The sequence below is a fragment of the Bidens hawaiensis genome, unplaced genomic scaffold (genome assembly GCF_021521415.1).
Source record: "Bidens hawaiensis isolate Kalapana, Puna unplaced genomic scaffold, B.hawaiensis_p1.1 tig00027113_1, whole genome shotgun sequence".
Taxonomy (NCBI): domain Eukaryota; kingdom Viridiplantae; phylum Streptophyta; class Magnoliopsida; order Asterales; family Asteraceae; genus Bidens; species Bidens hawaiensis.
Genome location: NW_027494380.1, coordinates 126,682 through 198,770, shown reverse-complemented (window position 1 = coordinate 198,770; position 72,089 = coordinate 126,682). Strand labels below are relative to the sequence as shown.

General features: G+C 34.0%; 4 protein-coding genes and 1 pseudogene across 5 annotated transcripts; 3 read left to right on the top strand and 2 right to left on the bottom strand.

Annotated features, from left to right (window-relative positions):
- Positions 1–11,973: 11,973 nt before the first annotated feature.
- LOC143574821 (serine/threonine protein phosphatase 2A 55 kDa regulatory subunit B beta isoform-like) lies at positions 11,974–20,948 on the top strand (the record flags this gene model as incomplete). The annotated part of the gene is made up of 14 exons (XM_077059342.1): positions 11,974–12,061; positions 18,106–18,209; positions 18,327–18,434; positions 18,535–18,654; positions 18,785–18,961; positions 19,068–19,159; positions 19,310–19,428; positions 19,522–19,645; positions 19,741–19,864; positions 19,943–20,011; positions 20,083–20,174; positions 20,455–20,532; positions 20,643–20,719; positions 20,812–20,948. Coding segments are annotated over 14 exons (1,509 nt in total), but the record flags the coding sequence as incomplete, so codon positions are not given.
- A 908-nt stretch (positions 20,949–21,856) lies between these two features.
- On the bottom strand, positions 21,857–24,677 carry LOC143574819 (uncharacterized). The gene is made up of 4 exons (XM_077059340.1): positions 24,599–24,677; positions 23,931–24,055; positions 23,399–23,842; positions 21,857–22,482 (listed from the first exon to the last, which is right to left on the bottom strand). The coding sequence occupies exons 1-4, from the start codon at positions 24,626–24,628 to the stop codon at positions 22,092–22,094; spliced, it is 990 nt and encodes a 329-aa protein (XP_076915455.1). The 5' UTR covers positions 24,629–24,677; the 3' UTR covers positions 21,857–22,091.
- Positions 24,678–32,949: 8,272 nt separating this feature from the next.
- LOC143574818 (kinetochore protein SPC25 homolog) lies at positions 32,950–35,388 on the top strand. The gene is made up of 7 exons (XM_077059339.1): positions 32,950–33,123; positions 34,008–34,073; positions 34,211–34,357; positions 34,436–34,549; positions 34,618–34,707; positions 34,790–34,912; positions 35,165–35,388. Exons 1-7 carry the CDS (start codon positions 32,985–32,987, stop codon positions 35,386–35,388), a joined length of 903 nt encoding a protein of 300 aa, XP_076915454.1. The 5' UTR covers positions 32,950–32,984.
- A 537-nt stretch (positions 35,389–35,925) lies between these two features.
- Positions 35,926–39,571, bottom strand: LOC143574817 (lysM domain receptor-like kinase 3; annotated as a pseudogene). Its single transcript, XR_013142663.1, has 10 exons — positions 38,931–39,571; positions 38,153–38,335; positions 37,939–38,081; positions 37,753–37,842; positions 37,279–37,384; positions 36,890–37,039; positions 36,686–36,783; positions 36,464–36,602; positions 36,210–36,308; positions 35,926–36,095 (listed from the first exon to the last, which is right to left on the bottom strand). The product of XR_013142663.1 is annotated as a lysM domain receptor-like kinase 3 (transcript).
- Positions 39,572–43,476: 3,905 nt separating this feature from the next.
- Positions 43,477–48,422, top strand: LOC143574815 (ATP-dependent Clp protease ATP-binding subunit ClpA homolog CD4B, chloroplastic-like). Its single transcript, XM_077059338.1, has 10 exons — positions 43,477–43,497; positions 44,850–45,432; positions 45,533–45,648; positions 45,750–45,872; positions 45,961–46,146; positions 46,256–46,471; positions 46,557–46,774; positions 46,866–46,941; positions 47,020–47,109; positions 47,209–48,422. Exons 2-10 carry the CDS (start codon positions 44,868–44,870, stop codon positions 48,388–48,390), a joined length of 2,772 nt encoding a protein of 923 aa, XP_076915453.1. The 5' UTR covers positions 43,477–43,497; positions 44,850–44,867; the 3' UTR covers positions 48,391–48,422.
- The last annotated feature ends 23,667 nt before the right edge of the window (positions 48,423–72,089 follow it).

Sequence of the window (72,089 nt, the reverse complement as noted above, 5' to 3'; positions counted from 1 at the left end):
TCATAAGATCTTCTTGACTGTTATTCAAAAGGTCCAATAATGTATATCTTGGACCTTTTGAGGCAATTATAGATTTTGGGAGGCAATTCTAATTGGTCAATAAAAATCGATTTCAACGCCATTTTTTTTTTCTTTTTTGTTAGTTTAGCCAATTTATCATAAAAGGTAAAAGGGGGTAAAGGAACTATGTGTTGATTGTCCTCTAAATTGAAATTTTCTTCTTTGGTATGTAAAAAGGGAATCAATGAATCAATCAAATTCCGGGAGGCTTCGTGAAGTGCTTCTTTAGGAGTTAAACTTCCATTTGTCCATATTTCGAGAAATAGTATCTCTTTGTTACCATTTTCATAAGAATGAATATTATGATTCGCATTTCGAACAGGTATTAATACAGGATCTATAGGATAACTTCCATCTTGAAAGGTATTTGGAGCTTTTATAAGATATCCGCGATTCGTCTCTATTTGTAATCCAATAACCAACTCAATGGGTTCCGTTAAGCTAGCTATATGTTGTGTATTATCGACAATTCCTACATAAGGCGGTAAGATGATATCTTGAGCAGTTACATATCCAGGCCCCTGACACAAATAGACGCCTCACAAGTTCCATAGAGATTACTTCTCAATACGATTTCTTTCAAATTCATTAAAATTTCATGTACTGATTCTTGAATACCCATTATGGTAGAATATTCGTGTGAGATTTTCTCAGATTTTGCGCGTGTGATACATGTTCCTTCGATTTCTCCAAGCAAAGCTCTTCGCATCGCAATGCCTATTGTGTCTGCTTGACCTTTCATAAGTGGAGACAGAATAAAGCGCCCATATAAAAGACGCTTACTGTCTGCTGCTAATTCAACACACTTCCACTGTAGTGTCCGAGTAGATACTATTATTTTCTCTCGAACCATAATAATATTATTTGATCTGATCATTGAATCATTTATTTCTCTTGTTTCTCTTGCTATTGAAATCTCTTCAATTTTTTTCTACACACGTCTTTTTTTCGGGGGTCTACAGCCATTATGTGGCATAGGGGTTACATCCCGTACGAAAGTTAATAGTATACCACTTCTGCGAATAGCTCGTAATGCTGCGTCTCTTCCGAGACCGGGACCTTTAATCATGACTTCTGCTCGTTGCATACCTTGATCTACTACTACACGAATAGCATTTGCCGCTACGGTTTGAGCAGCAAACGGCGTCCCTCTTCTTGTACCTTTGAAGCCACAAGTACCAGCAGAGGACCAAGAAACCACTCGCCCTCGTACATCTGTAACAGTCACAATGGTATTATTGAAACTTGCTTGAATATGAATAACCCCCTTTGGTATTTTACGTATACTCTTACGTGAACTAGTACGTCCACGTGAACTCTTTTTCTGTATAGCTTTTGCCATATTTTATCATCTCATAAATTTGAGTCAGAGATATATGGATATATCCATTTCATGTAAAAAAAGATCCCCCTTCTTATTTGTATATTGGGTCTTTAACGAGTCTTATTATCCTTGTCTTTGTTTATGTCTTTGGTTGGAACAAATTACTATAATTCGTCCCCGACGACGGATTAGTCGACATTTTTCACAAATTTTACGAACAGAAGCTCTTATTTTCATATTTGCCACTCCTTACTTTAATTTTGAATCCATTTCTTGGAAGAAAATAAGTTTCTTGAAATTTTCGATTTCAAATCGTATTTCCGCGAAAGAAATAGTGAAAACACCTAATCTTTCGAATCTTTGTTGCGGAGTCGATAAATTATACGACCTCTGGTTGAATCATAACGACTTACTTCAATTTTGACTCTATCTCCTGGCAATATTCTTATAAAACTACGTCGGATCTTTCCTGAAACATAACCTAGAATCATATCTTCATTATCTATACGAACCCGGAACATGTCGTTGGGAAGCGATTCAGTAATTAAACCTTCATGAATCCATTTTTGTTCTTTCATTCCAGGTAAAACCTCCTTGAAGTATCAACTAGTAGAGGAAGAACCCTATTAGACAACCCACCCCTTATCTTTTCTTTTTCACAAAAAAGAAGTTTCCTATTCAATTCGGATATTAGAAAGATTACCATATATAACACAAAATTTCTCCGCCTATTCTTTCTAGTCGAGCCTCTCGGTCTGTCATTATACCCCGAGAGGTAGAAAGAATTACAACTCCCATCCTGCCTAAAATTCTAGGAATTCTTTGATAGTTAGAATAGATTCGGAGACCCGGCCGACTTATCCGTTTTAAATTTAAAAGATTTCGATAAGTACTTTTCCTATTCCTTCTATGTCATAGGGTTAAAACCAAAAAATATTTGTTGTTTTCTCGATGTTTTCTCACGTTTTCGATAAAACCCTCTCGTAAAAGTATTTTAACAATACTTTGGCTGGTATTAGTAGATGCTACTCGAACCAGGCTTTTTCTATACATATCGGCATTTCGTATAGAGGTTATTATGTCAGCAATAGTATCACTACCCATGATTAATTAAAATGATTGGTGCCTCCAAATTTGGATATAATCAACATGCTTTTTTACGTATTTTTTTTTATTTTACGTATTTTTTTTTAGAAATTATGAATATTCATTTTGAAAGGTATATACGTGAGACAAAATCTACTAAATGAATCTTAATCTATTTATTTTAAATACCCTACTATAACCTATAACTATATCGTGGTCTCGTTTTATAATACCTCGGGAGCTAATGAAACTATTTTAGTAAAATTGAACTGTCTCAATTCTCGTGCAATCGCACCAAAAACTCGAGTTCCTTCGGATAAATAAGAGTTGTAGAATGGATGGAATGCAAGAGTTAGGGTGGCAGACCCTTATAATATGTGCAAGAGTTAGGGTGGCAGACCCTCATAATGTATGTGCAAGAGTTAGGACGGCAGACCGTTCTAATATTTGTGCAAGAGTTAGAGTTGCAGACTCTGTAATATATGTTCAAGAGTTAGAGTTAGGGCGGTAGACCCTTCTAATAGATGTGCAAGACTGTAAGAGTATAATGTAAGAATATGTAAGAGGTAAGGATGTAAGTACATGTATGTAAGAATAGTATCTTCGAATACGAATGTGTATGTATGTATAAGAATAACCTGAACTTGTTTAAACTATAACTCACTCAACGTAGCTGACTGTTAGTTGCACGCAGGGAAATAGGTTTAGGCGGCTAGCTTGAGAAGCACAAATGGCATGAAAGAATAAGAGGCTGGCATCGGAAGAACGAAGAATCTGTTATGTTTTTGTTATGCTTGAAGTTTAAAAGACATGCTTAGTGTTTGTTTGAAAGAGATTTGAATGGTGTGTAATAATGATTGGTTAAACTTTTATTATTCCGCTAAAGATTTTTAATTAACTTCTAATTTTAAAACTATGTTTATGAGTAAATCCAACGCTAAAGTATGGCTGCCGGATGCGGGGCCTTACATAGGGTTTAGCTTAGAGGTGGTTACTTCCTTTAACATGCTTGTATATATCTTTAATTTGCTATCCGTCATTGTTACGGTGCAATCACTCCATTTTAATCCCACACCTAAAACAGACTATAACCAATTTTACATGTTGAAACAATTATACTTCGCAAAAGCTTTTTTTAATACAAGGTAATGTTCACAAACAAAGCAATTATCTAACAACAAAGAGTTTAATGACCATGCATACCAAATCAAACACTAAAAAAAAGGACTTCATAGAACTCACTTTTTAGCTTTTTCTAAGCACTTGATAATTACACTATGACACCCACATTATTCTGATGTCCAATAAAGAAGACATCCTAACGTCATGGTCGCAATTATGTTCATAAATTGTACCTCTACAGCAATTATGCACAACGGATTTTGTGAAAATATCAATCCTAACCTAGGGATTAGTACTTTGGCACGGTGGTGCTACGTTACAGGGTTGCGTTAATATGGGTTGTGTTGCCATACAACACCTTGACACATGCCTATGACTTGTGGCTAACATTCATGCCAATTATGGGTTTCGCTAATGGAGCACAAACTTAACACAACAGGATGATTTTTGGCTGACTTATACAACATGGTCATGGCGATCATCATTCTTGTATGTTTCCTTATTGCAAGTAGTTGACACTAGGGTGTGCAAGAAATTGAAAAAACTGACAGTTTGATTTTATGTTTTTGTAAAACCAAACCAACGTTTTGCAGGTAATAAAAACCAAAAAAACCGAATCCAAACGAATTTCTAGTTTTTATACATACATACTCTTGGGATCAGGATCTTTGATCCTCGAAGATCAATTATTATTGGCAGCTGTTACCAGGACTAAAGATCCTCAGTGGCTTAAGGATCCTCAATAGTCAACTTCAGCTATATTCTAATCTATTTTTTTGCAGGTATAACACGTGCTTACTAGAATTCCTATTATTACGGACGAAGTATTTTACCTGGTCTTCCCTTCTCGTCCACGCTCCTAAACGGTTGAGTTGAAAGAGTAAAGCAAACGTGGCCGATATTGTAGCATAAGTAGTTAGTAGCCGTTGTATTTACTTGTATATATATATAACGAATTACAGTTGATCATCACACTTGTTATGTAACGTCCGACTTTTAGAAATAATAAATAAAGTAATATTTAAATAAACTTTGTTATTTAAATTCCGTATAATAAGTAAATAAATTAAAATGAGAGAAGGTAGGCTTAAATGGATATGGACTTAACAATAAAACATGGACTTAGTAAATTAATGGGCCTAAGGTCCATGAGGCAAGGGTATAAGTACCCCTTAACCTTTCCTAAAAAAACCCTAGATCTCATATTCCATACCTTTCCATTTTTACCAACACACACTCTCCATACTTTGAAACCCGAGAGCGAGATCCAAGTTGTTTTAGTGATTCTCGCTTCCAAACAACAAGAAGAATCAAGATCTAACTCGTGTCAAGACTAAGCTCTAAAACGAATTTCGCTAGAGGTACGTTTGTAGTGTAAAGGTGGTCCTTTTGATGTCGGTTCTCCATGAAAATTGATAGAACCACAGATCGGGGCCTAAAGGTTAATAAAAATATAAACTTGACGTAAAAATGTGAACTTTGAGAGTCGGATTCGTTTGGCTCGTTAGTTAAGTTTAAGGCGATCATAGATCTAACGAAATTTGGATAAAAGATTAGAACTTGAAACAAACCAAGTGGGATTTTTGATTTATAATAGTAATAGAAGTAAGTTAATAAAAGTAATAATAACAATGATAAATATAATAACAAACTAACAATAACCTCAACGAGATGTAACAGTGGTATAATAATAATAATAATAATAATAATAATAATAATAATAATAATAATAATAATAATATCGCCTAGTAGCAATGTAGGAGCAGTTTTGTATAACAATAATAATAGCAACAAATGATAGATAGATGGAAGCAGTTGAGGGAACCAAATAACTCACTGAGTTGGTGTATAAGTAGTTTAGAAGGAAAACTTTAAACAAACACACATCTTGACTGGGTGGTTAAGCCACGGGATGTGGGCGGAGGGACCCGGGTCCGAATCTTGGCTTTTGTGCGAATTCTTTCTATGCGAAACAGACTGGGGTCCTAGAATTCTTTCTATGCGAAACAGACTGGGGTCCTAGTTAATCCAAAATAAACCAAACCAACCAACCTCGTCACCTCCGTATAACCCGATATAATTTAAGAGAAATAACCCGTTAAAGCAAAGAAATATATTTTTATATATATATAAGATTAAATTAAAAGAAAGGTGTATATATATATATATATATATATGTATGTATGTATGTATGTATGTATATACACACGTATAATAATGTATCAAAGGAAAGGAACATATTATTAATAAAGAAGATATATATATATATATATAATAATGGGAGGATATGAACGCGAATTAAATACCGTCGTTAAATGAAGTTATTTCGTTGGATTTGTTAGCCCAAACAAATTAGCCAAGCTTATCAAGTACGCTAGATTAATAAATACAAATTTAATTAATTATGTTAGTACATGGTTAATTAATGAATATATATGTTAAGCAGTTAGCCGCGCACAACTCAGGAATGGAATTACTATAAACGGTGAACGTAACAGGATCCAGGTGAGTTCTAGCCCCTTTTATGTGTTATGTTTTCGGGGTTGTGTGCATACTACAATGTTTTTAAATTTATACACTTAACTTAAATGGTAAGTGTATATTAGATACATGTTTGTGTATGAATGTGAATGATATAGATTGTTTAACTAGTATGCATGTGATGTTATATTAGTTATGATTGAAGAAATTAGAAAGGAAATGTAACGAAGTTAGAATGGTATGGTATGTTAGAGGGCACGGGCCCAAATAATAACCGAGGTATGTAGGGCACTGGACCCTTATAATTTCCAAGGTAAGTAGGGGCTAGACTCTAAGGAGATCCAAGGTATGAAGGACACCGGATCCTTATAAATTCCGAGGTATGTAGGGAACTGGACCCTTATAATATCCAATGTATGAAGGACACCGGACCCTTATTAACTCCGAGGTATGTAGGGTCTGGACCCTTATAATATCCAAGGTAAGTGAGGACCGGATCTTTATAGTATCCGAGGTATGTGGTTATTAAGAAGTATGAATGTATGAATAATGTATGTATGTATGATTGATTAATAAAGAAAAAGGTAAGTATTAATACGTATCTTCGGACGCGTATTAGTTAGTAAGTGAATGCAATGTATGTTAATTAACTAGAACTCACTCAGCGTAGCTGACTTTTAGTATGCACGCAGGCAAGTAGAATGAGGCAAGTTGCTTGATGAGGACACGTGGCAATAAGAGGAAGACTGGCATCGCTATGAAGAAGACACCCGTGTCATTTTATGTTTTATCTTTTATGTTTATGGATTTATGTTATGATATTTTAAGACAAGAAGGTTATGCTATGAATGAATGAATGACTTTTATCTCTGTGAAATGTTTTAATTAACTCTGATTTTACGAATTATGTGAATGAGTAAATCCAACAATCGAGAAAGTAGGGTTCCCGGGTCGAGGGGCCTTACATGTTACACAACACTCAAGCACTTAGAACTTTTAGCAATCACACTGTAATCACGATCAGCTATAATTCCACCCATTGTAATCTTTTCAAGATTAATATAATTGGTAGTGATAGTTTTCACTATCCGAGGTTTTTATGCCGGCGGGATACTAGTTACCAAGGGCTTTTTCTCATATAAATCTCTGCGTTCATTTTTCATATTAGTTATTTTGATCATTTCTATTCATACAAGCAACAATCCTCACTTTCGAATTTGGTTCCTTGATCCTTAGATTGATTTTTAACCAACACACACACACACACATATATATATATGGTTAGGTTAGAATAAAAACTCACTTGAGTTGTGAAAACTCTAGAAACTCATTCTCAACCACATATTTTTAATTAAAGATTAAATCTTGTGGTACACAATTAAAGTTAATAAAAAATGTTAAAGTTAATTTACACTTTCTCTCTCATGAAAACATAAATAAAAATTAGTAAAAAAATGTAAAAAAAAAATAGCAAAACATTTTTTTTTAAGTTTTTGATGTTTTGTATTAAATGTAACAACATATATTACATGTAACAAAAACAAAACAATGTTACATAGGGTTTTTACGGGTTTTCACGACTCAAGTGGGTTTTCATTCTATACTTTGCCTATATATATATATATATTATGTGATATGGTATAATACAATATGATATGTTTTTAATTAATTATATATGATATGATAAGATATATATGATATGATATGTTTTTAATTGAGGTGGTATTATATGATATGATATATTTGATATAATATATATAATGACACATATGATATGTAATGAAACGGCATAATACGCTATGATAATGAGATATAATAGTATGAGATGAGATAATACGATACAATACCTTTTTATATAATGTCATGCAGTAAAATGATGTAATATAATATGATGTAATATAATATGATATGATGCCAGTGTGTTAGATGGCAATTCCCGAAGAGGCATCCGGCTGGAGGGAAGTGCCCGTATATGGATGCTCATATGTAAAGGTGGACGTGGCGGTCTAGGTTGTGCAGGTTGGGATTTTATAATATTTTCTCTAACTATTTTGTTTCGTACTTATCTGGAGTGAATTAAAAACTAATAATAAAAAATTTTTTAATTTCTATTGGGTGAAATAAGTGAAAAATAGGTCATACTTTAATTTAAAAACTTTAGATTATATATTTACACTATTTTTTATTTCTTTTATAGAGTACTTTAACTTATACAAATTGTTTACTTTATTTATTATAATAAGTAAATCAAACTTGTATATATAATATGTTTTGTTACAAAATAACAGTTATATGTTATCAAATTTATAGAACTTTTATATGATTTTTTTGAAAACAGTGGCGCGTTCATAATATAATATATTTTTTAATCAAAAATGGCTTTTGCCCGGTTGGTAACTTCAATGAAATACAATTAGGCATTTCGGCTGCGTGATAACGATAGGTGATGACTTTAAAACTTGTTATATTATTTGTATTTTAAATATTTAAGTGGTTTAGTGAAGCAGTTGTGATGGTAAGTAATTTGAAGAAGAGATCACCATTTAAAAATTTGTATGATGATCAATTTTAGTGGGAAATGCACGATGGTCCTGGTCGAGTAAGAAGATGATGCAATTCTTCTAGGCCTTTCAATGGTCTAGATTGTTATGGTGTTGTTAGAGTTTGGGTTGATAATTACCATGTTTGTGTGAATCATGTTATAATTAATTAATCCAGTAGTAAAATAAACTAACATGAATTAGTTGACTTGTAAAGGAAAATCATAGGAAGCGCATTTATGACTCCTATAGGAACTTCTATTAGCGATACGAGTGATAACTAGTAAATTATAAAATAAGAAATTGCTTGTGAAAATAGGGTACACATGAAATTGTTATTTTGTTACAGATTAAATAAATGCAAGAGGTTATGAATGATATGGGTTGAAGGAGTTACAAAGTATATGTTGGGCGGGGTTAGCATGTTAATCGTATCGGCTTGAACTTATAAGTTGTGTACTTCTTTTAATTTCTAGATCTTATTTTTGACAAATTAATATGTTGTGATTGTTGGCTCAATTAATTTAGTCTTATCGAACATGACTAGTTTGTTAAACAAGTTATCTAGGGAAGTTAAAACACAAACTATTATCAAACTAGGTGTGACGAGCAACTAAAAACAGGATTATATTATGTTGTTGCCTTCCCATAAATGATCCACATGTTACATAATTTTGTTCAACCATGTAAAGTTTTGATAGCCAAGGACTATTGTAAGGTCAAAAATATGATGTGTGATATCAATGTGACAAAACATGTTATATAAATATAAATATATATATATATAATGGTAAATCAAATTAGTGAAGTGGGCGTGATAATAGTACTTACTGTTAGGATCAACAGTACTTACAGTACTTACTAGTTCACTAATAGGATCAACAATCAAAGGTAATAGGATCAACAGTACTTGCTGATTCACTAATGGGATTAGCAGTCAAAGGTACTTCAGGGATGAATATCTTAGGCTTTGGTACATGACTAATTCCATAGACTATTTCATCTTCTCGAGGGGTGTTGAAACTAAAGTGGGGTAGGATATATAATTGTCATTAAATGGTGGTGGAACTACGGTAAAATCATATCCAGTACATATCTTTTGTTTCACCCCCATTTGTGATCCAATAATACCATTCAGCTTATCGAAAACCAATTCAAACTTTTCTACAGTTATTTTCCTCTTAGCGAGGTCTAACTCAAGTTCCTCAATTTTAGTATTTAAAATAGTTATTCACTTTTTATGAGAATCAACTTGTAAATTAGCTTCAAATAACTTTCAATGTAAACTTGCCATGTCATCATGATGAGTTTTGATTTTAGTAGTAAAGATCTTTTCAACTTTCTTATATTCTCCGTTAAGATATCTAAGACCAATAATTTCATTACACATCCTAGCATTATGGGTTTTATAGTTTTCAACTTTATCAATGCATAATTGTGAGCATAAGTGTGTGTGTGCCTCAGGAAGGATATGACTTGCTTGAATATCTCCGCCTGCAGCACTTATCTCAGCTTTATTCTCAATTATCAAGTAGTTGTTAGGAAGGATAGGGCTTGCTTGACTGCTTCCACCTGTAGCACTTGTCCCAGCTTTATTCTCAAGCATCAGGTGGTTCTTCATCAGATCAGGACCGTAAGACATTTTTATTTTTTATTATTTTTTTTGTGAGTTGTTCACTGCGATAATGTTCATGCGATTACTGTTCACCAATGCGATTACTGTTCATGCGATACTATTCTCATGTGATTACTACTAATGCGATTAATGTTCATGCTATTACTGTTCACCCATGCGATTATTGTTCATGCGATTACTGTTAGTTCATGCGATTATTGTGCATGCAATTACTATTTTTATGTGATTACTGTTCACATACGATTGCTGGTCATGCAATTACTATTCACCCATGCGATTGTTGTTCATGCGATTACGGTTCACATGTGAAAGCTGTTCACGCGATAACTGTTCATGGGTACTGTTCACGACACTGTTCACCCGACACTATTCACTCAAAAACACAAACTTCAGAGTCAAACGAAATCGAGCAGATCTAAGGTCTAAAATTCTCCAAATATAGCGACAAAAACAAATTCAAGCTAAAATCCGGCAAAAACTAAGATCAAAATCCGAAAAGTATGATCCGAAAACCATAAAAAGTTGAGCCGAAACTCTGATACAAATTGTAGGTCCTATTAATAGATCTCACAACTTTATTCGGATCAATTCGTGTTGTTAGTTAGCGGAAATCACTAACACTCGAATCTTGGATCTTAGTTTTACAAAACACAAAATTGTAAGAAGTTGTATGAAGAAATGGGTGGAAGTGACCATTTTATAGTGTTTCTATTTCTCCTGGGTTTTCATTTCATGAGCCCAAGTGGGCTTATCCAATGGGCTTTTACCATAAAAAATAAACGTATTGGATACGTAATAACCTGACTATAAGTAATCTGAAAGACATACACAATCCTAATAATAATATAAAATATTAGCCCTACAATTTATGTATTGTTGAAATGTGTCTAAGCTCATTTCGTATAATAAAAAATATTATATAATATTGTATGTTTTTAGTTTTAACTTTTTACTCTTGTATTGTTAATGGGGGTTGGTTAATTGACAAATGGATTTGGAGTCGGTCTAGTAAAAGATGGGCTTGATGCTTGATGGGCTTGGAATGGCTAATGAGCTTCAAAGCTGGGCTTAAAGAGTTTATACGGCCAACTCATTTTACATCTTTATCTTCATAGAAGAAAATATATGTTTAGCGTTGTTCTACTTCAGATGATTACCTTCTCGCTCGTATAGTCTTTTCGCTCGTCGTCTAATCTTTTCACTCGTTTAACATCTTCGTACACTTTCTCATCTTTTGGATTATTATCTTTGTTTTTATTAGTGTATCTTCTTTGCTTAGTTTTATGAAACCTTTTGCCGATATGTTTTAGTTTATATTATTCATGGCATTATTTAATTAATTCTAAGTTTGTACCATCTTATTTGGAGTTAAAAAAATCCAAATTCTCTGTTTATAACACGTGACATGTTATAAACAATTTTTACACTTTTGAACTATTTAACTTAAATTAAAAGGGCTGTTTATCATAAACACTAAAACCCAAGGGACTATTTCAGGAAACACATATAATGGCTGGCCTCCTTACTACAATGCGCACAGGCAGCGTATTTTAGCACAGCCGTATTAATATAATATTCCAGAATGAGCAAGAAAACGACAAAAAACACATTCGTGGCTAACGAGAATCCAAACTGTATTTTCCAAAAACATCGAGTAGATAAGACATCAACAAACTAACTAATTTTCAACCATATTCATCAAACATTTTTCTCAAACTCTCCCAATAATTAATACCATGACATCTTCACCTCTCCACTGGCAGTTTTCGCAGGTCTTCGGCGAACGTAATTCCGATGAAGTGATTGAAAACAGTAAGAAATTACTTCATCTTTGTTTGAAGTTGTTTAAAGATTATTAGGATTTGTGTGTTTCGATAATATTCAAGTTTTAATTATAGAGAAAAGGATAATTGATTGAATATTCAAAAGATGATTTTATTAACTTTAAGAACTATAATATATAATGAGTAAAGTAAGCTAAAATCAAGAAATTGGTTATAATCACAATAAATACAAAACATATACTAATAATAAAGACTGATTTTAGGCTTGATATGTGCACCGAGATTAATTCAAGATATTTGAATTAATATTATCTTCATTATGTGTGTTGATAAGATGGGCGGTCGTGTAGTAAGCTTAATCTTGGTCATGAGATAGTAAAACCTTGAACGTGGAGTCAGTTTTGTAAGTACATCAGCTAGTTGATCGTCTCCGGCAATGTGAGTGACACGGATAGATTTGGCATGTACTTTTTCACGGACAAAGTTGAAGTCAAGGGCTAGGTGTTTTATGCGGGAGTGAAAAATGGGATTGGCGGAATATTGGGTAGCACTTAAGTTGTCACAAAATACTTTGGGTGTGGTAGTGGTATGCAACCGCTCTAAATTCAGCTTCAGGACTTCGGTGGTTGTGGATGCGACCGCTCTAAATTCAGCTTCAGTGGATGAGCGAGCGATAGTTGGTTGTCTCTTGGAGCTCCATGCAATTGGGTTGGAACCTAAGTAGACAATATAATCGGTTGTACTTCGATAGTTATCTTTGTCGCCGGCCCAATCTGCATCTGAAAAGGCATGCAGTTGTAATGGAGATTTGTAGCGGAGTAAAATACCTTTGTTTATTGACCCGTGAAGATATCTAAGGAGGCGTTTGAGGGCATTCCAATGAATGGTGGTAGGTGCATGCATGAATTGCGATAGTTTGTTTACCGTGAATGCCACGCCGGGTCGTGTAAGAGATAGATATTGTAGAGCCCCAACTAGAGCTCGATATTCAGTAGATGATGTAATGGGTGTGCCACCATGTAATGTGATAGGTTCGGAGCATGTAATGGGTGTGGTCATTGGCTTGCAATCACTCATATTAGCTCGTTTAATGATGTCATAGATGTATTTTGTTTGGGACAATAACATACCATAAGGGTGAGGAAGTACTTCTACACCAAGGAAATAGGAACGATTACCAAGGTCCTTGAGTGAGAATTTATTGGCAAGAGAAGAGATGAATGAGTTAATGAGTTTAGAATTGGGCCCGGTGATAATTAATCGTCAACGTAGACTAGAATATAGATGGAAGATGAATCGGAGGGTCGGATAAATAAAGATGGATCCGAGATGGTAGGTTGGAAACTATTTAGTTTCAGATGAGATTTTAATTCTTCGTACCAAGCATGCGAGGCTTGTCGAAGACCATAGATAGCCTTATTTAGTTTGCATATGTGTGACGGAAATGTGGGATTGATAAAGCCCGGTGGTTGGACCATATAAACGTTTTCAGTTAATGTGCCTTGTAAAAAGGCATTATTAACGTCTAGTTGTCGAATTGACCAATTTTGGGAAACAGCTAATGAAAGAATAAGACGAAGAGTTGCGGGTTTGACAACCGGACTAAAGGTTTCGACATAGTCAATACCCGGGCGTTGGTGAAAACCTTTGGCTACAAGGCGAGCCTTGAGACGGTCCACGGAACCATTGGGTTTGTATTTTGTACGAAAAACCCATTTAGAACCAACAAGATTAGAAGCATGGTCAGGAGGGACAAGAGTCCAAATGTTGTTTTTCATTAAAGCCTCATATTCTTCGGTCATAGAATTTCGCCAAAGAGGGTGTTTTAAGGCTTGAGTGATAGTGGATGGCTCGGTAATTGAAACATTTATGGCTGTATATAATTGAAAGGCAGGATTGTGATGTTTTGGATTTGGTTTTCGTACCCGTGTTGGTGCGGTTGGAAGGGTGTTGTTTTGGGCTGTGGTATTTTGAGCTGATGATAGAGGGGCGGAAGTTGAAGTTGGGTCTATATTAGAGGAGGATGTATGTGAGTTGTTGATATTAGGGTGGGCAGTGGCGGATCCAGGAATTTTTTTTAGGTGGTTCCCTCTTAATTTATAAGGTGGTTCCTACGCGTCTTCTATATATCCGTACACTATTATTTCGAAACTCAGGTGGTTCCGGGGAACCACCCGTTTGTATGTTGGATCCGCCAATGAGGGTGGGCTGGGATTGATTGATTGGGAATTGGACGTGGGGGTGGAAATATTATTTGGGTTAGAATTAGTCTCTGCAGAAGAAGATTGAGAAATAATAGGAATGTAACCATTCTGTTGGGTTGGGAGGGGGAACGGTAATTGTAGTTAGTGCTTGATATGGAAATTCACTTTCAATGAAGGTGACATGTCTAGAGGTGTGAATTTTGTTGGAGGTGGGATTAAGTGCATAGTAGGCACTTTGGCTAGGAGAATAACCGACGAAAATGCACGGTTTAGATTTTGGATGTAACTTGTGAGGAGAATATGGTCTTAACCAAGGATAACAAAGGCAACCAAAACTTCTTAGTTTTTCATATTTCGGTTGTTTTTTTGAATAATTTGTTATATGGTGAGGTATTTTTGAGAGTGGGAGTGGGTAAGCGATTTATAAGGTAAGCGGCTGTGGCCAAGGCAAAGGGCCAATATGTTGTTGTTGGTAATTTCACATGTGTGAGGAGGGATAAACCGGTTTCAACAATATGACGATGTCGACGTTCGGCGTATCCATTATGTTCGGGTGTGTGAGGTGGTGAAGTGAGGTGAGAAATGCCATGGGATTGTAATTGTAAAGAAAGTTATTCTCCGCCATTGTCGGAAAATAATTGTTCGATGGTTGTTTGAAAAAATTTTTCAACTAAATTTTGAAACCGAATGAAGGTAGATAAGGAATCAGATTTATTTTTAAATGGATACAACCATATATATTTTGTAAAATGATCAACAAATATTATATAGTATTTGTAACCATCTATGGATGTGATAGGTGAGGTCCAAACATCCGAAAAAATTAGTTGCAAAGGAGCATTGGAAGTTAATGTTGATTTATGAAATGGTAATTTATGATTCTTGTTTATGCGACAATAGTTACAATGTTTATTTGAATGCGAAATACAAGAAACAAAAGAAGACAAAAGTTTTAGGATTGTAGTATTAGGGTGGCCCAATCTATGATGCCAAAACTTGGAAGTAGTCTTTTGGATCATGAATGTAGACGGATTTTGACGGAAGTTGAACGAAGTTCATAGATTCCATGGCTAGCTTGTCCTTTAAGGAGCAGGAGATTCGAATTTAGATCCTCGATAAGAAAAGCACATCGAAAAAACTGGATTAGAATATAATTATCATAACATAAACGAGATATGGAGATAATATTTCTAGACATGTTAGGAATGCAAAGAACATCTTTGAGTATAAGAGTGGTGGTTTGTGTGTGTATGACAAGTGAGCCAATATGAGTAATTTTGAGAACCATCACCGATTACGAGCTTCTCGGTACCATCATAGGGAGCATGGTTGGACAAGGCATTTAAATCATTAGTGACGTGATGTGAGGCGCCACTATCCATTAGCCACTTGATGTTGTCTTGCATTGGATTGTTCTGCATGGCCATCATGTTTGCTTGTGGAACGGTTTTAGTAGGTGGATTGTGATTGAAAGGGGGGACAGTAACATGGGGCATTAACTTCTTGAACACCAAGCAATTGGTGAGCCATCGATAAATTTTATAGATCGAGCCCGTGTAGGAGAGCTTCGATTTGTGTTTTCCATCCCAAGTAATTGGTGAGAATGACAATTTTAGAGACGAAGGGAAGTTAACGATCGTCAAGTCAGATGGGGTATTTGTGATAGTGAGGGTGTCATTTGTATTAGGCATATTGAATATTTGAGTGGTGATTGTGGAAGAGCAGATGCACAGCGGCAGGGGGGCAGGAAGAAAAAGAACTAGACACAAGCAAATGGTTTGAGAATCGTCTGGTGTGATACCATATAGAGAAAAGGATAATTGATTGAGTATTCAAAAGATGATTTTATTAACTTCAAGAACTACAATATATAATGAGTACAAAAATCAAGGAGTTGGTTATAATCACAATAAATACAAAACATATACTAATAATAAAGACTTGATTTTAGGCTTGATATGTGCACCGAGACTAATTCAAGATATTTGAATTAATATTATCTTGATTAATATTATCTTCATTATGTGTGTTGATATTAATTAATCATCTGAATTTGGAACTACCACATTTTGATTACTCTTATATATGATACATGGAAAATGTCATGTGTCCCATATAAGTTATTCTGGCACGACACTCCAATGTCACATGAATCATTTCAGGTTATAAGGGTCGCTTAACAGCTTGTATAAAACCTTAATCTATTTTTATACATGCCCATATAAACCTTTGGGCCGGTGTAACCTTATGTGATATGATTCGTATGATATGTGAAAAATTGTTATTGATAGAAACTCGAATGACATGATTAGAATAGGGTAGATATTTTTTTATTAGAAATATGATAGTGGATCGCCCTATTCGAGAGGCCAGGGCTACTCTCCAAAATACGATACGAATAGATAATTTTATAACAAATAAAATGCACAATATAAAATGATCCAACTCTATTCATACTAAAAGGTCACAAGGGATTTTCACTGCTAAACTTGTCTCTAAAAGGTAATCTGATTTCAAGTCTAATCCTTGATTGTATTATTGATTTTTATGATTAAATTGATTACAAGTAATCCCTATTTATAACCCTCTAATTCTTAACCCATACAATGAGTATGTTTGGCAAAACTAGTTGGAAACTGGTAGCTAGAAGCTGGAAGCTGGTAGCTGTTAGCTGTAGCTTTTTAGATATATTTGGGTGTTTGGCAGAGTAGCTGGAGCTTTTTAGATATATTTAGGTATTTGGCAGAGTAGCTGAAGCTTTTAATAAAACTAATTGGGTGCTAGCGCGGTGCGGCGGAGTGCACACGCAACCTGAGATCAACCGCATAATCAGTGTCGGTACGTGATTCACTTGATATTAGTGCACGCATAACCTGAATGCAGACGTGTACTTCATGCAAAGGCAGCAAGCGTGTAATCGTGGCGAAAATCAAGAAACAAAGCTAAAATATACAGTAATTTCAAATAGATAGTTTTTTAAACCAACCTCTTTTGATTTGAAACCCTTTCCGACCCGATACCGTTTTAATCTGAAACATGTTCTGAACTGGCCCCTTTCGACCCAAAACCGTACTGACACGAACCGAACTAAATTAACCCTTTTTTATCGACTCGTTCCGACCCTAATTTGGTCTTACACATGACACGAGCTCGTCTGACTTGACTTGTTGCCAATCATAACCGTTAAAGAAGTATATCAATATCATACTCAAATTAAAGAGAATAAAATGCTCTTTTTTATGATGTAATGTGTTTAAAAAAATATTAACGTGTGAAAAAGTTACGGACTTTTAAAGAGTCATGGGGTAGTTAGTTTTGAATAAGGGTAAAATATGTGACTATTATATAAATTAATAAAAGTTGATGAAAGTTCAAGTACCAAAATTGTAAATTTAATTGTAAAAGCTTGTAGCTTTTTCTCAGACGCTAGTAAGCGTTTAGAAAAAGAGCTTTTTCTCCTAATATAAAAGCTTCAAGCCCATTGAACCAAACAAGTCTTTTTGTTAGGTAGGAGCTTTTTCTTAAAAGCTTGACGCTTGAAGCCCCTAAAAGCTCCTTGCCAAACATACCCAATTTCTTGTTAGACAATAATAGGAGGGAAACTAACTCAAAAAACCCCTAGGTTTGTAAATACGAGTATACGACAACTAGGTCCCCGTACTCACGCAAGATTACACTAACAGCCTCTAATTCAGCCCTTGACTTTGACTCCCCTATTATTATTATTATTAATTAGCTCCAAGTTCATTATGATATGTGATAAATGTTATAAGGCATGTATAATCTATCAATGGTGTGTGTATAGTATGTAAGTGGTGTCTTCATATTTTATCAATATTTTGATGTAAAATTTGCTATGATTCTTTAGGTGATGTGATATCCGCCATTGACTTTGACAAAACTGGTGATTATCTTGCTGTTGGTGATCGAGGAGGACGCATTGTCATTTTCGAAAAGGAGACTGGTAAACATGTGCGAACGACATTCTTATTTCTTGTCGAGAACCAAACTTTTATAAGTTCTGCTTCTTTGCATAATGTATTTGGTTGATGTTTTAATCATACTGCCCATGTGATCACACTCTCGTAGGTGACGAATAAACAATATTCTCAAAATGAGTCAAACGGGCCGAATGTTTCTGTAATGCAGCATCCTGAGTATCGATACAAGACCGAATTCCAGAGTCATGAGCCTGAGGTGTGAATGCCTTAATATTGTTATTGTTACATGTATGAAAATGAATAAGACCATTTTAATATTGAAACTATTTATAGTAGTGTTATGACTTGTTTCACAGTTTGATTATTTAAAAAGTGTTGACATTGAAGAGAAGATTAACAAGTTGAAATGGTGCACAACATTGAACGGATCACTCTTTATACTTTCAACCAACGACAAAACCATCAAACTTTGGAAGGTATAATCTTCTCAAGATTTAACCTTTTATCGTCTGTAAATCGTGTATAACTTAAGACTGAAAAAAGTCAAACGGGCCAAAAAAATTGACAAAATGTGTTCTGATACATATTTACTGTATCTAAAGCCAGGTTAAGGATCGGAAAGTCAAGAAAGTCAAAGAAATGGACCTCGCTCCACATGTTTCTTCAGAAAGTTCGCTTTTGTCAGAAAGCAGTTTTGTAAAAGCGGTATCTAAGTCATCGGTTTCTAACGGTCATCAGCTAGAATGGATTGATAATAAGGGGATAAATGTCTCACCTTCTAATGTAAGGATATTATGTTAATCTTAGAATAGACTGATATCATATTATATGGATTTTCACCTTGAAATTTAATAAAAACTGATGCATCATTATGAATCCTGTTGTTTAGGGGAAAAATGCCGCGGATGCTGCATTTGCGAGATGTCGGAAGATGTATGCACATGCTCATGATTATAATATCAACTCCGTTTCAATAAATAGGTAACTATGTAGTCTAATTTACATTTTTTTCCTAGTTTATGTTTATTGATTAATAGTTTAATACTCAGTATATAGCATAAAGATGTATGCACATGCCTATGTTTGTGACACTTTATTTTGTGACATTTAATTTTTGATACGACGTTGTAGCGATGGGGAAACGTTTGTTTCTGCGGATGACCTTAGAATAAACTTATGGAATCTTGAGGTTAGTGATCAATGTTTCAATATTATTGACACGAAGCCGACAAATATGGATGATCTTACAGGTGAGTAACATGTTAATATAGGTTCTTTCTTCACATATTTAATAATCTTTATGTCTATTTAACGTTAATTTGTTATCTTTATTTAACATACAGAGGTTATAACATCAGCTGAGTTTCATCCTCTGCATTGTAATTTGCTTGCGTATAGTAGTTCAAGGGGCTTTATTCGGTTAGTAGATATGAGACAATCAGCATTATGTGACCGTAGTGCTATAATGTATGTCGTTTTTGGTCATCTTGTTTATTAGTTTATTTAATAATCACATTTTATCAAACACTTAAAATATATGTTATGTTGTCATTACAACTCAGTTTGCAGGATGCTGATATCCGAGGGCCAAAAACTTTTTTTACAGAAATCGTCGCATCAATCTCTAGTATTAAGTTTGCACCAGACGGAAGACACGTTTTAAGTCGTGACTACCTGAATTTAAAGGTCTTTTTGTTTTATTAATTCTTCTGTGTTTTACAATTTGTTAACTGTTATAATTTTATGGATGTGCTTTTTTTTCAGCTATGGGATATGCGGATGTCGAATTCGCCAGTTGTCACGTATAAGATTCATGAGCATCTTCAACCAAAGGTCAAATATCATTCATGAAAATAGTTTTTATCATAAATTTAATTTGCTTATTTCTTTATGTTTTTTTACAGTTATGTGACTTGTATAATAACGACGCCATATTTGATAAGTTTGATTGTTGCATTAGTGGAGACGGAACTCACTTTGCGACCGGATCATATAGGTAGGTCCACTTTCAATTCAGGTTAATTTTATCTGTAACGGGTCAAACTGATAAAACATTAAAAACATAAGCTACCAAAGCAAATGGGTCAAAACGGGTCGGTCGTCCAAAGTGCATTTTTAGTGCATAAATGATGAAACCTCCTAACATCATTTTTATACAAAAAAACTAAATAGTTATTGGCATAACATAAATTGTTTGTAAACATATTTGACTCGTAATTATAAATCATTTTGACCGGTCAACTCATGCAGCTCTATGCACTTGTTATTTGAATTAGCAATCATATGAGAATATTTCGTAAGGGAGTTGGAAGTGAAGAAGGAGCTACAGTGGAAGCTAGAAGAAACTCGACCCAGTATGTTATAATAAAAAATGATAAGACAAAAAAAGTGTAATGAGTCGGTCAAACCCGGCCCATTTGACCAAACCTGTTTTGACTCGGTTCGTTTTAATTGTTGGCTACAGAAAGCAACCGCAACAAGCAGCTTCAAGGCGTAGGAGATCATCTCTGAGCAACTTGGCACGTGGATTGTACCGACAAGGTTTTAATTATTACGTGTTAGTTGTTCATCATATTATTAGAACTTTATTAATATGTTTATAAGTTTTGGTCTTTGTCAACTTTGTTTTGCAGGGAATGATGTTTCAGATGCGGGAGTTGATGAATATTCATGCGATTTTAAGTCAAAGTTACTGCATTTAGCGTGGCACCCGAAGACCAATTTGATCGCGTGCTCTGCTGGGAACAGTTTGTTCATGTACTATGCATAAGATTATGAGGAGATACTTGAACATTATAAAAATCATAATGATTTTGTTATTTTTGGACATTACAATAACCTTCTCATTTATTTGTATAATTGGTGCAAATTTGTTGGTCTTAAGTGTTTTGACTTTTGACTTCCACACTTCTTATCAAAGTGATTTTTCGGTGCCAGGAAGTGATCTAGCCCGTTGATCTTACTATTTTACTATCTTAATGGTCAGATATTAAACGGTGATAAATTTGTAAAATAATAAAAGGTTATAAGTAACTGAAAGGACAATAAATGAGTAGCCTTCATTGATAGTTTTTATATGCTTTTTTTTAACTTACAAAATGAAATCCGGAATTTATTATCTTAATTTGAGGATAGTATTGTTATATTTTAAGTTGTTGATCATAATAGTACGTCTATATTAGTTGCTAGTTATCCAATTACAGTGGTACGTTTAAACTAGTTACAACAGTGTGTTTAAACCAATTACAACAGTGTGTCTAATGTAACAGTGCGTCTAAGTTACCCAGGTCTATCGAATGAGCAGACTATCACTACTATGTGACTGTAATGTGCATTAAACAGATACAATGGGTGTGCTTGAAACCATCTTTTTGATAATAGCCGCATATACCCTCACCTTAAAATACATGTGTCGCGTCCTGAATACTATATACACTTCGCTTGAAAAAGCTACTTAGTCCAGTAATGAGACATGCCTTTAATCATGCATTACTTGTCTGACAACAACTCGTACATTGATACAATCAAAACGAGAGAGAAAGAGAATCGACAAGCATGAACCGATCAATGATCTCGCTATTATGTTTTCAGTCCACTTGATTAAAAACTAAAACGGTTTAATTATGCCCAAACTTTCAATCAAAATCAGCCCATTTTAAAAGTACCATCAACAATATCCGTGTAAAAAATGGTTATTAAATCTCAAAAAGACTGATAATCAAAAACTCAAATACAATGTATTTCAACATACAAAATCCACCTTTTTTTTCTGCTTATAATCCTCAAGACTGATATGAACTCCAATTCAAATTCGGGTTTCCTACCTCTTGCCTCAAATCAAATCTGACCTATTCCAAAACATTACACCGATAAAAACATACCAAAACGAAATCAAAATCCCGTCTTCCAAACACTAGATGAAGTTGGCCCGTTTCAGAAACCTGATCAGTTTGCAATAATAAGGCCATATTGATTCAATGTAGTCCAAATACTTGTCGAGTATCCATTCTTGAACTTGGTTCCATATTTCTTTGTATCGTAAGTTCCTAAAATCCACCACAGGTTGCCAGAAACGAGCGTGTATGGTTTCTTTGAGCTTTCCACTAATGATATAATTGTAGTAAGTGGGTATGTTTTTGACCAATTTGACCGATTGCTTGAAGCTGTAAACGTAGAGTAAGCATAACCCTTGAACAATTTTGATGTACAGGGCGAGAAGCAGGGGCCCGAATATCCATAAAGGTGTTAGCTCCTTTGCTACCTCAGGTCCGTATTTTATGTTGACTGCTAGGTACAGGGGTATGCTGCAGATTAAGTTTCACAAAGAAATGAAATAATGAGATGTGAGAAAGCTTCAAGTTAACCAGAAAGATATGTAAAATATGAAAGACTGTTTCAAGGCTTTAAATGATGGAAATAATCAAATATAGTTGGAAACAAATTGATAAATCACGACAGCAATTCATTAGTAACAAGAGTAGCTTGTGTTGGTTCAGCCCAACAGTGGAAAAGAGCCAAGCTACTCATGATCTACTCAAGATTGGCTGGCAAAAAGCTCGAATCAAACCAAGCTTAAATGAGCTCAAGCAGTCAAGCCCAAGCTCAACCCCAAGCTTAAAAGCAAATTCATTTAATAAACGAGCCGGAGCCTCACTTACTGAGCTCAAGCAAGTGCACAAGCCTAAATGAGCCAATATTTACATAATAATAATAACATAATAATAGTAATAATAATAATAACTATATACAAAATTATATTTATTAGCAGATATAAAAAATAATTATGCATGCATATATACTATATATATATATATATATAATTTTTTATAAAAAAAGTTAGTTATTAAGAGTTCCTTCGATTTCTTAAATAATTTAAGAGTTCTGTATGACTCTCATCCTATATATATATATATATACATGCTGGAAATAGAGCTCGAAATAGGATACAGGTCAAATGAAGACAAAAGTCACCGAGAATGTATCTGTTACGCATAAAACCTCATAAATCAACTTATTCAACACATTTTATTATTATCAGAATCATACAACTTTTGCGATCATATTAACACACTTGACTATTTACATAAAAAGAACCTGTTATAGGTAAAAGCAAGAAACTATTTGTGATGTCTAGGTCAACAGTTCATATACAGCTCCAAAAGTCAACCCAAGAAAGCTCAAAATACAATAATGGTAAAGGTAAGAGTAAGTATGACTTACAATATCATTGCAGGTATCTTTATTGCAGGATCCAGACCCGCAAAACTAGCCCAAACAGATTTCAAAATCACACTTCTGCCACTGTTTTGGATCTTACAATCCGTTTCCACCATTTCATTTGAAGGCAGGTCCTCCTCTAATTCTCCATCTGTTATTTCACTTTGTGAAGGTGTGCGTAACAAAGTCAACCAACTTTTAAACAGTTGAATGGCTTGAGACCCTGCAGTAGTCTCAGCCATATTAGAAGTAGGAGTAGCATGATTGTTCTTCACTTTTGATGACTCAGCAACGGTTTCGTTTCGGTCCTTTGGCACGTAAGAAAGTTTAACCACGTTCTTTGTTGACTTTGACCCTTTCTCTCGGCTTCCGGAGTCATCATTCTGAGCATTACCTTTAAAAGATGATATTTTTAATGGTTTCCTCCTAGATAGAGGTGCCTTTACACTGTTTTAATATGAGTATGTTAGTATACAAAATAAAGAAGAGTACAAACAAAAAATAAATCAACACTTGCAGCTACACAAATACTTACCACAAACAAGATTTATGCTTCAAAAAAATAATATCTGTTCTCTTAACAACTGGAAATGCTACTAAAAAATTCTTTGATTCAATACCCTTCTTCAAAGATAAAGGTCTTGGAGCAGCATATGAACCCTTCAAAACCAATAAAATATCAAAGTCATGGATATGTTCTTATTTTCAGACAGGATGGTTTTCACCATATTTTCCTATCGATTGTTGGAATTATATTTACCATTATTTTCATGTTCTATGTCGGTGCCATTGGAAAGTAAAAAGTGGAGCCTTTTTAAAGAATCATTTCCTAGTTAAATTCTTTTCTGTTAGAAAATCATCTTTTGGTGTATTTTAAAGCACTAAACAAGACTTGACCGAAATGTTGAGGTTTTTATTTACTCTTTAACAAACTATTATAAGAGCAAATTATTTTCCAAAGAGAACCAAAAAAGTTAAAACAGGTGGCCAAGCATACAAGTCACAACTCTCAGAAGGTATGTTCTTTATCAATGATTCATTCATAGTCCTGGGGTTGGTGGCCCAGTGGCAGAGGCAAAGCCTCTTAATCACCAAAAGGTCAGGGGTTCAAGTCCTAGAAAGAGTAAAATATTTGCCGTTCCAAAAAAAAAAATAGATTCATTCATACATTAACTCCTGAGCGTAATAAATGCAAGCAATTACCTGAACCTGGTGGGTTACTAATGCCATCATCCCTTTGTAAAGCACCCTACCATTTATTATGCAGCATCATACATAACACCTGCAAATGCAGCATCTGACTAACATCAGTTAATCAAATCCACAACTAACCATCTTTCAGATGCTACTCAATAAAACACAATATTCTACCATAATCACCTATCCAATCAAACAAAATTCCACTTTCCCCAAATTCAAATTCACCAAAAATCCAAACAAATACACAAAACTTGTAGCCTTAAGATTATCATGCCGTTATTATTATGTACAAAAGTCTACTTGCCCTAAACTAAACTTTATCTAATTTCCAAACAAATATGCAAAAATTGTAGCCTTAAGATTATCATACCATTATCATGTACATAATTCTACTTGCCCCAAACTCAAATTCACCCAAAATCCAAACAAATACACAAAACTTGTAGCCTTGAGTTGAGCTCATCATACCATTATTATGTACAAAATTCTACCTGCCTTAAATTCAACTTTATCCAAGTTCCATAAATATACAAAACTTGTAACCTTAAGACCATACTATTATTATGTATGAAAGTTAATCCATATTCCAAACTAATACACAAAGCTTGTAACCTAAGATTATCATACCATTTTACTATTATGTACAAAAGTTTACTTGCCCTAAACTAAACTTTATCCAAATTCCAAACAAATACACAAAACTTGTAGCGTTAGGATTCTCATACCATTTTATTATTATGTACAAAATTCTACTTGCCTTAAACTCAAATTCATTCAAAATTCCATACTAATACACAAAACTTGTAGCCTTAATATTATCATAGTGTTATTATTATGTACATTATTCTACTTTCTCAAAACTCAAACTTATCCAAATTCCAAACAAATACACAAAACGTATAGCCTTAAGACTACCACACCACTATTATTATGTACCAAATTCTACTTGCCCCAAATTCAAGTTTCATCAAAACTCCAAATAAATACACAAATTTTGTAGCCTTGAAATTACCATACCATTATTATTATTACGTGCCCTAAATTCAAATTTTATCCTAATTTCACACCAAATTTAACTTGTAGTCTTGAGCTCATCATAACATTATTAATTTATTATTATTATGCACATAATTACAGCAATAAGGCAATGAAAATTTACTCTTGTTCCATCTTAAGCATAGCAACTCATGAATAAAATTGATCATACAGAAGCAATCACAGAGTCATAACTTGACAAATTACGAATCTATGTATACCTATAAAACCTAAAATCTAAGATAAAAAAGTGATACCTGTCTGTATATATCAATAACCGATAACGAAAGTTATCTGGAAAGTATCGTCGATATGCGTACGGACGGATTGAGTTGCTGGTATGGAAAGAAATGGAAGGAAGGTTTATCTTCTTCTTCCAACGGAGTTCTGAAATGAAATAATAAAAGATTAGGATAAAATTAGGGTTTTATATCATATCCCCAATTTCTTCAGGGGATAATAAAAGTGATAAGGCGGTCGGTACTGTAGTAGCTTGTTAATTACTTTCCTCCTTTCTACATCCGCCACATAACTTTTACCTCCATTACGCTTTTTTTTACCATTTCGCATAATCGAATTAGGATTTAAGATCGGAGAGAATTAGATTTGAAATCTGAACACTCCATTACGAATAGTTTGATAAATGAATTGTAATCTATCACAAGTTGGTAGGGGTGGCAAATGGGTTGGGTTGGGGTGGGTCGAACGAGTATGTGTCGAAACAGATTTGGGTCGGAATGTGTGTCAGAACTGGTCAATGAAAAAAAGGTTGTTTTGGTTTGAATCGGAACAGGTTAGGGTCGAAACGAGTTTCGGGTTTTTTTTAACAAGGATAACGGCAAAAACATTTTAGTTTTTTTAGATTATTTTAGTTTTTTATTTATATTTTGATTATGATTTTTTTATTGTTTTTTTTTTATTTTTTTAGGGTTTCTATTAAGATTAAAAACTCCTCAAAAAAAATATTCAAAAATAATAATAAAAAATTCATAACTCAAAATAAAATCAACAACAAAAAAAAGTAAAAAAAAAAACTAAAATGTTTTATTTATTGTCCCCGTGCAAAAAAATCTCGAGAAATGAGTCGAACCAACAAATCGACGAATACGAACCAGACACGGAGCGTTGAACCGAACTGACACGGAGTCGAACCGAAGTGAACTGACTCGGAGCGTCAAACTGAAGTGACCCGGAGCATCGAACTAAATGCGAACTGACACGAATTGTCAAACTGAAGTGAACTGACCCGGAGCGTCAAACCAAAGTGACCCGGAGCATCGAACTGAATGCGAACTGACCCAGAGAGTCTAACCGAACCGACCCTGGGCGACCGAATGCGAACCGACCCGGGGCGTTAAGTCGGACGCGAACCGACCCGGGGCGTCGTACCGGACGCGAACACGCCCGAAACGTCGACCTATCAAAGATTCCAATAAATTTACTTGAAATCCTCCACATTTTGGAAGGATTTGGAATTTCTTTATTTGAAGGAATTGAATTCCAATTACAATTATTTAACAACCGAACACCATAGTTGTCAATAGCGCTCGTAGCGCTCGCTATAGCGAATAGCGTAGCGTATAGATTATTTCCTGCTAAATCCCATTTAGCGACCTAATAGCGCTAAAATAGCGGTTATTTTTTTTTTTATTTTGAGTTTTGTAGGGTTTTTAAGAAGAAAATTAGTAGAACCTGACAGTTGGTTATTAGATTGGCATGAAGAAGGTAGCGTGCTTCCAAAATCCGAATTCAGATTTCAGTTTTTCCAAAATAGGGTTTGTAGTAGACTGCATATTATCAGGAAGTGGCAGCGTTGTTTATGAGAAGCTAGTTAGGGTATTTTATAATTTAATTTTAACTGCTTCCACTAATTGGGGTATTTTCTTTTTATTTAAATCTTAACTGCCAGATTAGAGAAAAACAAGGGATTTTATTAGATAATTAAGTAATCGCTGTTTTATATTAATTTTCTTTTTTCTTTTCAGTATTTGATATAAATTTTTATACAAAAATAAGATTATAATTGCTATTTTGTTAGAATTTATTGATTATAATTGCTAATTTGATAGCATTTATTGATTATAATTGCTTCTTTATTGCTATTTACTGATTATAAGTGTTATTTTGGTGGTTTTTATTGCTACTTTTTTATAATTTTTTTTTCTAATGCCTTATCGCTAAACATCAAATAGCGTCCGCTATTTCACCACTATCGCTACATAGCGTATAGGTAGCTTGTCGCTATTGACCGCTATTCGCTATTGACAACTATACCGAACACACCAAAATGGAATTAAGATTCCAATTCCAACGAAATGAACATGCTATGTCATGGGATTTTAATTCCAATTCATTTGAATTCTCATGAATTGTGTGAAACGAACGCGCCTACTTTGTTGTTTAAAAGAAATAATTTCACAAGAAATAACACAAAAGCACTAATGGGAAGTTGACGGTATTGCCATGTTAATTAAAAATCTGTTAAATGGTTCTGGTTCAGGGTCCTTAAGCTAAAGGAACATGAATATTCAAAATGAGGGGGGTCTTGCCAACAATAACACTAGGCAAGTGACTTCGAAAAGTTACAGATGGTCACTTTACAGTACGGTAAAGGTGTTATACTCATATAGTGTTGCACCATAAAATGGTGATATTGGTATACCACAAAAGCTTTAGGAGCTAAACACATGCACAAGCAACCACCATTTATGTCGAACATGACATCTTCTAAGTCTCCCCTTTTGGCGGAGGTTGACAGTGTCATTAGTTGCATTAAATCGTTTCCTAATAGGGATATTAGTGAAACCCGACATAATTAGGACTGGTAATTACTGGCCCGTTAGAGTTTGAGACGAGTTTGGGATTTGTTTTGAAATTTTAATGGGTTTGGGATAGGTTTTGGATTTGTAATATACCCAATTACCCAACCCGATTACCTTATAACATTGACTCATTTACCCGATTATATACTCGATGTATCCGACATAACCTTTTTATATTATTTTAAATATCTATTTACATACAATATACTCTAAATATTCTAGATATACTACATATCAATAATTCTATATTCTATATGAATTTGAACAATACACGCTTTCTGACTTTATAAATCAATAATATCATAAATCAATCTATCTATCTATAATATATATAAACGAAAACCCAAAAATCCTATATGTCGTGACGTGGTCGTCCCCCTTTTATGAAAGCCACCAAATTTCTTGATTTTTAAATGGAGGCATCTAATTGATTTAACCCAAATTCATGGGTATGGGTCTTACCAAAACCAGATAGCTCTTAAACGGGTTATAACATCTCATTAAATTAAAAATTAATCTTACCAATTAATCTGATATGAATATCCTAAAAAATAGGAATATACTAAAATTTAATATCCAATTTAAAAAGAAAAAGATATTATTTATAATTAATAAACAATTTTACAGTAAAAAACATAAGCGGGTCATGGGTCACTAAATCCAGATAACTTTAAAGGGGTTATAACATATCATTTATTTATGAAAGCCTTTTATCATCAAACGCTAAGTATATTATTAACTTTCTTACAATAAAGAAAATTAAAATCCAAAAAATAAATATTAAAAAACGAAAAAATGTAAAACAAAAATTCTCTCAAGCCATCAGATTACTTAATTTTTAAATGAAGATTTCTCACACATTTTACCAGAATTCACGGGTAAAGGTCTCACCAAACCTAGATAACTCTTAAACGGGTTATAACATCTCATTATATTAAAAAATAATCTCATCAAATATTCGATATGAAAATCTTATAAAATAGGAATATACTAAAAATTAATATCCTATTTTATTTTAAAAAAAGATATTATTTATAATCAAGAAACAATTTTACAATAAAGAATATAAACGGGTAATGGGTATCACCAAACCCATATAGTTTTTAAACCGGATTATAATATATCATTTATTTGTGAAACCATTTCATCATCAAACCTCAAGTATATTAATTATTAACTTTCTTACAATAAATAAAATTAAAATCCAAATATACATATATAAATATTAAAAATGAATAATGTAAAACAACCCCCGTAATACGGGGGATAAAATCTAGTTATTATATATTTTATCAATTATTCGATAGAAACTTAACGGGTTTTGGGCTGGGTATATTCGACATGTATTTTGTTAAAACCTGATGGGTAATCACCCAATAAATACCCGATAGGTTTGGGATGGGCTTTAAGGATCGGGTATGAGTTTGGGAATGCCTAAACCCGACCCATTGTCATCCCTATTTCCTAAAGGAACTTCGTGTGGGAGCGATAGTTTGAGGGCACAACATATTTTGGATATTTTTTGTGGAAAAAGGTTGGCTATTGCCACTAATCTCATATGTTTTATTACTGTAGTGATGAATTTATGGTTTAGAGGGAGATGCCTGTCTATTTTGCTAGAGTTTGTCGCGTATGCTCCTCTTACATTGCTTTTAAAACTCGATAACGGGATTCGACCTATTGCAATTGATATTGTATTGAGGTGTTTGGTTTCTAAGGTTGCAATGAAAGGTGTTGACAAAGAAATAACCAAATACCTTAATGATTTCTAGTTTAAAGTTGGTATGCCAAATGATAAGGAGGCCATAACGTCAATAGAGTATCGAGTGAGCGCCACATTAACTAGTTATTTAGAAATGAGTGTTGCGCTAGGACTGCCCAATTAAGTATTCAAAAATAAAAACTTATTATTCAAAATATGTAGTCAAATCTCTTGGGTGCAAACAACTTGGACCGCCCAATTATAACTTTTCTTCATCCGCAAATGGTTAAGTATTTTACAACTTTAGTCTTCAAAGTTTGAAACTTAACATTCTTAACCTAAATTTTATTTGAACTAATGAGATGTCAATATTTATATCTCCTTCTTTTTCATTTAATTAGTTAAATATCCCAATATTTCAAATTCGATCCCTATTTATGTCATTTTTAAAGGAGTATGGCAATAAAGGATTTGATCAAGGCTTTGCGAAGTTGCTAGTTCGAATCCCGAGCACACCCGAGTTTTTGTCCACTATGTGTTACATCAGAGGGTTCTGCTCTTGTGGTGGCACAACGACTAGTAAGTGACAGCCAACAATATGGTTTCCCGGGGGAACGCCGCCCAATCCAAACTCTGAAGCTAGTATGAGCCCGATTTAGACAACATAGTCTGGGCAGAGTGCGACAATCGGACTCTCCAAATTTAGGGAGCGTAGTGGCCTAACACACAAAAAAGTTTTCATTCTAAAAAAAATAGTTCAAATATTATATGATAAGTATAGTATGATCATGTTCAAAACCCAAAACTAACTATAAAACACAATATTTCAAATACCAAATACTCCAAAGCCAAAATGCATCCATAAAGAAAAGACAATAAATGCTTGCTTTTGTTTAGGGTTCCGTGTTTCGAGTTTTTCGGGTTTTTCGAGACTCGATAACTAATCAATTTAAGATTTGGTTTGGTCGTGTTTGGGTTATTCGAGTATTCTCTAATTCGGGATTGGTCGAGGTTCAATATCCGGGTACCATTAAAAACATACCCCCTAGGTTGATTGTTAGGTTTGTAAACGAACTGAACGTCCGGACGTCCGTTCGGCAAGAAGTTCATTATGTTTGTCCGTTTAATAAACGAATCGAACATGAACACAAAAATTTCGATTGGTAAGCTTCACGGATGAACAAGTATAAAGGTCGTGTTCATTCAATAGTGTTCTTGAACGTCGGGTAACATTCGTCCGGTAATTGATTATACTTTTCGAAATTAATATGTAACCATTTATGTTCGTTTGTTCATTAGATTTGTTTATGTATGTTTGCCCATTAATGTTCATTAGTGTATGTTAGTGTTCGTTTGCCCATTAGCGTCCGTTTACAATATTAATAAACGAACATAAACGGACACAGACAAACTCAATTCCTAAATGGACGAGCATGAACACGAATTTTTGTTCGGTAGAGCATCATGAACTGTACGTTTGTCTGGCAAAAACTTAACGGATGAGCATGAACAATGTCTCGCCAAATTAAATTCGGTTCGGTCTGGTCCATTTACAACCCTATTGTTTATAATTATACATGGGTTTTATTTTTATATTAGGAATATTGGTTTTAAATAATCCCAACTATGCCCTATTGGTAAATATCAGTCCCAATGTTACACTTGTCTGCCGACAGTCCCAACTATTGGTATATTTGTTTTTAACGGGTCGCGACTAACGGATGACTAACTCCGTTAGTGATTTGCTGATGTGGCACGCCTAGTTGTCAAAAAATTGCTTATATGGCAGCTTACGTGGCTCTATATAACAATTCTCTCTCTCTCTCTCTCTCGCTTTCTCCTGCAATTCACCCACCACCAAACCCTAGCCCTTTTCAGAAACTCGATTGCTTCTTTTCTTCATTTGTCTCATGGTGCGTTGATTTTGTTTTGTTCCGCGGACCAAACCCCAAATTTCTCCAATACCCTCACCGAAACGTCAAGAGTTACGATTCTGGGTTTATCGATTCAAAAACATAACTCAAACACGAGTTATAACTCTAACCAGGCAACCACTGTAACCTCGTCATTCATCAATTCAAGTTTCAAATATCCATTAAATGCATCTAAAGTTTACTGATTGAAGTTTCAAAGGCTTACTGATTCAAGAAAATCGAAGGTCGTAGAGGTGCATAACGGAAGTTGCGGGTGGCGGAGGTGGCAGAGGGTGGGACGGAGGTTGAAAGTGGCGGCACCGAGCGGCAAAGGTGGTTAACAGGGGTTGCAGGTGCAGGCGTAGAAGAAAGCTTGGAGGAGAGGCGGTTGTAGCACGGAAGATCTATTGTGGCGACGGTGGTGGCGGAACGTATGGTGTAGTGGTGGTGGTCGCGAAGTGAAAAAGGTAGAGGAGCTGCAGATGGTGGAGGTAAGAAGATGGATTTATTGAATCTACGGTGCTGCTCCTGCTTATGTTGTTGGGGGTTGCTAGTTTGCCACCTAAGCTGCCACAAAGCAATTTTCTGACAACTAGGCATGCCACATCAGCAGATCACTAACTGAGTTAGTCATCCGTTAGTCGTGATCCGTTAAAAACAAATACACCAATAGTTGAGACTGTCAGCATGCAAGTACAAAATTAAGACCGATATTTACCGACAAGACGTAGTTGAGATTATTTAAAACCAATATTACTTTTTTTTAATCAAACTCCTCCCCATTTTAAAAACCAAAATAAAAGAGCCAATTTTAAGAGCGCACCATTTTAAACTTCATCACACACACACACACTCTCTCTCACACATCATCAATGCAAAGTGGAAAAAGACCGGAAGATAGTAAAACTAAAGACAAAATGGCGGAAATTAGAATGATTTGCGGTAAAGAAATCGAGATTCAGCAAACCAAGTTCAAAAACGCCGAGCCTGCGCTCCATAAAACCCTTCACTCAATCAACTCCACAGCACACGACACCGCACTCAATGAAGATATGGGTTTTGTGCTACAAACCCTAAATTGGGTTTTTATTATTATTATTATTATTATTATTATTTTTGGTTTAATTGAGCTTGTTAAAAACTAGGGTTTTGTGTAGAGTAATTGTTTGTTTAGTCGGGCAGTGGGGTAACGAGTAGCAGTTAACCGGGATTAATCGGATCGGAATTTTATGTGCAGGTGTTTAAAATTATTTATGTAGGGGATTGAAAGTGGGTGCGGTGGCATTTTCGTAATTACTTTGTATTGGATAGTTATAACATGAAAAAATTAAGTAGGCTTCTAATAATTACTCTACACTTTACAAGCAGAGTCATTATTATTGCTCTACTTGTATATTGTTGTAGCGTAATTACTCTATTCATAGTAATTACGAAATTGCCACTGTGTTCATTTATTTTTTTCAATTTGTATTGTTCGCACGGAAGATCTCATTTGTATTAGATCCAACTCGTATATAAATATATACACATAATTTTATATAATTTTTCAAAATTAGTGCTTTTTTAAATACTTCAAGTTTTGACTGAATATCACCAAATCTGACTGCTTTTTTTAAGGTTATTTTCACTGATTTGGGCTGACTATGACCGACTACCGAGGGTAAGTGTCCAATTACATGAAATTGAATCAGTAAGCCACCGAGTAGCGACTAGTCGCCAACAAATTCTGATTTTTACAACACTGGTGAAACTTTGTATCTAATATTACAAACTTAGACAACAATTTATAATCTTAGTTAATCTTCACCTCTGCAACATTTGGGAAGTGCTTTCTAGTTTTAAAACAAAGTTACGTCTTTATGTGTCTTTCTGGAGTCTGCTTGAGTGGTTGAGTGAAGAACTACGCATAACCCTCGTAACATTTGATTTGGTTATTTCAGGAAAGATAGGGGTGCTTAAAACTCAGCTGAGGGCGGTTGAGGATGACTTGGTGAAAGCTATTGCTGGTATTTTATTTTACATTTTTATCAACTACACGAATGAGAAAATGGCTTAGAATTCTTATTATGTTATCTATGTTAACATGAAAAGTAACAAGTTTACATCAGCTTATATGTGTTTCTCTTTGCCAATGGATGTGCAGCAAAGACTCGAAAAGAGTCACAAAAGATGGCTATTGCGGATTCCATTTCTGATGCAAAAGCTAGAGTCGAAGAACTTAAAAGAATTGTGGTTGACCAGAGGACCCGAAAGGAGCAATATGCAGAAATCATATCACACCAATCTGAAGGTATTCCCTTTATATCGTTCATTTACTGCATAAGTGTACGGAAATCAATTATTTTTTATTTATTTATTTTTGTTAAAGCTTTGAAAGAATGCGAGGAAAAACACGAGCAAGATGCAGGACGCAGAGAAGAAATAGAAGAGGCAATTTCATGGTACAACAAGGTGCTCGGCTTCAGAGTTGAAAGGGGACTCGGTAAATAACTTACTTAATAATATTATTGCGAAAAATGAAAAATCTTACTTTTGATATTATTTTTTCAGGAATAAAATTTATATTCACAAATATAAATATGAAGAAACCGGATGAGGAGTATTTTTTCACCATTCGCCTCAAGAATGATAGTTATTGTTGTAAGTATCCCACTCGCTTATTTTTTAGCTTTGTTTAAGGCTTGTAATTAACAAGATTCTTATTTCTTGCTTCTGTTTTTAGTGCTTGAATGCTATCCGCCTGTGATCGAGGTCAACAAATTAATCGAGGAGCTTAATATTACTAACGACTTGTATAATTTTGTTAGAATTATGAGAACAAAATTTCAAGAGATGACAGCTGGTGGTATTGTCTTGTTCTCTCTTGCATTCTTTCCATTTACCAATGCGGGTCGGTTGGGCTGACCCGATACATTTTTTTTGTCTATTTATGAAAATAAAAAACTTAGTATATCAAATATATTTATAATAATATATATATATTTTTTGATAACCTGATTTTGGAGGTTATAACTTATACGTGTTAAGATTACACTTTGGTTGACTTTAGAGTTTTGACCCGTTTGGCCCATTTTTTTTAAGTATTATAATTTCTTAGTCTGTTTTGCAGGAAATTTACATGAAATTGCCTCACATCCTCAAGAAACTATAATATCCATGTCAGCACCGATATCTTCAGTCTCCACTGACAGTGGAAGCGGGTCCTCTGCAAAGAAGAATTACCTTAGACAAGCGGATAGAGTTGGCAGGAAAGCTAGACACGTTCAAGGGGTACAATCGTTAATTCAGTCTCCTGGATCTGCTTCATCTCTTCGTCGATAGCCACGGTTTAAGGTACAACTATTAATTAGTATAACGAGATTCGAACTATTAATTTATGTGTCTACTGTTGTGGTTGTGACAGGTAAAGAAATGAATAAGAGTGTTGCTATTATGTCGTTGCAGTCTAACTTTTGCTTCTAGTTATGTGCGTTTTGGTATCGGTGGCAAACTCTTGTGTTTGCTTGTAATTAAGAATCTTTATGAGGTTAAGAATCTTTATGAGGGTAAATGCAATCGGTGATCAAGTTCATTAGATGTGTGCAAAAGACAGTGTGAGCTACTATTTGATTTCGATATTGATTTTTATTTATCTTTATTTAACGGTACCATGTTATTAACAGTTGCTATTTATACAATGATATATTGCCTGCTATAATGTTCTAAGAGTTCTTGTTGTCGAGTCATATCTGCTAACTGAAAGTCTGAAACTATCTAATCGGTTCGATCAAATCAAGCGTTACAAAACAGTTGTTTAAGGTACAGAAAGAATGATTTTGAACCATATTTGACAACATAATAATGCTTTGTGCAGCTGTTTCATCTTCCATCACACAACCCACTAAACACTTGACTTGACCTGACCCACCAAGTGATGCTTCCCATTCTATAGAGGCCATCACAATTTGACCCAATATTGTGACCACATTGCGCATTTCGGGTCTATTAGCTGGATCCTCACTCATGCACTTGAAAGCCGTTTCAGCCATCTGAAACGCGTGCAAATTTATGTTGTCAGATACAACATAAAAATGACTACTTTTGGGGCGAGAAACCTTGCATTTTTGGTTGTTAGATGGACTTCAGTATTAATATTTACATACCTTACAAACTTCTTCTATAGGGTAGCTTCCTTTTAGATTGTGGTCAATTTGAGCTTCCAATGCAGCTGCTGAATCTTGATCTTTGAATATTTCACGTATCTGACCGATATGAAACAGAAAACGGTTAAATATGAGACCTCTGCTAGAGAAGAATCAAACGTTTACCACTGTGCCATCCCTAGAAGGTTGACTGAAAATAACTTTTTTTCACACTAAAGACAAAGTTGTATTTTCTGAGTCTTGCTTGGACTTACCACTGAAACTAGTGTCTTGAGCTTGTTTGGTTCTTGCTTATCGCGTTCAAGTGCGTGTTGACCGGTTATCAGCTCTGCTAGAACCACCCCGAATGCGAAAACATCGGTTTTTGATGTGGTTTGCATTTCACTTATTGACCTTGCATAAACAAAATTGAAGATAAAGTCACTTCCAAACACCACTATTATTCATCAGACATTAAGCAGAGATCACAAACATACTCAGGAGCTAGATAGCCAGGTGTGCCCACAACTCTCGTGGCTATTAACTCGTCTTCATTTGCGCGTTCAATGAATTTGGTAAGTCCAAAATCTGCAACCTACGCCACGACGAAATGTTCAACTTCTTCCAATAAGAAGAAAATAAATAAATAATAATAAAAGCAAGTATATGTTCAACTAATGTTAATATGATTTAACACATACCTTTGCCTTGAGTCCCAAGTCAAGAAGTATATTACTTGTCTTAATATCTCGATGAACATAACTGTCCTTTGTATGATCATGAATGTATTCGATTCCACGAGCAGCATCGTGCAATATTTGCTCTTGCTATCCATGTAAGCGGTTGGTGACCTGATAAACAAAATGGACGGGTTGAGACGTGAGTACCATGCCAAACTGGGTTCGGGTCAGAATGGGAAATTTTAAATATTGGTTGGCCGAACCGCCAACACTTGTTATCTTTTCTTTTCTTTAATATTGTAAACAATTAATGTTTTAAATATGATTAAAAATTTTGAAGTAAAACGATTTAGGACAAAGTATACTCAAATCAACCCGTTTAGCTAGTTTTCGGGCCACTAGGATTTTACTTTTTAGCAACGGGTCCTGAAGATGGTCGCTAAGCGGTCCATTTGGGACATATTCATACACCAAATAAAGATGGTTGTCACCACTTGCATATCCCAGAAGTTGCACCTACAAAGCAAAGGGCATAAAATAATCATGTATTTTTTATAGTTTGTTTCCCGGGTTAATGTTGACAAACCTAAGCCTGACGAAATAGACCGGTTGGGTCGGGTAACGTGCCAACTGGGTTCAAGTCAAAACGTGTCGAATTTAAAAAATATAAATATGGTTTGGAACAAAACAGGTTTTGACCAAAATAAGCTCAGATTGACACATGACGTTTTAGAAAAAAATTAATCAAAATGTGTTCACACCGCTATATTTGTGTTTATGATGTTGATAAAACCAACCAAATATTTAATTAATGATTTTTTGCAATGGTCATATTCCTTAACTTTTGCTAACACTAATCCTTGTTTTTATTATAAAATTCTCACCACATTATTATGATGTATCCTACAAAGAACCTTAAGTTCTGCAAAGAACTCCTTTGACTTATTAGATCTCATTTTCTTTATTGCAGCTTCCTGTCAAACATATAATTCAACAATAATGTTAACTTAATGCATAAAAATAAAAACTGAAAATAACTATATTATTATACATGTTATTATAACTCATACCCTTTCTCTTATTATGCCAAAGTACACACTACCATATCCACCTTCTCCTATTTTTCTAGCTTCATCAAAACTATTTGTAGCCTGCTCAATCTCCTCCAAACTGATTATAACCGGTTTTTCCGACTCGATGTTTGATGCTGCCTCTGAATCATTCAAATATATTATCAGATTTTTTAATATTTTTATTTTCAGAAGCTACTAACATTAAACTAACCTTCCATGTCTACATTAAAAAAATGATTTTCGAGTGTTGTCTTCCCAACACTTGTTGTCTTTCTGATGGTTTTTGATTTGCGAGCCCGTCTTTTTCTATGAAGAAACAAGACAACAAAAGCGGACGTGACCGAAACCAAAACTAACACTATAAAGATGATTATCTTCCAAGTCTTCATCTTTGCTGGTATGCACAATTATAAACTTTAAGTTGATATTCGAAATAGTTGACTAAAGAGGTGGATATCGGGTCAAAAGAAACGGGTTGGCTCGGGTTGACTCTAACACCTTTTGCCCATCTTTTCTTTATAACATTTTATAAAGTGTTAGTGTGATGGTTACAAAAACAATATTGCTATTGTAATAATTTAGTTTTCTTTAACAAAGCAAATTAGAATAGCATGCATTAAATATGCGAACATTTAAACAAACACCACTGACACATTATTCAGGCACCAATGACTGTCATACCGGTCGTATGACTCGGAAAAATGGCCATATAGGCCGCATGACATGGCGAAAAATGGCTATATGGGTTGTATGAGGGCCAAATCATACAACGTGTATGATGTTTAACTTTTAACTCACAAAGAAATGAGTGGTGCAACTATTGACAAACCAATATGGCCCGTACGATCCATATGGCTCGTATGATATGACAAGTGGGCTGATGTACACCAATGAGGGTGGTGTATCTATAACATCACCCTTAGATACACATAGCCCGTTTGACCCATTAGAGAAAAAAATAGCCCGTGCTAGGTGAAACGGATACTCACATTTCTTTGATGCGCGAATCTTGTTATCCTCTTGAGGCACAAATAGTACCCACCCGACGTCCATATAATTAGGATCTTTTGTCAAAACCTTGTTCATATTCTCAACTTCATTCTCTTTAGCAGAAAGAAGCTCAGAGATTCGGATTAAAGTATCTTCAGCTTGAATAGTATACGTAACAACCTTTTTAGATTCATCATCCAAACAACCACAAACAATATGCACATTAAGTTGTTCATCATCTTGTTCACTAACATACCACACTTGCCCGCTATAATACTCATTTGATATGTATCCAACACTCTCTCCTGGCTTCCGTTTATAAACCGACTCATACAAATAATACGTGTTACTATTATTATCTTTCTCACAACCACATCGAACGGTAACTAGATAATCAACATTAGAATTATGCATAATTGGCGTGATTCTTGAAGTGTTGACTGAGTAGAACGAGGCGATTTCTTCGAGTTTTTGGCCTTTGGATATGTGGTATAGATATGAGTCATGTGTGTGTGAAATCAGAACATGTTAATGGGTACATAAGTGATGATTTTATGACCTCATTGAGGGGAAGAACTTGTGTAAAAGATGTGATGAAGAGAGTAAGATAAAGAAAGTGAGTTGATGAAGCCATGAGCATCTTTCAAGAAGAAATGGTAGTTGTTGGATATGCAAAGTAGCATATAAGTATACTTGGCTAGAGTTTGTACTTGCATGTTTGTCATCTAACATAAAGAGAAAAAAAAATGGATCTTTTTTACATGAGAAATAAAGGTGGCAAAATGGACGGGTTGGGTTTGATAATGAGCCAATTTTAGGGTGGTCGATAGGATTAGCCGATTGGGTTGACCTACGTACACTTATGTATTTACATAAATAATAATGTATGTTGGAAAACATTCAAGCTACCATGGACCACGGTATAATATGTAGTTTACGTTAAATGCGTATCAACCCGAATCCTGCAGTCTCTTGGAATACTCTTTTTTTATAAAATCGAGTTGGCATTCTGACTGTTATACAACCTTTTCTCTTTTTTTTTTCACTAGATGCGCGGTATGCTCATATGCCATTGAAATAAGTAAATGCACCATTGACTTTTATGTGCTAAAATGTTCTATGTTTGATCATCTTGCTAATGACTTCTTTTACTCAATATCAGAAAATGACTTTATGATGTCAAAGTCAACATCTTCATGAAAGTTTTTTATTGAAGTTCTTTGGCTCGTGGCAGAAAGACAGGAAGAAATTCCAACATATACATTTTTCTGAAAGGCTTCAACATATGCATACATACATATAATACACACACATATATCTATATATAGATATGCATTATAATGAACATGTCTATATGACTATATATATGTTATATATTTTATGCATGGCCTGCTATATGTCTCCATCATCATTGGAAATTCCTCCTACAATCATGAGAATGTTAAGATCATATGCATATTTTTGGGCCCATGTTAGGGTTGAAGGTGACAACATATTTGGGCCCATGAGGATTAAATTTCAAATAAGATGATAAGGGAAATTAAATATTTGATTTTTAACACATTGGGAATATTCTTTTCAGGTTAGCATTATATGCAAAATAGATATGAGATGTGATAATAATATTTATTTGTCTCAATAGAATTGATCTGACCTACGGCTGGGATCGACTTGAGGTTGAGACTAATGTCACATTTAGTCTCAGTCTCGAGCCCTATAATAATAATTTATCGGTCTTGATGCAAGAACTCAATATTCTCAACTACATTAACATGTTGAAATGTTGGGTGTGAGTGTTCATAAGTAAAATAAACCAAAACTTGACTTCATACATGTTTTTGAACAATATATTGTTTTAATCAATCATCATCAATAGAAGAAAACTAAGCCAAAGTACTATGAAAATGAGTTGAAATCAAATATGAGTTTATGATGTCAAAATGATGATTTTTAGTGAAATTGTTTTTTTTAAGTCGCCTATGCTAACACATGATGAATTAGCAAGTTTTATTGTTCGAAGTTAGTTTTATAAGATCGACTAGATCTATATAAGTTTGTTGAAAGTGTTGGTAGTGCAAGTGGAACTGATAAAAAAAAAGAGTAAACGGGTCGAAATTATAAAAACTTAAGATTCATATTCTATAATAAGTAATACATTCAAAAACAAACGACGCTCAACGAATAAGTAAATACTAATGCAGCATGTGTAGTAACTAAAGATGTGAAAATGATCAAATGACGACGACTTATGCTTCAAACTCAAAGAAACACACTAATGGTAATCCGATTTATGAAATCGACAAGAGGAGGAAAGAGACTTGCAAACTGAAGATCGAAAAAGGAAAAGCGAGTTTACACATCATTGAGTTTGAAAGCACACATTAAATTATTTGACTCTTTATATGAACTGTGCAATGTGAGATGTGATTATATATGTATTGACTCATATATAGTGCATGCATGTGATAAATGGTTCATACTTCATAGATAAGCCTGAGTTCACAGAAAAGAGGTGATATAGAAATGAGAAACAATATTAATATAGACAAAGTACATAAAGTGAAAATATGGTGTACAAATTGTTTGGATGAAAATTGTGTCTTTTAAAATCTATTGAGTTATAGATTGGCATTAATTTTTTAATGGTTCCAAAATAAAAGAACAAGAAGAGATTTTAGATTGGCCCTTTTTGTGAAATTAGTTATGTATCAAATTAACACAAAAAATTTTTAAGCAAATTCCTTCACCACATACTATATTTTAAAAAATCTGGGACCAATTTGTAAAAATATTAAAAAAAAGTATTTAACAAAAAATCAAGGTTTTACACGCGAAGAAATAACTCACTGGTCCCGAATATATTAAGCAAATTCCAAGTTGAAAAGTTATGGTAGATTTGTGACACAGTCAAATTCTATGCTATCCACATAAAAAGAGTGTAAGCCACATCATTATTTTTATGATAGATAAAATGGTAATGTTAAGATGAGATTTACTATGAGTGTACCCGGGCTAGCTGAGAAAGCAAAAAAAATTTTAGGCTAAAGGTGAAAATTTTGTTAGACCTTAAGTAAAATGAGTATTTTGTTGGGTTTAAACAATTTAATTTTGATATGGGCTTACTTGGTTATAATTTAGATTGTGTAAAAAACTTTTGTATAAAAATAGGATTAAACATGTCTCAAATGAGACTATAGCCTATAACCTTTTGGTTGGGAGTAATACCCCTTTGCCACTAGACCAACCTAGTGGTTATGCAATTGAGTTTAAATACTAAATATACATATTGTTTCAATAAAAATACATATAATTAAAAAAAATCGGGCCTAGCGAGGTGTCGGGCCTGTGGCCATCGACCAGCCAGCCACACCTTATGGACGGCCCTAGAGTGAACCAGAAAAGGAAGGTTGCTTGAGTTCGTACAAAAACATTTTTTTAGTAAACGAATATAGTCGAGACGCACGATGACTTTATAAACGGTAGGATGATGCATGTACACAACTTCCTTGAGTTCTCTTTGTAATAAAACATTTTTTCATATCAAGTTGATGAATATGCTATGCTTTAGAGCCATAAGTGCTAAACTTTGAAAAATCAAATGTCATCGTAATTTACACTAACCCTTTAATCTTATAATCACTTTTGAAAATTTACACTTACCTTTTGACTCGTTATGTGCCATGCTTTATGTTCATCATACAAGCATTCTTTTTTTTTTTTTGAGAATCCACATTGATCGCGCTTACACTAGGTGGGCGGGACATGCCCCAAAGCGTAAAACTTCAGATTTGACGGAAAAACTTGAATTAGATCTACGAAATGATCGATTTTTTGACTTTGAATCCCTTACTTTTAGCTCTTTAAAATTCGCGTTAGCTTCAGCTTCTGTTTATTTTAATAGGAGTAGGTGCGTGTTGCTCGCTCGCTGTATACTAAATGAGCCTGGTAGGCAATGAGTAAGCAAATGAATCCCCCGTCGGGTCAGTAGTGAGAAAGAGTCCGTTACTCTGACTTATTTTCAACTAAATTTCCTTTAAAAAATATATTTTTGAATTTTCTTCTAAAAGTTAGCTAACATTTAAAACAACTTAAAAGCCAAAATCAAATTTAACTCTCCAAAACTCACCACCACATCTTACACCTCCCATTTCCTTAGGCTAATTTTAACCACGAATAACAATAACCAAATATCTTGGATATTTTTCTTTCTCTTATCCGTCACCAACACACAATCCAACGGTCCGTGACACACCACATCCTCACCAACCCTGTCACACTAGCAATCCAAGTGATTATATCATCCTCACATTGAAAGCAAGAGTGAGTTTCTGAAGCGGATTGAATTGCGTGCGTGTACAAATAATAATCAATACCTTTGCCTCTTCTAGTTTCACTTTATTATTATTAAACAACAAGATATTATTATTATTATTATTATTATTATTATTATTATTATTATAGATTCAATTCAATCCAATTCAATTCACCTCCTCTCTTCTTCAATCCGGCCAACTGTTGCCGATTAGCCGGAATATTCGTTTCTTCTATCACGTTCCTGTGTGTTAGGTACACAATTTATTATAATTATATATCTGTTTGTATACGTTAGGGTTTCGATTTTAATTTCCGTCAAGTATGCGTTCGTAATATTCATTTTGTTGAAATTGATTACGTTTGGTTGAATTTTGAGCGGTTAAATCTAATTAATTGTTGTTATCGAAGAAGAATGGTGTATATTAGTATAATAGTGTATGCAAGTTATATGTGGTTATGTGGATAAGCTGAAGGATTGTGTAGATGCTTGCCGTATTAGTGTTCGTGATATCGATCCAAGCTTTTTAGTATATGCAAGTTATATGTGGTTAGATGCTTAATTTTATGTTGATATGATACTTGTGTTGGTGAGTTGTTTTGGTTAGGTATTTGTATTACATTAAAGGTGAAATTGTAAGGTGTTAATGTTGAAGGTGTTTGAAAGCTTTTTGAAAGAGGAAAGTATTCATTTCGACGGTTAATTTGTTTTCTTATGCCACAAGTTTTGTTGAGTTATCTTATGGTGTTGTAGTTTGTGATTGAAATGTGACGATAAGTGTTAACCTGCCCGTTAGTGCGTTATCTTATGCATTATTGATTATTGAACACTTATCATGAAGGGAAATATATTGCTATAGGTGGATGCTTGCTTAGAGTTACTAAAGAAAATTTATTTTCGTTAGTTACTAAAGAAAATTTATTTTCGTAAGTGAAATCATAATGTGTTAGTGTTGACAGGCTTTTAAAAAAGTTGTTTGAATTCTTTTTGAAAGAGGAAACAAACTTGAGTTATCCTATGGTCTTGTAGTTTGTGATCGAAATGTGATGGTAAGTGTTAACCTGAATGTTAGTTCGTTATCTTAGGCATTATCGAACACTTATTATGATGGGAAATATATTGCTATAGTTGGATGGGTGTTTAGAGTTACTAAAGAAAATTTATTTTCGTAAGTGAAATTGTAATGTGTTAATGTTGACAGTCTTTTAAAAAAGTTGTTTGAAAGCTTTTTGAAAGAGGAAACTAATCTTTTAGACATTTAATCCTGTATTTTGTTTGTTTTCTTATGCCACAAATTATCTTGAGTTATCCTATGGCCTTGTAGTTTGTGATTGAAATGTGACGATAAGTGCTAACCAGCATGTTGGTGCGTTACCTTATGCATTATTAAACAGCCATTATGAAGGGAAATATATTGCTATAGTTGGAAGCTTGTTTAGAGTTGCTAAATGAAATTTATTTTCATGGTTTTGAGGCTTGTGCACACTAACAGAGTTATGATATATTGCACATCATCAGATTTTCGTGCAAAATTAGTACTAGAAGCTTATGTTTGGCTTCTAGTATCTATTCTTCTGAATATTATAGAAATCTGTTGTTTTTGCAGAATTCTCTGGTTGCAATCATGGCAGGGGCTTTGGTGCAATCTACCAGCTTTCCTTCAGCAGTTTCAAGTGAAAGCAAGGTCCGTTCAAAGCGATCTGGTAATGCAAAACGAGCAGTCAAGATGATGTGTGGCTTACAAGCTCCATCAATGAGGGTGAGAACCTTTTCTGGTTTGCGGGGAGCTAATGCTTTAGACAACTTGGTTCAAAGAGGCCAAGATTTCCACTCAAAAGTTGCAGCTGCCACCTCAGTTAGAAAAGCAAAGCCTTCTAGAGTTGTACCAAAAGCCATGTTTGAACGTTTCACTGAAAAGGCTATTAAAGTAATTATGCTTGCACAAGAGGAAGCGAGAAGGCTTGGCCACAATTTTGTGGGTACAGAGCAGATTTTATTAGGTCTTATTGGTGAAGGCACTGGTATTGCAGCAAAGGTCCTGAAGTCAATGGGGATTAATTTGAAAGATGCACGTGTTGAGGTGGAAAAGATTATTGGTAGGGGTAGTGGATTTGTTGCTGTTGAGATTCCATTTACACCTCGTGCCAAACGTGTACTGGAACTCTCATTAGAAGAGGCCCGACAACTCGGTCATTCCCTTGTCCAAGCATTACATATGTTTTTGAGTATATGAATCATCATAAATTTAAAAATTTGGCTAACGTATTTTGCCATGGATTATTGTTTCAGGTCATAATTATATTGGATCAGAACATTTGCTTCTTGGTTTGCTTCGTGAGGGTGAAGGTGTAGCAGCTCGTGTTCTTGAGAATCTAGGTGCAGACCCGAATAACATTCGCACACAGGTGAATTATCTCCATTATATTCTCATCTATACTCTATTTTTTAATTTCATTCATCAAGATTCGTGCTTTATTATGTTTTAATCTTTAACCGTTTTGAGTAGGTTATCAGAATGGTTGGTGAGAGTGCAGAAGCTGTGGGTGCAGGAGTTGGTGGTGGGACCTCTGGTAACAAGATGCCAACACTGGAGGAATATGGTACCAACTTAACAAAGCTAGCAGAAGAGGTAGCTACTGTCATGCTATCTTTAGTTGTGTACCCACGTTTTTTTTTTGTTTTTTGTTTTTTTACAATTAGTTTCCTTTATTATGTAGGGTAAGCTGGATCCAGTTGTTGGAAGGCAGCCACAAATTGAAAGAGTTACTCAAATTCTTGGACGTCGTACCAAAAACAACCCCTGTTTAATTGGAGAACCAGGTGTTGGAAAGACTGCTATTGCAGAAGGTCTTGCACAAAGAATTGCTAATGGTGATGTTCCCGAAACAATTGAGGGGAAGAAAGTGAGTTGCAATTTGCAAACGCGCTAGTTTGTTTTTTTGTTGTATTTTTTCTTTTTCTTTTTTTTTTCAAATATAACATTTTTTGTGATTTATGATCCTCTTTTTTCAGGTTATAACTCTGGATATGGGTCTCCTTGTTGCTGGCACAAAGTACCGTGGGGAGTTTGAAGAGAGACTAAAGAAACTAATGGAGGAAATCAAGCAAAGTGATGAAATTATTCTCTTTATTGACGAGGTTCATACTTTAATTGGAGCAGGAGCTGCAGAGGGAGCTATTGACGCTGCTAACATCTTGAAACCTGCTCTTGCTCGTGGTGAATTACAGGTAAGTGAAACCTTAAGCCTTAAAGATGACATCATCAATTGCGCGTGATGATTAAAAATGCTGACCTCCTTATCAATTGGTGCAGTGTATTGGGGCCACAACCCTTGATGAGTACAGAAAGCATATTGAGAAGGACCCAGCACTAGAGAGACGGTTCCAGCCCGTAAAGGTGCCTGAGCCCACAGTTGATGAAACCATACAGATTCTAAGGGGGCTTCGTGAAAGATATGAAATTCACCACAAGCTTCGTTACACTGACGATGCACTTGTAGCTGCTGCCCAGCTGTCATATCAGTACATAAGGTATGCAAATCTTTTATTTGTTTCAGATTTTCATCTGTAAATATTATTGTAATTGTGATACACGTATCTGATGATTTATCTAAACCTGTAGTGACCGTTTTTTGCCTGATAAAGCTATTGATTTAATCGATGAAGCCGGTTCTCGTGTTAGACTTCGTCATGCACAAGTATATATTTTTGTATATCTTTATTTTGTTTTCTTCACTTTAATCAGCCATGAATTATGATCTATATATCCTTTTCAGCTTCCAGAAGAAGCTAGAGAGCTTGAGAAAGAACTTAGGCAGATAACAAAAGAAAAGAATGAAGCGGTTCGTGGCCAAGATTTTGAGAAGGTACTGGATAGGTCAACCAAGTTTGAACGGGTCAAAACCCGTTTGACCCGATAGTTCTGTACACTTGGTATGCTAATATTATTATTGTACTCTTGACAGGCTGGCGAGTTGCGTGATAGGGAAATGGATCTTAAAACTCAAATATCCGCTCTTGTGGACAAGAACAAAGAGATGAGCAAAGCCGAAACTGAAGCGGGAGAGGAGGGTCCCACGGTAACTGAAGCTGACATTCAGCACATCGTATCATCATGGACCGGCATACCAGTGGAAAAAGTCTCAACAGACGAATCGGACCGTCTCCTCAAAATGGAAGAAACACTCCACACACGTATCGTCGGTCAAGACGAAGCGGTGAAAGCCATCAGCCGAGCCATCCGTCGTGCTCGTGTTGGCCTCAAAAACCCCAATCGCCCCATCGCTAGTTTCATCTTCTCAGGACCCACTGGTGTCGGTAAATCTGAGCTCGCAAAAGCCTTAGCCGCTTACTACTTTGGTTCAGAAGAAGCCATGATCCGGCTTGACATGAGTGAGTTTATGGAACGACACACTGTGTCAAAACTCATCGGTTCACCACCTGGTTATGTCGGTTACACCGAAGGCGGTCAGTTAACCGAGGCTGTCCGCCGCCGCCCTTACACTGTGGTCCTATTCGACGAAATCGAAAAGGCTCACCCTGATGTGTTCAACATGATGCTTCAAATCCTTGAAGACGGACGATTGACCGACAGCAAAGGACGAACCGTTGACTTTAAAAACACGCTTCTAATCATGACTTCAAACGTCGGTAGCAGCGTGATTGAAAAAGGTGGGCGAAGAATCGGGTTTGACCTCGATTATGACGAGAAAGACAGCAGCTACAACCGAATCAAGAGCTTGGTGACCGAAGAGCTAAAACAATATTTCCGGCCCGAGTTCTTAAACAGATTAGATGAAATGATCGTCTTCCGACAGTTGACCAAACTGGAAGTCAAAGAGATTGCTGACATCATGTTGAAGGAAGTCTTCGAGAGGCTAAAAGGTAAGGAAATAGAACTTCAAGTGACCGAGAGGTTCAGGGACCGCGTGGTGGAGGAAGGTTACAACCCGAGCTATGGTGCAAGGCCATTAAGACGGGCAATCATGAGGTTGTTGGAAGACAGCATGGCAGAGAAGATGCTTGCTCGTGACATTAAGGAGGGCGATTCGGTAATCGTGGATGTAGATTCTGATGGTAATGTGACTGTGCTCAACGGTAGCAGTGGCGCTCCACCGGAGGCATTGCCGGAACCGATATCTGTGTAGACAAAGGTTATCTATCTTTCGGCTTAAGTTATGTATGTTGTTTTAATACTGTGCCTGCTTTTTATTAATTGTTTTCGTATAAGAACATATGACGCTGCCTTGTTGAGGTGGTGATGAATTTGCATGCACAGTCCAGCCACGTCACAGGGTCAATAGATGTTGCAGGTTTTTTATTTTCATAATAAATGATCCTCGTAGAATGTATATCTTCCTTGTTAAGGTTTGTGTTTATGTTAGGATGTTTTATGCTAGTTTAATCATCAATTTATAAAACCGTCCGGTTGTCAATGAGCAAGCTGAGTCTAACCAGCATCGACTCGGATCTGAGCCAAAAGTGTACCTCGTATACAACTGATGGCTATCAACTATTCAATTAGCAAGTGAGAGATATGTTCAATGTGACATATAGAGACATTGCTGGTTTAGATGACCAAATGTGAAATGCTGAAAACAGTGAAAGACTGGCAACTGTTCACCGAAGATTCATATGTTTTAAAATGCACAAACATCACAAATTTTGTATCTTAGATAAGTAGTTATCTATACGTTTGTCAACTATTGTATGCTACATTGTTGAATGTCTACAATAATGACTTGTGGTTATGTATACATTTGTCAACTATTGCAAGCTGCATTGTTGAATGTCGACAATAATGAGCTGTTTAAGAAAAGCAATAATGGATAAAAGTTTGTCAAAAACACACAAATTTGATGTTATTTACCTTTGCATTAATATTAGGGAAATTTAAAATACCAAGGAAGACAAAAATAAGAGTTGTGAGAAGGATTTATAGGCAAATAAAAAACCTCTCACAAAAAGTTCAAAAAAAAAAAAAAGAAAAAAAAATCATAACTAAAAAAAAGAAAAAAAAATCTAAAAACTCAAATATTTCCTTTGTCAATTTCGTTAAAAAAATAACGACGAAAAGACACAATGCCGAGATCAAAGGCACAATGACGAAAATGAACAAAAGACTCAATTATAACTAAAAAAAGACACAATAGAACGTAAAATGTAACATAATGCCGAACAAAATATTACACAATGTTGAGTAATATAACACAATATCAAGAAAAAAGGCAATAATTTTTCCCCTCAACATTGTGTCTTTTTAAAAAAAAAAGAATGAGGAACATGGTGAAAATATTTTGTGTTTTTATTTTTTTTGTTTTTTTATTAAATTTTGAGTTATGATTGTTTTAAATTTCTTTTAAGAGGTTTTTTACGTGACTATAAGTTCTTCTCATTCTTCTCATTTTGGGGCAACTTCATAGAATATTAACCAAGTTTTAAAAGTGTTCCAATTAGGTCACTCAATTTTAAAAAATGTTTCAATCAAGTCACTCAACTTTCATATTTTATCAAATTAAAGGTTTTAACATGTTTTTTTAGTCTCTTTCTTTTTTGTTTTACATAGGAAATCTTTTTATCTTTTTTTTTGAAGTTGACGTCGAGTGACGATGTGGATTTTATTTTTTATTTTTAAATTTTAATATAATTAACGTTTTTTTAAATTTTTTAAATTTAACTATATATATATTGCAAATTCCGACCCCCACATCTTATCCTCCATTTCTTTCTTGACGCACAAAAGAATCGGTGAGACTTGATTTGAAGATTTAGTGACCTGATTTGGAGAAAATATGCATGAGTGACCTAATTGGAACACTTTTGAAAGTTAGTTACTATTTTATAAGATATTATTTTTTTTTTATCTCTATTTGTAGAATAACTTTTATTTTTATCTCTCTTTATAGAATAACTTAGCCTAAGTTACGCTTACGTCATAAAAGGACCCAACTATAAAATAATAGTTTTTTTATATTTTTTATTTTACAATGCTTTTCATACATAATTTGAGAAGGGGGATAGGAGCAATTTTCTATTTTTATTTTTTATTTGTTTTTTTTTGCAATCGGTCAAGAGCTATCTTCCATTTTACCATTTACATCACTTGGAATTTCTAAATTTCAGTTTTTTTTAAAGATTGCAATGCATAAAATAGATATAAGTAGTAAAATCATAAAAATCTCACTTGTGATATAGGGATAGAAGACTTAAGTTCTATAACAAAGACTCAAGTTTGATGGTGACACTTTGAGTGGATATGGACAATAAAGGATTTGAGTTAGCCTGTAAGGTTGTGAGTTCGAATCCCAAGCTCACCCGGGTTTAGTCACACTGTTACGTCAGAAAGTTCTGCTTTTATGTTGAGACAAGAGCTGTCAAGTGACAGCTAGCAAGCCAAACTCTAAAGCTAGCTTGGACCCGGTTAAGAAAACATGGTCCGGCCAAAATGAAACAACGAGATTCTTCAAATTGGAGTTGCGCTGGCCTAACACATAAGTCGCCGTTATATAAAAAAAGAAATAACTAAAAGAATTGATTATAAAAGGATTTTGAATTTCTTGTAACTGCATCCCAAATCCAACTAATTAAGATCATATAATTATATATTTAGTAAAAGTAAAGCTGACACTAACGATAAACCAAAAAAGAAAAAAATTGACTGAAAGTGACTTGAATAAAATTTCCTGTAACACATCTTGAATATGCACACTCATGCTCTTCATATTAGTCATCTTTTCTTCACTTTGTAAGACGAAACTAACGAACAGATCAACTCTTGACTATTTAGGTTAGTGATTGCAAGGCCGTTATTACAAAACCTCAAACCGACAGTAGTAAGTACTTCCGGGAAGAAGACAACACAAAATAAACATGCTGTCGATGAGGCTTTTGAGATTGTGTTTTAGTGTGTTAGGAATATAAGCAAAAAGAGATGTGTTGACACGTGTGATGGAGGTAGACGAGCGTTAATTTTTTAATGGAAGTACGTGGCACAAACGATATCCATGCACTCTGATACTTCAGGATGCTTTTTAAGAGAAATAAAAAAAAAAAAACACAGAAAAAAAAAAAGAACTTTTAAGATACAATGTTTTTCTTTATATAATAATTCCAAAGTATGTTATCGTGACGAGCAAATTTTTATCTACGTATGTACATATATTTTTCTTAAGTTGAGTTGTAACTAGTAATGTATAACTAATCGAAACACAAACGTACATGTTATCAAAGCTACCTCACTATTATATACTAGTATATTTGTTTATATTGACGCCTTTTATCATTTTTGTTATTATAATAATATAATATAATGCTTTTATAAATTAATAAAATATACCATTGCGATGTGTTTATTTGTTCTTTTATTGATTATATGAGTAATGAATGTTAAACTACGTTCTATATAGAGCTCTTGGCTCATCATAAACATGTATTCACTCTCTTTTAATTATTGATTATATGAGTAAAGGTATAGTCTCCTAACAAATTTTTTTACTCGTAATTCTAATAATAAGATATTGACACTTGAAAAAAAAAAATCTGCGAAAGAGACTACAGAGTTGATCCATCCATTTTATGCACACGCATTTACATGTTAATTACCTAGTAAATGCCTCAATATATCCACCAAATATACTGCTTTTATAAATGGCTGGCTACGAGTGTTATAATGAAGTATTTTTATTTTGGTGAGATGGTAAAATGGTTTTGGTGTAAAATACAAGGTGAAAGATTCAAGTCAAACGCCAATGGTCGATGAGTTAAATCTTAAATGGAATATATTATTATTATTATTATTATTATTGTCACTCAAGGTTGATATTTTAATAATATAATAATTATAAAGTTAGTTTTGAGGTAAGAAAATTTGACGTTTGCTCTCATCCGTCACATTAGACAAATTGGGCTTTCATTATTTGGAACTTGGAAGTGAAGTAAACATATGCAATTAATATGGTGGGCTGAAATGGGCTGAGACCGGAACTAGAAACACAATACCGAAGTTTTGTTATGGGGATTGGGGCCGACTGTTCTGGTCAGATTGCAGGCAGAGATGTGAAAATGGGTAACCTTTTTTCCCCCTTAATTTTCTTAAATTAAATATTTTTTTATATACATGTAATCACAACAGAGTTAGGGATTTGACCATCTCTTGTAATATTATGTTTAATTGTATGTTTGAACTTTACGCAAACGTAAAGGACAAGTTTTGCTATCCTGTCACTTTTATAGAATTGTATTATGCCTCTATGTGATTAAATCGTTATAATGTATTATTACATCACTAAGACGTCTACCATAATGGAGAGACTTAATTTTGTTGTATTATGGGCGCCTATGCCATTGATTGATTGTAATTCAGTTGGTTAATATGAAAGGTGAACATTCTATCTATGTAATAACATTTATTTGAAATTGCTAGTTCTTGTTTCTCAATTAGATTCTAACTTATTTAACTTTAGTTTACTTCAATCAAACAATATCTTTGGTTTTATTTGTATCATCAGAAAAAATAATGTAATACTAACAACATGCTACTCGTGGACATGATACCATACTTACACTAGTTATTTAGGTTGATTAGTTTTTTACAATAACTTGAGATGTTTATCAATCTAGAAAAAGAAATGATTAGACGATGATATTTGTAGCATGAATCAAAAAGACTTAAATACAAATCTACTCATATCATATATGTTATGTATATTGATTTGTTATATTTAAATGAACATTGTTTACAAAATTAAATTTAAATCAAAGTTTAGTTTGATTGATAATTAACGGACCTAACAACACTCTAATATATTGCCATATTTAGAAAATAGGTCCTTTATGATGTAAAGGTCTTAATATATGATAACTTCCAGTCTTCCATCATTGGCGGCCTACTAAAAGACCACTTTCGGCTTTTATATAAGGGCATGTAGCATGACACCAAGTTATTGAGGATAATATATCTAAGTGATTACATTGGTTTAAATAAGACTATAATATCATATCATATGACGATCTAAATGGCATCTTCCAATGGTTGTTAGTCCACTTAAGTTTAGGTTCAATTTATCTTGGGCCAAAATGGAGAACATGCTTATGATCATCGATTGGGTATCATTTGCTTCCATTATTTAATACTTCTATTTTAAATAGTTAACATAGATGCAACAATATGATGATTGCAAGTAACTAGAACCGATGATTAGGTTAAGTGACATAATGGTTGCGTATAAAAGCATACATAAACTGATATAATACGATTTTTCGCGTATAATAAAAAAATATACATGAATTGACATAACACGGTAAATGAACTTCTATTACAAGGATTCTATTATTAAGACCTTTCGGATGGATAGCCCCATTGAATGAAGGTTGAACACCATTCCGCCTGGAAAGCTTATAAGATTCGGCATTAAACGCAAAATTAGACTGATTCGAAAACTCCTATCCCATGACCAAGAGTCTTCCCTTCCTGCTCGTGCTAATCTAATCAAATGTCTCTCTATTTTCTAGGTTAGCCTACCGAGCCATGGGCTCAAGATTGCTTTGGAATAGCGGAAGTAAAAAGAAAAGGAAATTGCAGATGCACGAATGAAATATGCACATGGAATAACATAGACTATTCAAATCCGTAGCTATATTTATATCTATACTAGCTTTTGAACCCGTGTATTATACAAGATTTGTCAAATGATAAAAATAAGAAAAATTGGTTTTAAATAATCCAAACTATGCCCTATTGGCAAATAGCAGTCCCAACTTAACATTTAGCCAGTGGCGGTCCCAACTAAAGGTGTATTTGTTTCCAACGGTCCACGACTAACGAGATGTTAACTCCGTTAGTCTTATGCTTATGTGGCACGCATAGCTGTCAAAAATTGATTATGTGACAGCTTAGGTGGCATGTGTGTCTTTTTAAATTATTTATAAATATGTTATATAATATATTAAAACACATCTTCAACACACAACCACCATCTCCATCTTCATCCCTTCACCAACACCATCTCCATCTTCAACCCACCACCACCACCGCTTAATTTTCCGGCCACTGCGAACCCCATGAAAAACCTCTGGTGGTGGTCGACTATCTGACTCCTCCGACCACCACTTTCATCACCGTGGAGCCACCGACGTGGGGCGGAACCCTAACCGCTTTGTCCCCCCTCTCCCTCTCTCATCAGATCTGCAATCAATCACCGTATTTTCAAATCCGCGTCACCGGAAAATCGAGTTGCCGGTTTCCGTCTTCAATCTGAGATCTAAATTAGGTTTTGTAAATCTGGAGAGCTTCGATTAATTGCAGTATTTATGTGAAACGCGAATGAATGAGCTTCAATTTTCTGAAATACTTCTACATCTTCTCCGATGAACCGGTGGCATACTTGTTTTGGGTTTAAGAAAATAACCTAATGTAAGGTTAATCCAATTTTTGGGCTTAGTTTAATGATTAACTCAATATAATATTTATGTAGAAAATATGCTTTATAGTGAAGGTGGTGATGGTGGCTTGCCGTCCTCCGAGCTGTCGAAGATGAAGTTGCGGTGATAGAAGGGGGTGACGGGAGGCTGGGTTGGGTTAAATAATTTTTTAAAGTGTTATATAATATTTATATATATATATATATATTAAAATACAAATGCCATATAATATGCCACATAACCAAATTCTTGACAACTATGCGTGCCACATAAGCATAAAATTAATGGAGTTAACCTCTCGTTAGTCGCAGACCGTTGGAAACAAATACACCTTTAGTTGGAACCGTCACCGACCAAGTGTTAAGTTGAGGCTGTTATTTGCCAATAGGGTATAGTTTGGATTATTTAAAATCAATTTTCCTAAATATAAACAAGGTTTGTTATTTGAAATAAAGGAACAAAATTAAAGGTAAAAAATAAGATCGGGTCTGGATGCGTTTACTTTCAAACTCATTAGGAAATTCTGGTGCCTTTTCGAGAACAATGTGGTAAATATGATGAATTGCTTTTATGAGCAAGGTAAAATCAGTTTTGGGTGTAATTCCAATTTCATTACACTTTTACCTTAGGTTCGAGACCCATAAAATGTTGAGGATTACAGGCCAATCAATCTCATCGGGTGTATTCCCAAAATTGTTTCAAAAGTTTTAGCGAACCAGATGAAAATGATGACGGGTTCAATTATTAGTGAGGAACATTTGGCTTATATTACATATAGAAGTATTATTGATGGGCTCCTTATTTTAAATGAGGTTATGTCTTGGTGTAAGAAAACAAACAAACAGATGCTGATTTTCAAAGTTGACACTGATAAAGCGTTTGACTCGGTTATCCGGCGTTTTCTTGATTCAATCATGGCTCAAATGAATTTCCAGAAAAATGGCATTTATGGGTATGCAGCACTTTTCAATCGGCTAGGTCTTCGATTTTGGTTAATGGTTCACCTATGACTGAGTTGAGGTTTTCGTCAAGGTGATGCCCTCTCACATTTCTTATATATCCTTGCAATGGGGGCACTCAATGTTGCAATGAAATTGGCGTGTTTAGAAGGCTTCTTAAGGGTATTCAATGCGGATGATGCGATTTTCCTCAGCTATTGGTGCGCTTTGAATTTTCTGAATTTAAACCAAAATTTAAGGTGCATTTTGTAACAGTCCAGCTACCGCCGCACCATAATATTGTCCGCCTTGGCTAGGACGTACCACCATCATCTCACGGATTTGCTTTTTGGTTTCCCAGGTGAAGATTTACCAGGAGGTCACCCAGCCTGATACTACTCCCACATGAGCATGCTAAACCTTGGAATTCTCCTCTCTTTCACAACTATTAAGCGCCCAAAACGCGATGATGGAAAATGTATCTACCTCCTTATAAAGAAGACTTTGTTCTCCTCCCCAACCGATATGGGATGTCACACTTTTATGTGTTATCTGGTCTTAAAGTTAATCTGAAAAAGAGCACTATGTTCGTGGTGAAGGTAAACACATCTATTGTGGAAAGTTGTGCAAAAGCTTTTAATTGCAAATCCCGTAAGCTTCCTTTCTTACATCTCAGTCTACCTATTGGTGCAAATATGGGCCTACATTGGAATTGGTAGCCAATTTTGATAAGTTTGATACGAAACTATCCAAATGGAAAGCTAAATCATGATCATTTAGGGGTCGTTTACGCTTGTTAAAGCGATGTTGGGAGCTTGGGAATGTATTATTTTTTGACTTTTAAAGCTCCGGTAAATGTCTTAAAACTATTAGAAACAGAAAGGAGGAGATTCCTATGGGGAGGTTCGAATGAAAAGAAGAAAATTAGTTGGGTGGCATGGAGTGGAGTAGAATTGTTCTTTGTAGAAAACAAGGAGGGGGGGGGGGGGGGTGGGGGAGGGATAGTTTTACTTTTCTTTTAATCCTATTTTAATGAGCTAATGACTTTGTTAAACTCCTTTCACAACTTATAATAATATACACAAATAAGTAAAGAGTTAAGGATTAGAGATGACATAACCGGATTTATAGAGGTTCATGTGAATGCTAACTAATTCATTCTACGTCCTCTCCCCGATCCTCAATCGAGAGTTTTCTTCACTTGTCGTCTCCCTAAATGGTAGGGATCACCAATACAAACGTTTGATTCTTCAAAGGAATTGATCACCTTTTTCACCAAGCACACAAAGTACTTAGTTTTACAATTTCTTTTAATTTCACTATGTCAAGATAGTGAGTCTTCACCTAACACTAATTAACTCTATATCAAGATAGAGTTTCCAACCTAATATTAAACAATACTATATCAAGATAGTGGTTCCCTCTCAAATCACTAACTAATGATGATTTCTCTTGTCAAAATACTAGAACAACCTATAGTGTTGACTCCTTAATTTAGAAATAAGATGGTTGGATGATAGCTTAGAAAATCTCTTCTTTTGCTCTACACTTTTAATCTCCTCTTAAAGAATTGAAGCTTGATTAGACTTGAATAATGGTAGAGATTTGTGACATTTTGGGTTTTTCTTTCACGTTATTTGGAGCCTATACCCGACCCGGGTTTGTAAACGGTTATCGTCAATAAAGATCTCACATTTAATCGGTCCATTTATTTCTTTTAATTCATTATTTATTCTAGTATTTGAGTATTTTATATTAAATTAATAAACAACTATGTGGATATTGCATAAACGACCCCTAACAAACTTATATAAACTTTTGCACTCACAACTAAAAACCAAGGACCAAATTGCAAAAATACTATTAAAGGTTTTCCCTCCCTCTCCCTTTCCCCGTCGGCCGTAAACGCCATTCTTCCCTGTTCCTCAAAACTCAGCATAATCAACGGAATTGATCTTACCAAATCATTTGGCAATCAAAACCGCGCTAACTGACACCTTAATTATAGAAAACGACGACCAATTGTCAGTTAATTCGAATAATATCAAACCACGGCTAACCTAGGAAGTTAACACTATTTAAACACGACCATAATGCATTAAAACCCTACCACACCATCCTCTCAACATCACGACTCTAAGCCCTAATTTAATTGTAAGCTACGAAGTCGTCAAGACCCATATCGAATTCGAGCTTGAGCCGTGAAGTCTATTTCACCATTAATCCTCAATCCGTGACCTTTTCTGGTAATTTAATTGTGCTTATAGATTGTTTTTAACCATAAACGATAATCCCATGCCAATTATAATAAAAAATAAACAATTGTACCGGATTGGAAAGTATAGGGTTGTGGATTTGGGGAAGAACAAACTAGTTATTGTATACTAATAAATGTTTCCATCTCTCTCATAGGTTAGACACCTGCCCTTGTGGCAGGTGTATATTCTACTGACACTCAGAAACCGGCCTGGGGCGCGGGTTCTAGTCTCTTAGGCCCGGTTTTTGAGTTTTTATTTTTTTTATACTTTTTAATCAGTTTTGATATTATTACACATATATAACATTAAGATATGCATTATTTTGATACACTGGACCCTGGTTTTATTCATTTATCCTTTTTAACTCTTAATTCTTTAAAAACCTTCTATTATAATAAAATATTTATTGTAATAAAATCTTTAAAAATGAAAAAATATATATTTATAATAAAATCTTTTACCATTCTTGCTTAACGAACCAAACTGTATTAGATGTTCAAAAGAAATTTTTGTTTAGCCTTCTCGTTAATAAATATATTATTATATATAATGTTTATCTTACTTATTTGAAAATAAAACATAAATAATAATAATAATAATAGTAGTAGTAGTAGTAGTAGTAATAATAATCATAGTAATAACTTTTAACATCCCGAAAAATTCCAAATTAATTTTGGGCTAAAGATGCCAACTTTGAAAGATGAGGGATTGAAAATATTCTCAAAACAAGTAATGGGAAAAAAAAACATCTTATGTTAAGTAAATAAGAAAATCCATCCCATATGGAAAGAGGGATGAAAGTGAAAGTATTCCACTTGGGTATAAATAGGAAAGAGAACTTTCATCCCATATTGTAAAATTATAAAACTTGGAAACTCTTTATAAGGAAGAGAGTTTCCATACTAATATTCTTATATGCCAAGATGCACCCAGTGGTCCTAGCCGAGGGTGCGAAGCAACCGACGCGCACGGGCTTGGGCGATGAGCGCTTTGATGGCACACTTTGCACTTCGCACGCTTGAGAGCCGCCTTAGTATTTTTGAACGATGGAACTTAGATCGAGACGTGATGAGCTATCAAAGTACAAGGGCTTAAAGTGAAAATCTGAATATTGTTCCTTTGCGCTACGCAAACGAATCAAGTATAAAGTCTTTGCGCTACGCTAAAGACAAAATACATAAACCAAATCTGAACAACTTCGCGCTATGCGAAGAGCTCATCCATTCTTTCTTCGCCCTACGCGAAGTAGCAATCTTGCATGTGTGACACGTGTGGACACGTGGTGCCACGTGGCACAACCACAGATGACTCAGCAACTTTAAGTAACTTTAAGTCGGTTCGCGCGACGCGAACGACTTATTCAACTGTCCTTCGCGCTACGCAAAGGGACACAAAATCGGCTAAATAGGAAGGTTCACGGCATGTTCATTCCACGCCCCTAACACACATTTTACACACACGCTCACCTCGGGAAGTGTGACGGCTATCGTAGTACATGCCAAGCCTCAAGGTTCCGATGGTTTAAGCTTCAGTACGTGATAGAGAGTAGAAGTTCTGCTCGTACAATCTTAGGCGTTTATCTCAAGTGCGTGTGAGGTAGGAGTTCCGATTAAGTTATTATTTTATTATTATAATGGCTTAGACCATAGTCAGGGGTATAGCTCTAACCTTGATCACAATTAAGCATAATATAACTTTTCATAAGCAAAGGTTATAGTCAAAATATTGTTTATTTATGATTAAGAAACATAAGTGTTCACATACAACAGGTATAGTCAAAATAATATTTCTTTATGATTCAGAACTATAATATTTACATACAAAAGTCATAGCTGAAATATTGTTTCTTCAACATTAAGAAACACCGAATCTTACAAACACGAGGATATAGTTAAAATATAGTTTGTTTACTATTAAGAAACATGAGATTTTTGCATACTAAAATTATAGTCAAATTAACATTTCTTCTTGAAGAAGAAACATGTTACAGATGTTTCTTCATGAAAAAGAAACTCAACACATGATTTGTAAATAAACAGGAAGACTACATGTCTAAATATTTTATTCAACCAAATGATCAGTCAATGTTTAAAGCTATCAAAACCAGACTAGAGGTCTGTAGCCGGATCAATAAACAATCTGGATATTGATGTAAACCTATTTTAAATATAGGTTAACAACATACAAACAGGAAATGTTTTCAAACATCATCGAACTGACAATCACAGGTGAATACGTTAAACCTTTTACAGACAGAACATTTTTTACTCTTATAGCAAACAGGTTGTTTATTGCAAGGAGTCTGATAAATATTTGCATGAGATTACAAATCTCTAAAATCGTTATAATACAAAATAGAAAATAAAAAGGAACTCAGACCAATTACACATGTGTCTAGATCCAAACATAATTGACTAATTGGCATACAAAACCAAGTTAGTCATAACCGGTTCTCCAATTAGGGTCACATAGCTCAGGGAATGATGTCTCTAAACAGGGGCTATGTAACTCGGAGAACTCTTGAATTGTGTATGTAGGGCAGTGGTACAAATACCTGGAATGACCCGCATTCCTGCTGAGATTGTGAAGTAGAAAGCTATATTTGTATTTAACGACTTTTATAAAATTTTTAAAGAGTCAGGCAACGTTTCTCCAGCTCATTGCTGACGTATTTTTCTCACATTTTAGGAAAATAGATTTAGCACAAGTAGCAAGGAATTAGAGTAACTCAAGGAGTTAGATGCTCACTACAAGAAGATGGCTCAGTTTTAAATTATTTAATTATGGTAAACAGATTAAACATGAGTTTTAAAACAAACACTCGGATATTTATTATCTGAGAAGTTTTCAAAAGTAAATATTTTATTATAAATAAAGTCTTCTGCTAAAACAACCCGCAACTCTGATATATTTACAAAACAGATACCAATTGTTGGTCACACTTCTAGGTCCTAAGTCGGGGTGTGACATGACTAAAAAATAATATTTGAATTACAATTTTACTTAAATCCCTAGCAAACCCCAAATCCATCTTGAGTCTTGCTATTTGTTTATAATTAATGAATATTATCATTAACAATTAGGAACTTTTGTCGACGTATCCCGAGGAGCTCGACCGTTTCTATCTTAACTTTTACCGCCGTCTCATTCACTTATTCCACTTGTTAAGGTGAGTAATCACAACCCCCATTTTTTCTTTTTTTTATAGATTTTTTAGGGCGTTATGCGTTCACAAGTTAAATAGATTTATTATTTTTACTACAATTCAACTATTTGCGTAGATATGCAATTACTCAATTAGTTGATATGTGCGAATGTGACTATGTGTTTATTTTTTTTTTTGAGTAATGGTTGGTATCTCATCCTCATCCTCATTGATGTGCTAAAAGTAGTTATTAATTTATTAACTAAATAAACGCTAATCTAGACACTAAGTAATAAATTCTAGACTCTTAACCTTAACTAAACTACTAGCCGGCAAGTGAACCGATCGACTCTAGTGCAACTAAGTAAGTCCGGATATCGAACCCACGAGACTCTTTAAATTACGTAAACCAGATAAATTAGACTCAACTACAGACACGACTATTTATTTATTATTTGCCTAAGGGGGGTTTTGCTAATAAACTAATTTTAAACTAATTAAGAAAACTAAAGAGAACTAAACTTATAACTTAGACTTAATTCAGATGATGATGAACAACCACCTAGGCTAGAATCTCCTAAGTTTCAGTTATCAATTAGCCGGGAGACTATTTAGTTATGGAACTGGGATCGTAAAATAGACGCTTAAGAGAAAACCCGAACATGACCCCTGACCCTTCTCAAGAGACACCTATGGATTTCTAATAAGTTTTAACGCACACCAGTATTAAAAATCAAGTTTCCTTACGGTCACCTAATTGATTACAAACTAGTTCCTTTATACGAAATCCTACCTTACATCGCGGAAATCAAAGGCAGTCTAATATATTCAATTGACTCGATAGACAAAGTTAACCAATCAAACCTAGACGGACTCCTTACGAAGAACTAAATCTAGCAATCCTGATCAACAAAGACCTACCAATAACCTAGCACCTTACAGCTATTTAGGTTAGCAGCACACTTAGCTTTATTTGATTAACTAATATTATTCCTATGATCTTATCGAGAAATTAATCATAAAATAGTCAAAAACACAAAGTAGATGATCTAATAGAAACCTATCATAATGACAAACAATAATCAAGGCAATTATGGAATAATAAAACTTAATTAAACAACCCTAAGCACACATATGCATCAATTAAATATAATTAAACCTTTTAACTAGTTCATAAAAACCATAACGATAAATAAATCCCAAGTCAAAATCAAACGTTAACAAAGGTTCATCATAAGCCTAGGCAGTCTATAAAGTTTAGCCTAACATCATAAAATCAAACAAAACGATAATAAAAGAAATCATGGCGAAAATAAATAAGAACGGAAGATTAAAGGCGATAAAACCCGGAGTCTTCGTTTTTGGATGATAAGTACTTCGCCGGCTGATTCCTAGCCTTCAAACCCACCAAATATTGCAATCCTAAGCTCCAGGAAACTCCAAATTCGGCTCTGGTTCGCAGGGTATGCTCAGGATTAAGTTTAGGGGTGTTTAAATAGGTTTCATAGGCCCAAACTGATAAAAACCGAAGAAAGTACGCGAAACGGGATGCCCGGCGCGCCGCGCGGCGGGATTTGGCGTCCCGGTCGCGTGGCGCTCCGCATGAGGGGGGGGGGGCTGACCGGTCCGGTTTGTTTCTGATGCGGTCCGGTTCAATTATGATGCTCCGGTTCACCGGTGTGGCTTGTTTAGCTCTTTTTTCGCCCTTTTTAACCATGAACAATTCTCAAAACCTACATTATTCAAATATGTTAGAAATATACAAATTCTAATAAAAACCGAATAGAAACTAATAAAATATTATATTAAATATAAAAGGGATTTATATATATTTAGCATTATATCACTCATTTAGTATGATCATACGCCGGAGTAACTCTACCCATTTGGGACGAGGGAAATGACCCTTTTATGTTATTATTATATTAATTGTTGTAGTTCATATTTTCGCAATGAATTGTCATTTTCAATATTATTATGATCAAAAAAATTGTGATTACTTGCTCTATTTTATGTTGACAACCTATATATTTTCACGCATGACGCACGTAGCTATATGGGATGAAGCAAGTGATGGAGTTTAGAATGGACATTAAGCTGCATGTCGAATAAAGATTTATTTTTGTTTTAAAGATTTAAGTGCAATGTTATTTTCTTTTGAGACAATGTCATGTTTTTGTGTACTTGATCGATTTATGAAATAAATAATTTAGATATTGACACGTGTAATTTACTTAGTGTCTTTCGAGCTATAATACAAATTATGTCGTGCCCCGACATGTTCCGACGTAGGTTGTGGTGTGTGACAAGATTAGCCTTGAAGTAAATGTGTAAATATTGTAGAGCAGAGGGGTGAAGACTTAGTATGAATAAGTGTTCTATTTATAGCCAAGTATGTGAGAGAATAGGCTAAAAGACTGATGGCCCAAAGCGACCGTAGATGCCCAGTCCATTTCACATTGGTTTTTACTAATATGAACGTTATGTGTGGTAATTGTCTTGATGTTTTGGCTTCTAATGTTGACTAATACATGTGTGAACACGTCCCATTCACTTCTCATTTCTCCATAAGACACAACCCAAGTTTTTCACTCATTTGGTTAAACATACTTTATAAAATTCAACAAAAGCTTTAACCCATTCTGCATTTGAGTTTGACTTGTCTCTTTGGTAGATTTGGTTATCAAACGCATGAAGGAAATCGAAGACATACCAAGATCAGAATAAGTCTTTTAAATATTTGAAATTCAAATATTTTATATATTTAAACAATTGTGCTTACATCTATAACTTTATAAACTTATCCTAAGTTTTTAAAACTAACAACCTATTAAACTATGTAACATCCGATTTTTAGAAATAATAAATAAAGGATTTTTATTTATTTAATTATGTGTTTTATTTAATTATGTTAAATAATAATAAGTTTAGTGGTAGGCTTAGAGATAAAAACATGGACTATGGGAATGGATATGGGCCCAAGGTCCATGGGCTTGAACTATATAAGCTCCTACTTTCCATAAACCCTAAATCTCATTCCACCATCTTGCATACACATACTCAAAGTGCTCGCGCGCGCACACACACCTCCTTTATCCATTTCGGATCCAGATCCGAAGAAGAACCGAGGTGTTTCGTGTTCAATCTTCATCAAACAACAAGAAACGCGTCAAGATCTGCACCTTGACTCAAACTAAAACCAAAATAGGTATGCTCTTAGATTCAAGGTTTCGTATTTGATGTCGGTTTTCCGTAGGAATTGGCAGAGCTTTAGATCAGATTATAACAAGGAGGAAAGATACAAACTTTACTAATAACACATTATTATAAGATTGTTTCGGTTCAAACAAATAACCTAGATCCGTGAAAAGGATGAGTAAATGAAGTCGATTTTGCATGAAACTTGATAAGATAGTAAATCAGGTTATAAGGAACCAAAAAGTAATGAACTTAGTAGAAGAAAACGATTGAAACGGAAAAATGAGCCCAGTTCGAATCGCATTTAGATGAATGTGAATGCGATTCGGGAAATGTGATTGCTATTCCATGGATATGCGATTGCGATTTCGGGGATATGCGATTGCGATTCAAGGGATATGCGATCGCGATTCAAGGGATATGCGATTGTGATTCTGGGGATGTGTGATTGCGATCCATTTGGGATGCGCACGATTCACTTGGGATGCAGTTCTAAGGAATTCGATTGGGACCCACTTGGGTTGCGATTCAGAGAGTTGCTATTTTGATCAGTGTAGTTAACTCCAATATCTAAATTGATTGGGTTTACTAACTTAGAAAGTAAGACTTGGTTAGAAAAGTAGTTGATTAACATATATACTTGCTACACAGTTAGTCGTGTCAGGCTGAAGAAAGGTGTTACCATTAGCTCCGAACGAAATAGGATCCAGGTGAGTTTCTAGCCGCTTTCCTTTAAATGTTTTCAAGGCTGTGCGCATACTCGTAAGTGATAAGTTAATACACTTACTTTAATAAGTGTTTGCTATGTGAATGTTATATGTATATAGAAAGGATATAAAATATATGATTATATATATATGAAAATAAATATAGGGAATGTATGTACGGTTGTATGGCCGAAGGTTATAGGTTGCATAACCCAATAGTATATGCGAAGGGGAAAGGGTCGCAGACCCTAATAATAACTGCGAAGGTTAAAGAGTAGAAGACTCTAATAATATATGCGAAGGTTTAAAGGGTTGTTGACCCTAATAATATCTGCGAAGGTTAAAGGGTTGTAGACCCTAATAATATCTGCGAAGGTTATAGGGTTACAGACCCTTATAATTTCTGCGAAGGTTATAAGGCAAAAGGCTCTTTAATATATGTATGAGTGATAAGCATGTATAAAGTAAGGTATGTGAAGTTAAGAAAGAATGATAGTAAGCATGTATGTATGAAAGTAAAATAGCAGGTTAAGTATCTAATGTGTATCTCCGGATATGTATGTGTAAGTATGTGAATGTATAGTATGTTGCCTATTAAACTTGAACTCACTTAGTGTAGCTGACTTTTAGTATGCACGCAGACAAATAGGATGAAGTAGTCGGCTTGAGGAGCACACACGACAGAAGAGGGAAGCTGGCATCTGAAGAGAAGGAGAGTTTATGCTGTTTTATGTTATGTTTGATTTCTTAAAGACAAGTTTGAATATTGTTTAAGACAAGGATTAGAGGTTATGTAATATGGTTATGTGTAAGTCTTCCGTAAAAAGTTTTAATTAACTCTGATATTTAGAACTGTGTTTATGAGTAAATTCAACGTCAATGTAGGGCCGCCGGGTTCGGGGCCTTACAAACTAAGTCTTGTGATTTCTTCATCTTCATGTTGGTGTAGAAATCATGATTTAACCCTTGGTAGACATGAATTTGATACTTTTGATCTTGAGTGTGGAGTATTGATTAAGTTTAGTGTTACTTAATTATGACTAATGATGATCAATCAAGTGTTAAGGGACATGTATGTGACATATAGTTATGAATGAAGCACTAGAACTATTTTACGTCCTGTTATCTTAATTAAGTCATTATCAAAACATTAATGTTGATTTAAGTTTAAACTATTTTTCCCCAACAATGTTCTTGATAAGGATTGCGGTGGTTTAGGAGTTGGTACTCTAAAGGATACAAATACAAATATCCTTTCCCTCCCAAAATTAAGTTGACGAAATACTTGGTCCATAAGTAACGTACTTAAACAAGATCGATGCTCTAAATTATTTAAAATAATATTTCACTTTTAGTGCAGCTGCAAGGGGAATATAGTTCAAGCGAGACACATAGATAATAAAATGGAATAAAACATATATTCCGGTATATTTGTGGGATTCGAGACTTATCTCTTCTTTTAGAATAAAATTATATGTCCATTAGTTGGGTATTCTTATGAGATGCATATATATATATATATAGGGATATGATATTTTGAAAACTCACTTAAGTTGAAGAAACCATGGAAACTCATTCTCAATCACATGTTTTTAATTAAAATTCGAATTTTGTGGTCTACAATTAAAGTTAATAAAAAATGTAAAAGTAAACTTACTTTTTCTCTCTCCTAGAAAATATGTTTAAAAATTTAAAATATGTAAGAGAATCACGAAACAAATTTTTTTGTTTTTAAATTTTTCGGTTTTTTGTATTAAATGTAACATATATTACGCATGCTTAAAAAACAAAAAAAAATGATTTTACATAGGGTTTTCTCAACTCAAATGAGTTTATATATATATATATATAGGGTTAAGTTAATGCGAGAAGTCATATTTGTGTGAGAAGTGTGAGAAATAATTTAAGTTGATCATATTTTTCTCTTTGTTTTTTCTTTTAATTAAATATTGGGGTATATTAGTAAACATAATAATTTCTTTTGTATGATAAGTATATTAATTGTATTTTATAGTTTCAAATTCTCAAATTAATTTAAAATTATTAACAATAATATCGAATCATGATTCCAATTTTGAGCTGATCATACAACTTTTTGTTTATTATTATTATTATTATTATTATTATTATTATTCATCCTTGTCCCTTCGTCAACCATTATTATTCATTTCCTTCTTGTATTCTTATTTATCATCTAAATTTAATTTAACCACGCTTAACTTAACAAAGTGGCCCATAATTACGTCATCAACACTTCATCAGATTGTATGTATAAAACATATGTGTAGGCTTATATCAATTCGTGTATCTTTTGACCCCTTCATGAAATATATATGTGTAGTATTTGATTCCTTCGATTTATTTATATAGTGTTTTATTCTACATACGCATTAATAACCCTACAAATTATTTTGAGTCATATTCATGTGTAGGATTTGTTCACTAGACCAACATAATTTTTCCGTAGTATTCACGTAACATCCTACACATTATTATTTAAGTCTTTTTCATGTGTAGGGTTTGTTCACCAGACCAGCACAAATTTCTTCAGCAGTACACATTTATTATTTTGAGTCATATTCATATTTAGGATTTGTTCACCAGACAAACATAATTTTTTTGATAGTATTCATGTAACATCCTACACATTTAATATTTTAGTCGTATTCATGTGTAGGATTTGTTCACTAGACTAGCATAACTTTTTCAAGTAGTATTCATGTAGCATCCTACACATATATTGTTACAGTCGTATTTTGTGGAGGATTTGTTCAACAGACTAACATAAATTTTTTAGTAGCATTCATCTACCATCATACATATTTATTATTATTCCTACACACATAATAATAACCCTACATATAAATATTTTGCGTGTGTAGACTTTGTTCAAAGTGTATGGGTTAAAATATCCATTCAAGTTCGTTATAATTCAAACCTACACAAACACATAGTATACTTACAATAAATTATGATAAAAGTTATTCATCCTCGTCAGAATAAATCGTACGTTTGAAACAACAATAATTAATAACAAACAAAATCGAAAGAAATTCTGTATTTTCGTAACATAGTTAACTTAGGATGTAAAACCTAATAGTTTGTTTTATATACAAAAATAATGCAATTAACCTTATCTAATTATAGGACACAAATTTGGAATGTGGCAGGCCACAAATTTGGAATGCATTAATATATGAACGTTTTAGCTTAAACTTCTAAATAACTAAATACCAATATACCCTTTTAGCATTAAATACATTAAAAAAGGAATATCAATATTATAAGATTGTCATCTTGAATGTAGGTCATAGATCAACACAATCAACGATTGTAATTAACTTCTCACACTTCTCAACTAATATGATTTCTTCACTGAACCATCACCTATATATATATATATATCTATTAGATATAAAAAAATATGTCCTTAGTCAGGTTACATGATCACATATGACGATACAATAATTTCTTTGAGGTCGACAATACAAACTTAAAAATAACACTATCAAATCCAAGCAAACAATATTAGTCAAGAATGCTTGTAACCAAATCCAATGATTCAACACACATAACAAGCATTATTTTAAAAAAAATGAATAATTACCCAACTATTATCTATTAGGACAATACAACTTAATGCGGACATGAAAAGACTAAATCAAAGATCTAATCAGGTACTCAAAAGCTCATATAAATGAAAGTAATATAAGAATAAATATTAATATCTATTTGTTTATATGTGGCAATTATAATAATTTATATAATATCATATTAAGATATTAATTATATCTTATCATATATTAGTTTGGTAATTGTTGATGGGCCATATTACCTTTAATTAACTAATAAAGTATTTTCCCTTGGGTGTATATAAAGGGAGATAAAAATTAACATTATAACCTAATAAAAAATATATATACAATTATATGTGCCTCTGGTTCCTCTCAAGAACCCTAACCCCATCCTTAACTATACATTCTAAAGGGGAACTCGATCAAGATGACAATCATGTCGACTACATCATACTCTACTGCGGTTACTACTCTCCCTGCTGTAATAGGTTCATAGGTTTATTATTATTCATGTTTTATATTCGCATCAAAAGCGATACTGATTGATCAGTTCTTCATGTTTTCCCTAAATCTAGAATTCAAATCGGAAGACTTAGTTTATACTTAAAACCTGATAAACCCTAATTTTCATGTTTTTGTTTTCGTTGATGCCTAACTGTTTTAATTAAGAAAACAAGTAATAAAGTTGTTTATACACGCTAATGTTCAATTTTAATAAATCCTAATTTCGAAATGTATTAAATATCATGTTCAAAGGTTTTGATTCTAGAAAAACCTTATAACTTAATCATGAACAGCTCATTAGGGTTCTTGGAACTATTCATGAGAATCATCCTAATTTTTGATGAAATTTATGAATTTTGGTGAAACGATTTAAATAATTTGGTTTCCTAAAATTATGTAACTTTATCTCCAAGTTTGAATAAATTAATTGTTTTATCCATTATTTCAAATATAATTTAAAGATATGTTTACACCTTAAATTTTGAAATCAAATCAAATAATATCTCTTAAAATTTTGAGTGAAATCTCATCGAATTTTTTTAACAACGGATTATGGATGTTAAAATAGATTTTGGGTTTTCTAAAATAGTTTGTGTGAGCTAAAATTCCTGGGAACTAAATTACTGGAAACTCCATAAATCCGAAAACTCCAAAAAGTTCTGAAAACTCAAGCTTTTTTGGAAACTCTAAATTGCCGAAAACTCACAAACCCGAAAACTCAAACATTCCCGTAAGCTGAACTTTCCTGAAAACTCAAGATTTACCGGAAACACTTAATATATCAGAAACTAACTTTTTTTTCTAGATTCCAATTCCGTAAACTAATAAATCCGGAAAATGATTTGCTATTAACTAATTAAAAATGTTTTGTAAATACTTAAATATTATAAATTTTTACAAAACATAATAGGCTTAACTTGAATGACTTTTGATGTATCGCTTTGCCCAAAGGTGATGTGTTACATCCACCACTAAAACCAAAAAGAGGATAATTCTAAGGTTCATAGACAAAATACAAGTATTACATTCGAATTTAAGTTCTTCAGAGAGAAGTCTCACTACATAAATGTGGCACTAGACTAAGCATAAGCAATGAAAACATCCATAATTCAAAAGAACAACTGGCTAAAATAGGTAGTATATTAATGATATTTAAGTATGCTAATCCTAGTATTCAAATTAACACATGATAGCTTGAGTCTAGTTCTATACGTTTCCTTACCAAAAATCAACAAATAACTAACATGAGGGCTAGTGCCAAATCTAAATGCCAAGGCTACTAAAACCATAATAAACTATCTTTTAGTTATGCTTTATGATACCTTACAAAATTCTGGAGATTCTTCATAATTCAGTATCAGTACTTTAGCTACATTATGAAAGTTGTGAGATTTGCATAACGAATAGAAAGTCACCCTTACCTTAAACTCTCATATTATTTGTTATCAATATTCATATAGAAATATTTATAAGATATAACTAGATAATACTATACATTTTCACACCTTTTGTTATCATACAAATGAGAAGTTAACAAAAGACAAATGAAACATAAATATTTCATCCACTGAAAGGAAATTTCATGAGAAACCATGACCTGGTTGATGAGGATGATTTTTCATCTAGTCTCATTCTCAGTGAATTTCAATCATGCGTCAAATGCCCTAAACATTTTTTGGCTTGTGGAATAAGTATGGGTCCACTAGAAATATTCAGACATAATTCATTTATCATAAACTATCTACTTGTATCTAATCTGTCTTCTATGGTCTATTGTCTTAAATAGATCCATTCATATATACTTAATACGATTTCTTCTAAATGTGTCCCTAATTTTCTTATGACATATGGACGCTAAGGAAATCAAATCAATTATAACTTACGTATGACAAATTCCCACATCACGTACATCATTGAAACTTCTCATGTAGTTTTCCTAGAGATATCGAAGATCAGTGGGAGCCTTAAGTGTCTTAATCATAACTTGCAAGATTTGCAAGAGATGGGGATTGAAAACTTGATATTAACTTAATTACACCTCTTATAAAAGACAACGCTCCATCACAACACTGTTCCATTAAAACTTATCTCCTTAGAATTTAATACAACTCTTTTTTTGACTAAACAATATTTGTACCGGTATTCATTTAATGTAAAAACACATGTTGATATCCACTTGAACCAATACTACTCTCACAAAAGTTTCATTGTTGCTTAAATGTGGGCATATTTAGATTTCTTACTATACTAATCCTCACCAAGAGAAACTACAACAACATATTTAGATCTCTATTAGAATCTTCTGGTCTTCAAATATTAACCCTAAGCATGCCAATTTCCTAAAGGTTTCTAAGGTTAGTGGGAGTAGTAAAGTCCTTATAATGACTTATCAGAAGTACAAAAAGTGGGGGGAAGAGAGTCATTAAATTTTACTCAGATTACACCTCTTGTGCACCATACTGCACCAACTCTTACACATTTAGAATTTTGAAAATGTAACAACCTCACCAAGAGCTAATCCATAAAACTGAAACTTCTAATAAACCTAATAATCAACTCAGGAGGTCATCTAGGTTTTAAAATCTACTAGCTTTGATGATTATGTAACCTCCCTAACTAAAATTGAAATGAATGTTGGAAATTTTACCTCTTATAGGTTTTAAAACCTACTACCTCTTCTAGTTAAACCATTAATATCAATCAATCTTCCGAATTGAATAAAGCTATTATTAGTAAATTAAACTAAACTCCATAGAATAACGTTTGAGATTTTGTTAAAACAACCCAAGGGTGTTCATAATAAACTAAATCCTAACACAAATGTTAAGACACTAAGAAGCACGATTGACTATTAAAGGCTATATTTAAGAGGGAATAAATCATCAAAGAATCTTCTTACCTATATTACAAAAGATTTCTTTGGGGATATCACCATTGAAGCAGATTATAATAGTTAAGAGCTATATTAGATGAATATTAAAACAATTTTCCCTAACAACTAACTTACATATTTACATGTTTATAAAACAACCTGAAAGTTATAATCTGAAGGCTAAAGAAAACTTAGTTTATAAGTCAACAAAATCTATGTATGGGTCAATGC

Bases quoted from the DNA above. Each gene is read 5' to 3' on its own strand.
- LOC143574818 (XM_077059339.1), top strand. From the start codon at position 32,985: ATGGCGGAAATTAGAATGATTTGCGGTAAAGAAATCGAGATTCAGCAA. The intron at 34,550-34,617 runs GTAAATAACTTA...TTATTTTTTCAG, and splicing joins CAGAGTTGAAAGGGGACTCG to GAATAAAATTTATATTCACA. The intron at 34,913-35,164 runs GTATTGTCTTGT...ATAATTTCTTAG, and splicing joins TCAAGAGATGACAGCTGGTG to TCTGTTTTGCAGGAAATTTA.
- LOC143574815 (XM_077059338.1), top strand. From the start codon at position 44,868: ATGGCAGGGGCTTTGGTGCAATCTACCAGCTTTCCTTCAGCAGTTTCA. The intron at 46,147-46,255 runs GTGAGTTGCAAT...CTCTTTTTTCAG, and splicing joins AAACAATTGAGGGGAAGAAA to GTTATAACTCTGGATATGGG. The intron at 46,775-46,865 runs GTATGCAAATCT...CTAAACCTGTAG, and splicing joins CTGTCATATCAGTACATAAG to TGACCGTTTTTTGCCTGATA.
- LOC143574819 (XM_077059340.1), bottom strand. From the start codon at position 24,628: ATGATGGCATTAGTAACCCACCAGGTTCAG. The intron at 23,843-23,930 runs GTAAGTATTTGT...ATATTAAAACAG, and splicing joins AAGCATAAATCTTGTTTGTG to TGTAAAGGCACCTCTATCTA. The intron at 22,483-23,398 runs GTAAGTCATACT...CTTAATCTGCAG, and splicing joins AAGATACCTGCAATGATATT to CATACCCCTGTACCTAGCAG.